The sequence below is a fragment of the Populus alba genome, chromosome 1 (assembly GCF_005239225.2).
Source record: "Populus alba chromosome 1, ASM523922v2, whole genome shotgun sequence".
NCBI lineage: Eukaryota > Viridiplantae > Streptophyta > Magnoliopsida > Malpighiales > Salicaceae > Populus > Populus alba.
This window is the reverse complement of record NC_133284.1, coordinates 42,590,017-42,662,105: the sequence shown is the minus strand read 5'-3', so window position 1 is coordinate 42,662,105 and position 72,089 is coordinate 42,590,017. Positions and strand designations below refer to the sequence as shown.

Genomic DNA, 72,089 nt, shown 5'->3' with positions numbered 1-72,089 from the left:
TAGGAGGAAGAGTTATTACAGTGTCATTTATGACGGGTCCCCATTTCTTTTTTATCAAACTAACATGAAAAACATCATGTATTCGTGCCCTTGCAGAAAGGTCTAATTTGTAAGCAACTATCCCAATTCAAGCTAGAACCTTGAATGGCCCAAAAAATCTTGGTGATAATTTCAAAGAACTTCGGAAAGCCATTAATTTTGTGGCGGAAAGGCTACAGCTTAAGGAACAAACGATCACCGACTTTGAAGGTGATCTCGCGGCGATGCAAGGCTAGGCGAGATTTCATGTGAACCTGTGCCTCCAACAGATTTCGCCATAGATCTCGAAGTATTACTTCCCTTGTGTACAACAATTTGTCCATAACCTAGATTTTTGTTGTGCCTGGAACATAAAAAGTCATAGACGAAGTAGGAACCCCATAAACTGCTTCGAATGTAGACACTTTAGTCCCTGAATCAACTGTCATATTGTACTCATATTCTGCCTAAGCAAGCCATTCTATCCAACTTTTTGGTATGAGAGAAGCAATGTAAATACTGCTTAAGAGTTCAATTTACCACTTCGGTTTGGCTTTTGAATTAAGGGTGATAACTGGAACTGTAACACAATGCTGTGCCGTGTAATTTGAACATAGACTTCTAAAAGGTGTTAATGAAGATTTTGTCATGATCGCTAACAATCAAAATGGCATAAAAGGTGCATACTTTGAGAGTCAATCCACCACAACCATAATCACATCGTAACCTTGTGACAACGGTAATCCTTCGACAAAATCCATGGATATTTCTTTCCAAATACGCTGTGAAATGGGAAGGGGTTGAAGTAATCCTGTAGGTCGAAGGGTCTTATGTTTACAACGTTAACACACTTCATGGTCCTGGATAAAACTCTTAAAAGAGGTGTGGATGCCAGGCCAAACAAAGCTTGTTGAAATACGTGTGAGAGTCTTCAAGTATCCAAAATGACAACCTGAAGGAGAAGAGTGGCCATCGGCCAAAACAACAGGCATCAATGAGGAATGGGGACTTAAGTGGACCCTTCCATGTTGCATCCATATACCATCCCGTTGAACACAATTTAAGGACTGATGAGTAGGAAAAGTATTATAATAAGGTTGTTGGAGTACCTCTTGTTGTAGAGTTTCCCACCAATCGGTAATTGGCAATGACAAGGCATGAAATTGGAACGCTGCAGCACGAGAGAGAGCATTAGCTCCTTAGTTCTCTTTTCCCTTGTGGTACTAGATAGTGTAATCAAATCCTGTTATTTTTAGCAACCACCGAGCTTGCGAAGGCATTATGAGTCTTTGCTCTAATAGATACTTGAGACTTCGATTGTTAGTTTTGATCACAAATGACATGCCTAAAAGGCAGGGTCACCATTTTCGCATTGTCTTCGCCCCAACCAACATCTCCTTGTCGTAGGTGGATAATAATTTAGATTTTCCCTTCAAGGCTTCACTGTAATAAGCTATTGGTTGGTTGTTTTGAGACAAGATTACACCTAAACCATCTTCACAAACATTACATTCTACTACGAACTGCTGTGAAAAATTAGGTAGCCCCAATACAAGATGTGAAGTGAGAGCTTGCTTCAATTTGTTAAAAGCCAAAAGAGAATCTTCAGACTAGCATAAACCATTTTTAGTGAGAACTTTTGTTAATGGTGCAACTATTATACCAAATCCCCTCACAAACTTGCAATAATACCCAGACAATCTAAGGAAACCGTGAACACCTTTAGGGGATGTTGGCACGAGCCAATTTTGAACATATTATATCTTTGCTGGTTTTATTGCCATACCATCGGAGGAAATGAGGTGGCCCAAATACCCTACCGTTAGCACCTCAAACTGACACTTTAAGAGTTTGACATATAACTGATTTTCAGAAATAATTCAAAGCACTTGTTTTAAGTGCTGCAGATGATCCTCCCAAGACTTGCTATACACTAAAATATCATAAAAAAAAAACTAGGATAAACCTTTGTAAATGTTACAGAAAAATATCATTCATAAGACTCTGAAAGGACATTGGAGCGTTTTTCAATCCGAATGGCATCATCACAAACTTATACTGACCGTCATGAGTTCAAAAAGCGGTTTTCAGAATATCATCTTGCTGGACCATGATCTGGTGGTAACCGGAGCACAAGTCTAGTTTTGAAAAACCTTTTATGCCATGTAACTCATCAAGCAACTCATCAATGTTTGGTATTGGAAATTTATCCTTAATTGTAATCTTATTGAGTGCCCGGTAGTCGACGCAAAAGCACTAATACTTATTTGATTTTTTATTAACAACACTGGTGATGAAAATGGACTCCGACTAGGGCGAATAATTCCGGATTGAAGGAATTTTTTAACCAGTTTTTCGATCTCATCTTTTTTGGTAATGTGGGTACTTGTAAGGTCTTGTGTTAACTGGAGGTTGGTTTGGTAACAACGGAATTCGATGGCCGTGACTGCATGAAGGTGGCAATTCAGTGGGTTCTTCAAATACATGTGCAAATTCTAATAGAATTTGACTGAGGTCTGGTGGCAATTTAGTGTCTTGATTGGTTTAACATCTAAAATCATATGAACAAAAAACCCCATACCTGATAAGTGTAGCAATTCTTTTTCACTCAGGGGAGCGAGCTTTGAACTGGTCATCCCTTTCAGTACATGAGTTCGGTTGGCTTATGTGAAAGACCAACTAAGCTTCTTATAGTCAGTTTTCATTGGACCTAAAGTCTCCAACCATTGTACACCTAAAACTGCTTGACAGGCTGCCATTGGAAGAACAACAAAATCAGCTCATACCGTGATCCCTTGAATTGAGAGGGAGAGCCCTAAACAACGCCCGGTGCATTCAATAACTTCATTATTGCCGACTGTTACTTTGAATGTCTTGCCGCAAACCACTTGTAGTACCAACTTGGTAACCATAGATTGATCAATAAAAGTATGGGTGCTTCCCTCATTAATGAGCATAATCAAGTCTTTGTTTCCTACCCTTCCAATAACGTGAAAGATTTGTGGATAGGCTGTACTAGCCAAGGCGTGGAACGATATTTATGGTATTGCTTCCTCAGATGGCTCAATATCCATCTCCACATCATCTTCTTCCTCATTCGACTGCATATCTACCATTATAAATAGTTGTGGTCTTGAACAATGGTGCCCTGGTACATACCTTTCATCACAATAAAACCACAATCCTTTTTCATGCCTCTCCCTAGCCTCCTATCCTGTGAGACATCAAACAGGTCCACTGAAGGTACCGATTGTCTGAGATGTCCACCGAGAAGGGGAAGGACCAAGAAGTCCCACTATGGAACTCTACTGTGATCTTGGATGGAATGGAGGTCTGCTGGCCTAATTTGATTACTTGTTTTCTTTTGGAACTGGTTTTGTTCTTCAATTAGATGAGTTGCACTAATTGATTCGGAAAGAGTCTTTGGTTGCTTAACAGATGCATCTCAACGAATTTCATCCTTCAGCCCTGTAATAAAACAACCCACCAAAAACTTTTCCAGAAGATCACCAACCTTATAGGACAATTTCTCGAATGCCTCTTGGTACGCATTGACAACCGTGGTTTGTTTGAGTCGTGACAACGCTTCTGACGAACCCTCATAATTTGTTGGACCAAAATGATGGAGGAGAGCTTTGACAAACTCATTCCAGCGCAACAGACCCTTGTTTTTGGTATGCCACCGATACCATTGAAGCACTATATTTGACAAATGAAATGATGCCAATTAAACCTGTTATGGAGTGTTAAGATTCTTAAATTCAAAGTATTGCTCCACTTTGAAAATCCATCTTGTAGAGTCCTCACCCTCGCCAGCATAGGTTGGAAAATTCAACTTGAGGTTGGTGTGATTCTGATCTAAATTAGAAGTGGTTGATGTGGAAGGCTTGTCGTGGGAATTATCTCTAACTGCAAACGGATTGACTTCACGTTGTTAATTGACTAATTCAACAAAACAAAAGTAATCCACATAAACCATGTACCTAATCACCCACGTAAGTCATGTAGTAGAGATTTCTTATCAGAAAATTAATGTAATTATCATTTTATTTTGGTTCTAACATTCTTATAATAATAAATAATGAGAAGATGGTTTGAGAATTCTTGGGTTTCAAAGATAGTATATATACTTCTTGATTGGAAAAAAATATTCCTTTATTTCCGTACTTTCATTTGAAGTATACACAAGATAGGGTTAAGGAAAAACATTAAATAGATGCACTATTTTAGGATAGAAATAAGATCTTCCTAAATTACAAAATATATATCTTAACGCCTCTATAATCACTCAAATTTAGTCTTTATAATTGCTATACAAAGAAGTATTTGAATCACTGCATTCATATGATCTGCGCTAGAATAATACAAGAATTGGCTCACTAGACTAATAACATACATAATATCCAGACGGGTATGAGATAACTAGCTTAGTTTTCCCACTGATTTCTTATAACTCTTTGTTGGTTAACACATAGTCTGCATATTCTTTGCTTGTGGTTAATTTCTGATAATTAGGGTATCTTCTAGTTTACAATCAATCATATCTACGAATTCATACAACAAATCTAACACATATTTCCTCTAAGAAAGATATATACCTTGCTTTGATATATATAGATACTAAAACTCTTTGAAAGTATATCAGCCCTCCTAGATTCTTCATTAGAAATTTCTTCCATGTCATCCCCTTTTAATTATGATTATATCACCCACATAAATCATTACATTGATTACCTCGCCTTGTTGATATTTTTATAAAAGAGTATGATTCAAGTTATTTTGTTGAAAATAATAGTTCCTCGTAGCCAAGATAAATTGTTCAAAACCACCCTTGAGGTGATTGTTGTAGCCTATACGTTACAACTCGCACACAATTTCAATGCTTGAGGGAAGTTATATCTCCATATAAACTTCTTCTTTGAAATTGTCTTGAAGAAACACGTTCTTCATATCAAACTCACGAAGTGGCCGATCTAGATTTGCTGCAAAACTCTCATAGTGTTCAGCTTTGTCACTGGGAGAAGGTTATCTGACAGTCTACGCCATGCATTTATATGTATATCCCTTCACCAAAAGTCTCGCCTTATATCTCTCAATAGACCCATCTTCCTAATGGAAACAACCCACTGCGCAGTGCTTTCATGTCTTCTTGAATTGCTCGATTCCATTTTGGATCTTTCTAATCCTCTTGCTCTGCATTTGGAACATGATATGAGGAAAACTTGTATACAAATGCTCGAAGACGATTGGATAGTCTCTAAGTGGTTACATGGACGTCGGAAATGTGATACTTCGATCCTTTTTCCCTCATAATCTGGTGAGTATCGAACTAAAAGTCTGCCTCTATTATGCTCAAAAGATCATCGTGATAATCAACATGAGTATTTGCAGCACTAATAGAGGTTAGAAGCAACAAAACTTACCTCAAGAATATTCTTATAGGAGGAGAAGGGTCATCATGTGCTAGGAAGAGGGGTTTGTTGAAGACTCAGTTCCATCAATAACATTAGCATTATCATTACTTAACATCTTAATCATTTTTAAAAAGCTCAATATGTATGATTTTTTCAACATATGCTAAATAAGGGGACAGGTCAATGACACAAGGGGTAGTCTCCGATGATGAATTGACTAAAATATAAGACCAAGGGGAAGGTGTTTTCTCCAAGAAAGCTAGACACAACCTGAAAACAAGCAACAAGTTGAAGAACTCTTAACTTGTGTTGGAGAATATATTTAATTGAATTCCGGGTTTAAAAGACAAGTGAGAAAAAAAAGCATTCAGTCTAGGGCATAGTTTTCAAAACTGACCCGGTAGTTGACCCGGTGTAATGATGGGATCACGGGTTAGATGGGTTGACCCAAAAAAATCCAATGCCGCTGGTTTAATAGCTGAGCTATCTTTTGAACAATGCTAGCATTCTCTTAAATAATTATTAAGAGAATCAGGCGTTACTAAAAATGATTATTGAAGTTTATTTATTACCTCTTCATAGGCATGATAAGTTGTTTTGTCACTGCTATCCTCAGCATAAGCTTTCCTTGATGACCTTGGTGAGCTGTGGTCATTTGGGAGAAATAGTAATCAAGAGTCTTCTGCAAAAAGCATCTAAACATGAAGGGGAATAAGCTGCGTTCTTGGCTGCCGTGATTGGAGGAATAGGAGGTTGAATCAGAAGAGGACAAGGAAGATGACATCGAATAGGCTTTGGAACTGATGACGTTCCTTCTTACAGGGCACGAGATGGGATCACGCTTTCCTTGTTGGAAGAGCTCTCTGTCGCAATAAAAGGTGCTACTACTAGGCTCGTAGATGGGCTTGTTAACGAATCTCCTGCATCAAGAAGAAGCGTTTGCTCTTCTTCCCGACTGAAATGGCTTGAAGATTTCCTTAATTAGGTTTTCTCAATTCTCATTTCTATCTTTTCAATTCTTCATCAGTCATCGTTTTGGCTTTTTAACTATAAAAGCCAAAATGACATTGTGTCATGTATATATTTATAAGACCGGGTCTCAGCTGGGTCTACCCGAGTTGACTAGGTTCCGGCGGGTCGACCGGGTTTCCCCGGGTCAAATCCTTGGCTGGTTTTTACATAGACCCGGCCCAGCCCTAGGCCCGGGTCAGCCGGGTCCCGGGTTGACCCGCCGGGCCGGGCCGGGTCTTAAAACTATGATCTAGGGTTGGGCTATCTTGGTTCAAGCCCATTTGTCAATATATATATATATATATAGAGAGAGAGAGAGAGAGAGAGAGAGAGACCTTAAAACAACACAGACACTATGACTATATATATTCATCTTTCCCACACATGCACATAGTCTAGGAAAAAACTAGCTATTTTGTTTAATATAACAGTAGCCAGTTCGAATGTAATATCATTGTATTTATGTAAATATATATTTATTATTAATAAAAATTTAATTTATTTTAATATTTTTATAATATTAGATTAATAAATCTAATATTTAATTTATGAATCTAGAGTAAAGATAAATTTCATGAGACAAAAATACTTTGTAAGAAAAATTATAAAGTTGCTATAATTATGAGATTTTTATTGCATCAAAAATATTATTTTAAAAATATTCTTGGTCGATGCTTTCTTAAATATTAAAAATTTATTAAAGCTATAGAAACTGATACATATTATGTTTTTTTATTTAAGGAAGTAGTTGTTCTCATAAACTGAGATATAAGAGATGCGTAAAACTAATATGTAGGTGGTTGTCATATGACATGTACATTGAATTGACCCGTATTAGAATTTCATATGGAGAGATCATGTATGTTTATGAAAAGACTCACGTGATAGTTATGTAAGTAATCCTTAAACTTAAGACCACCAAGTTATTTTATATAGAGAATATTATACTTTGATCCTATTATATGTTATCTTACTCGAGGTAACAAAGAGGTAGACATTGAGTATAACATGAACTATATAAAAGTACTTGAGTGGTCAAAATAGGATTCATCACCTTACATAAATTAGAAAAAAATGTTTCATATGTTTTTAAATAGTATTGACTGAGAAATCATTAGCTAAGATAAAATGAGATTTGATAAGAATTTCAAATCTTATTCACATGATCAATAATTATTATATAGAGAATAAACATGATTTAACATGATAAAAATACTTCATGCTTTAATGTTAAATCAAAACATTATTGATGAAATGATATTAATTATATCGAGAAACCTATAATTAAAAGGTTAAATCAAATCACCAATGACTTTTCAAATATTCAGGGGATTATGAAACATTACTAGACAATGCACCTTGTCATAACTTAATTTTTGAATTTTTTTTAAAAAATAATAAACAATAAATAAAAAAATAAATGAATAAAAAATAATTTGAGAATTGGGTCAAGACAATACGAGTTGAAAGTTTAATGACAAATAAGGATGAAATTATAAATTTGAGAGTCAATTTGATAAAAAAATTAGAAGAACTAGTAAGTTTATGGACTTAATTGAAAAAATATCAAAATTTTAGGCTGATTTGGATCAAAATTACAAGAAATTAAAGTTCAAGGACCTAAGTGAATAGGTGATGATACCATAGATGAGTTAATTGATTTTTTCCAGAGATAATTTTAAAAGAATTAAAAGTTGAAGAGCCTATTAAAAAAGGATTGATTAAATTGGAACCAAGGATTGTTTTGTAAATGACATCAAAATTTAGGGGTTCAATTGCAATTAATCCAGGGGTAAAATTAAAAAAAAAAAAACACAAAGATTTCCATAAGGATCCAATTGAATTGGAAATATCCGTTTCAGGTGAAAACGGCGCCGTTTCAAAGAAAACTTTTCATCACCTTCTTCATTCATGAACCACTTCCCTGCCAGCTGCCCACGATGCGTCTACTGCAACAACGGTCGGTCGCCTCATTATTTAGAGGCAACCGCATGGCATTCTCTGGCTTTATAAAAGCCAGAGAAAGGCCACAAAGAACGGGGGAGGAACGAACAGACAAAGCCCCACAGAACCCAGGGGGGAAAACCAGAGAACACGGACGGTAAAAAAAACAGGGGGACGAACGAACAGGAGAGAGAAACAATAGGCGAGACCGTTGTAATCCTGCAGCACGCCCTCGACTTCGTCTTTAGTAGCAGCTCCAGAGCTCCATCTTAGCAGCAACTGCACCAGAAACAGTGACAGAACCCAGGAGAAAAACGTAGGGAGAACGAGCAAACACGGAGAGAAACAACAGAACAAACACAGAAAGAAAACCAGAGAAAGAACAGAGGAGAGGAGGTAGCATCGGTCATCCATCACACAATCATTGGCTTCTTCTCCAGCGAACCAGAAAATCAGAGAAAGAACAGAGGAGAGGAGGTAGCATCGGTCAGCCATCACACCATCATCGGCTTCTTCTCCAGCGAACCAGGTAAGTTCTTCTCTTCCAATTATAATTCACTTCTTACTGCACATGAAACTTAATTCATCCGTGACTGTGCATGCACCTGCTGGCCAGCCGAGTCATGGTCTCGGCTAGTAACCTGGCTAGATCCGGCCAAGCATGTATGAGCTGAGCTAAATCTAGTTAAAAAAAAAAAAAAAGTAAACAGTTGAGATCAGGTTGGGCTTGGATATCATGCCAGCTGACCTAGTTTGTTTTGGGCTAAAAGTGTATTTAATAAAACACCTTTATATTAATCCCTTTTATTTTATTCTTTTTTATTATGATATCTAGCCAAACGAGCTCCTTTTGATATTAAAAAATTTTAAAAAAATTTATAGATCCTTTTAAATTTATTTTATAGTATATTTAATTTGTAGATTTTTATTGTGAAATGCGAATTTGATATACAATACATACATGTCTTTATATATATATAACAAAAAATATGCATGCTTTGCTTTCAATTTAAATTTTACTGATTTATTCACTAGTGCTGGATTTAAGAATGCTATACTTTTTTTTATGTTACATAATATTTATCAATGTTAGAGTTGAAAGTATTCGCATTCGAATATTCAACAGCCCTAGATTCAAGAATATTACAAGTAGACTATCGATAGCATAACCCAACAAACTCTTAGCAATTTAAAACAAAATTAGTGATACAACTTACCTCATGTAGGACATTTAAGAGGTAATAATATCTTCTCTTTTGTATAAGCAGTACCATACCATAAAATCTCTGTTGGCTAATTAGGATTTCAAGTGACTATAATAGTAGGCAGCGATGTACAACATACTTGATCTTCAAATATAAATTAATCAAATGTTAAATTGATGATAAATTAAATTATTTACTTGTAAAAAAATTCTATTTAATTATAATTATAATTTATATTTGGGCCAACATATTAGGAACCTAATGGGTCATACACATTAAGAATAATTAGTAAAAAATTAAATTGATATGATTTAATTAAGTATGACTTGATTAAAATATATTTTAGAAATTAAGAATCAGAATATAATTAATACATAGATTATATTTTTAGACAAGAAAAATCAAGTAAGGACTTAATTTCTAAAATTATTCTAAATTAATATATGGATATTATTTAAGGAAAAATGAAAGCTTGCCAATTTGTAGGGGTTTTTTTTCTTCAAATTTTCTTATAAATAGTAAGCTATACATCTTATTGTGAAGTTGTTGTTTGTTATACAGAAAAACTATGTAAGTTATAGAATATAGAGCTAACACTTTAAACATAGTAATCCCTTTATTCTAAATAGAGATTTAAGAGATTTCTCACTAGTGGTTTGTGTGGATCACTGTTGGAGGCCGAATAATTAGATGATTTGTGGCTTGTTACTATCCAGCCTTTAAAGAATTATTCAAAGTAAAAGAGAATTAAATTTCCAAGTAAAACAATCCCTAAAAAATTCTAGATATAGGATCCTAGGGACACCTAAAGTATTTTTGTTTTATTGTTTTCGTTGTACGTATGATATTCAAGAACCTAACAAGTTTACCAACGCTTTGTTGTGTGCCAAATAAGTTTTTTCAACAAAGAAAATGAACATATAAGCATTTGCAACATGTTTTTTCACATAAATAATATCAAGTGTAAATTAGAAAGCTTATGCACATATCAAATTAAATAATTTAAGAATCATCTATGTCAATAAATAAAAAAAAAAATCATTAACAATAACTAAATACATATCTGAAAAAATTAAGAGGTGGATGTAGATCAATATATTTGATCTCGCAACACATTCTACTCACCCGATTATATTCAATAACTATTTATATTAAAATTACTTATTTATTTAATCAAATGATAGTAAAAATAGTTACACACACGAGATTGATTGAATAAAATCAAAGGAAAAAATATAACGAAAGGTTGCATTTCATTAGAAATAATATCCAAAAATAAATATTCTTTATCTTTAAAAATAGAGTTCAATTATATAAAAATTTAAAAATTTATAGATGAATTAGAATAATCTATTAAAAAATTAAATACATACAAAATAATTAAAAAATAACCACTATTTTAAAAAAAGCTAAATAAAAAATAAAACAATTAAAGAGAAGGGACATTAATTTCAATATAAATTAAAAAATTATTTAAAAAAACATATTTTTTTAAAAAAGCATGATTTTCTTAGAAGAAAAAAATTTAATAAAGAAAGAAAGAGGCTAAGCCATTGTCTGACTCTTTTAGAAAAGGTTTGCGTGCAGGTTTTCAAAGGTAGACCCACACAAGAGCCTTATTTTTTGTTAAATTAAATTGGGTTGGATGGTATGTCATCCTGCCCTAGTATTCTTGAAAATGATATTAAATTTTTATTTATTTATTTTATCCAAAAACCCAAATTTGACCAAAAACACCTAAAAAATAGCCTAAACACTGATTTTTTCTCTTTATCGCTGAAATTCAACATCCTTTTTCTCTCCTATCTCAAACTAGAGACTAAGATACAAGAAAAATAAATTTTTGTATCAAAATTGAATTGAAAAACTATTAAGGGATCAAACAAGTATAATTATTATAAAGTTTGAGAACTAAAGCAAACTTTTATTTTTTTCTTATGATAACTCTAAAAGCATCTTCTATTTGTGGTGTTTTTTTAACTTTGGTCCCACTGTATTTCAATTTTATCCTTAATTAACAAATTTGATTTAATTGTTCTTTAATTGTGCCCAAAAGGGATGTAATCATGTAAAATAAAAGTTTGAGGACTAAAATAAAAAAAATTAAACAATAAACCTATAGTAAAATGTAAGAAGATAAACAATGCAAGTGTGCATACTGTTACCATAATGTTTAGAGTCTTTGTAATAAAATTTTCTTCTATTAGATAACCAAGTCATTTATAGTACCATTGTTTTATACCTAAACCAACATGAAAGAATTCCACACATGCTATTAGAATCTCCACCTCACTTTGTTCCAATAATCAACCCATGATTTTTTTGTTGTTGAGAAGTGTAAAGTCATTACACTATTTCAATAAACAATATTTTATACCAGTGCCCTAGTTGAGTGAAAACACTAACCTCTGTTAGATTTTTGTTAATTTTATTCAAATTTTACTATGTTTCCCTCGAAACGAGACCTTAAGCACTCCAAATTTTCGAGGTAGCGAAGAGTTGACAAAATCTCTAGGCGGCCATGGGCAGCTACATAAAGTTGCACAAGCTCGAGGAGATCCGGAATCAATGTTGGCAAGCATTAAATATCAGTGCTGGCTCATTCAATGGTGACCTCAGAGATGCAAAATTTGCATGGAACAAGCTTTTGCTTTGGACCGATATTGAGAAGCTCAAACTTACACTTTTCTCTATACCATGCTCTTGCTGCTAGGGTTTATGAAATTCATTTGTTTACTGTTCCACCAGATAGGAAGCCCCACCTTAATGCACACGAAGGCAATCTTCACGTTTACTTTGCTGCCAATGATCATGGTTCAGTCAACTGCTCTCTAGGCATTTGAGATATTCAATAAAATAAATGAAAATGGGGAATTTGAAGTGCATACTGACAGTGTTTCCTTGCCACATTGGAGGGCTAAAATGTTGCCCAAAATGTCACTAACAAGGCATGGGATTTGGTAAGAAATTATGCACTCAATTATTTCAAGAAGCAACGCCAAGGCCTATCGATGAGATCAGATTCTTCTCAAGCTACAAAAAACATATATGAGATCATTGAACTTTTTTTTTTTGGTTATTGCATCCTTCCATGTGCTATTTATATATGGTTTTTTTTTTTTTTGGGGGGGGTTGATAGTTTCTTATGTTTACATATTCTTCCCTTGGATTCAACAATCTACGTTTTCTTCTTCTTTCTCCACAGCCTTTCATTTTTGCTGCTTGTCATTTCCAATCCCTCTAGTTAAAATCTCTTTGAAAATGAAAAACCCAACCAATTTCTTGCACTATCGAGTGCAAACCTAACACCGAGATGTTTTCTAACTACGTGAGAAGTCTATAGAGGAAAAATGGAAGCAAAATGCCAAGTCCAATTGTGAAACAGATGAATTAAAAAAAGAAGTAAAATAGCAAAAAAAAAAAAAAAAAAAAAAAAAAAGATAGAGAAAAAAAATGGTGAGAATCCCAGTGCAATTGAGTTTGGAGAATCAGTAACTACAACAGTGGATTCACTGGGCCGTTTAGTTTTTGTTAATAATAGCTACATGAGTTAAGAACGGTAATGGTACTCTTGTAAGACAGTAAAGGCTGAGTTCTCAAATTCAATGGGAAGCTCATGCAAATAAAAGGAAAAAGGTAAGATCTCAAGTTCAAATCTCACATTATTAATCATTAATCAATACAGAAAAAAGAGCATTCTTGCAATTTGCAGGATTTGTTTTTTCCTGGATTCAGCAAGCTAGTAGGCTTACTAAATTAAGCGGCCAAAACATGCCTACAACCCCTTGCACAAACGCTCCCTTAACATGAAAACCACTGCAACAGTACTAGCAGCTGATAATAATTAATGATGCTGAGGATCTGGTCCTCCCGGTGAGAGTCTATCGGTGTCTAACATCCACCTTCTCCTGTAATACTCAATTTTTGGCAAATCGTACCCCAATTCACGTAAAATATGGCTGCTTTCGAACTTCTTTGGCATGGTAGAAAACTTACGAGAAAAACGTGCATCAGAACTCCCAGCAAGCATCACTATTATAATCATGGACAGTAACAATATCTTCTTTTTAATCGAAGTTGCCATAGTTCGTAAGGAAATCAATCATGAACGTGGCAAACAATACTGTGATATTGATAGAGAAAATTACGTGAGCTAATCCAGTGACTCATTTAGCTAGGGCAACAACCTCTTTCTTATATACCTACTCTTTGAGAGAGCTTGAAATGACTCGTACGCTCCTTAGTCGAGACAAGACAGGAGAATAATGGAAGCACACAATTATGCAGACTGTAGTCGCGTATCTTATCTCTATAAACAGTTCGGATCAATCTGCTTTCATAGTCATCTCCATTACCTTAAAGCATATATACAACTAAGCATACACACGTGAGTTGTCTTTCCTTATTGGAGTAGCAAATTTTGGTACATTTTCTTTCTTGCTCTCACCACCTGCCGCCAAAGTATATAGCTGTTTTGGCTCTCCATATCTGGTCATGATTGCTCTCTTACACTTTAAACTATCTAACCAGATTCTTACCTAACTAGCAGATATAGAAAGAAAACAACACATCATCCCCATTGAAGCACTATTCTGTCACTTACGCAGTTAAAGTTTCTTTTTATAATCAAATTGCCATCCCCACATGGGATCTTGAATCCTGTCCATATGCACAAATATAGTAAATATAACGTTCTTTTCACCGTTGGCAGCTTTCTTCTATAAGCTTTTATTCGGGAAGGCTTATAGTAAATATGAAGTTTCGTTTGATTCAGAAATTTTTAGAGAACTAGTCATATATTTCATGAACAGTTCAAATAATCAGAGACATATTCAAATAATCAGAGACATAGATTATCTCACCTTAAGAATATAAATAAAGTAAAGAAATAAAAACGAAGGAAGAAAAGGATAGAGGGCAAATTAAAGATTAAAGAACAAGTTGGGATAAAGATTGACCTACGAGGTAAGCTGGAGGGTCAAAAGTTATCATCATTTGTTGTTGAAACTCGTACTTTTAGATTATAATGAACTAGAATTTTTCCACCTAGTGGATATCAATTTAGATTTGGCAAATTAAGGATCATATCTTATCTTCATGGAAAAGGATAAGCGCGAAAGCATGAAAAGATTTAATTGCAACCATTTTTTTTTTTTTTTTTAATTTTGCTTATTGCAAAGGTTATCATAGGAGAGATCTCTCGTACTTGTAAGAATTTTCAACAATGTCTTTTCGGGGGTCCTAGGAGCTAGCTAAATTTGAGTTTTCCTCTTTGCTTGATTAGATTAGGGATTGTGGACATGTCCATACTAATACATGCATGAAACCACGAACTTTTTTTTTTTTTATCATGTAAAAGAAATTGATGGTTGAATATTATATACCTTTCGCAATACTAACATGACAACGTATTTCATTAATTTTTCATTTTATCCACAAAGACATCAAAATTAGAGATTAAAAAAAAAACTAATAATAAGTTAATCATTAAAATTCTAAAAATAATCAAAACGATCGAATACATAAGATTAAATTAATAAAATTTCATAAAACTCATCAAATTTTAAAATTGGATCCCTAGTTTAATTTTTTATATGAGATCATTGGTTATTGTTATTTTTTTAATATTATCTTTGACTCATTTAAGCAAAATGGTTTAAAGATATTATTTATTTTGACAAATTCTTCTAACATTAAAAAAATCAATAAGAGATTCATAAAGATTTAATAGAGATTCTTTCATAAGTTGTTGTCTTGATCTTTTTTTCTTTGTTTTTATTTCCTTTTTCTAAAATAACATCAGATCTAGTTTTTTTTTTTAATAATTATATTTGATGTTTTTTATTTTGTATTTATGTAGTTTATTTGGTGTTTTCTTTAGTGTAAAGCTTATCTTTGATTAATTTAATTGTTTTTCTCTTGTTTGTCTAGTTATGATTTTTATTTAGGTTCTACTCTTTCATGGATTTTATGATGCAATAAAATATTTATGCAAATTACTAATCTTCATGTTTAAGATATCTTATTAAAAAAAAAAATATCAGGTAGAAGATCAAGATAACACAGCTACAAGTGGATAGTAAAACAAAATATTATGTAGTTTGTCGTAACTTGATTTCAACCCTCGATTTCTATATATATGAGAGAAAAAAAAATAGGAAAAAAGAAAAATTTCCAAGAAAAATGCAAAATTACAAAAACTTTCAAGAAAATATATTTTCGATACAATACCTTAATTCTCAGCCATTTCATGATTTTTTAAAAACTTTTTTGTTTATAATTTTCATGTTAGCTACTTTTGAAAGGTTAACATACTGAAAAATTCAAAAGAAGTGAAAGGGAAAAAAATAATGACGATGTATAACAAAAACATGAAAATCTTCACTAATTCCCTCCCTTGGGTTCATTTCCCCCCACCAAAAAAGGCCAAAGATCCTGCCCTGTCACTCTCTGCTACTGTATGATTAACTGTAGTTATAAACTCGCACCCTAAAACTCACGTAACCTTCTGCAAATCAAACCAAAATACATCCTTTCCGTCTTTTCATCTTTTGTTATTGCTACAAAATCAATCACGAAAGGACAGCACCCTCTCTAAACCTTATTTCATGCTGCAAACTACATACATCTTCCACAATATTGCAGTTCATATGACTTGTTTGCACCGGTAAACTCATGAAAAAAGCATACCATTTTCATCCCTTATTCCTAGCTGAAAACATCGCAACAAAGCCACAAAGAGACACCCTCTTCAAACCTCATTCTATAAAAAATACAGCCATTGCATCTTTCTAGTTTGCTATAGAAACATGCCAAAAATACACCTTCGCAACCCTTGTACCTGCTGCTCAATCAACCACAAAAAAACCCTCGTCATCCCTTATTCCTTGCTGCAAATATAATACGTTCGATCACTAAAAACTATAATCATTGCTCTTTATTAAGAGCTTTATAGTGAAGTTAAAACACCCTTATTTGTCCTTTGTATTATAGAATTGAGGAATCTATTTCACGTTTTTTTCGTTCATACTTTTGAATACAAGAACAAAGGGCTTCTTTATAGTCCCTTGTACAGTTTTATCTCTTGAAAAATAAGAGATAAATATTATAAGTGATAGACATGGAATATAACCAAACAACTAAGAGCTTTAATCACAACTTTTTAGGAGATAATTACAATCTAAGATAATTATAATATGCTACACTCTCCTTCAAGTTGGTGTATATTTATTTTGCATGCCCAACTTGTCTAATACTTGGTGAAAGGCTTTACTTGATACTGCTTTAGTGAGAATGTCAGCAAGTTGATCTTGAGATCGAACATGAGAAACTTTAATTATCTTTGCTTCCAGTTATTCTTTAATAAAGTGTCTGTCAATCTCCACATGCTTTGTTCGGTCATGCTGAATAGGATTGTGAGCTATGTCATATGCAGCCTTGTTATCACGGTATAATTTCATAGGAAATGTTGGTAAAATCTTGAGTTCCTGCAACAAATTTTTAATCCATAATAGCTTACATACACCTTTAGCCATACCTCTATACTCTGCTTTCGTACTAGATCTAGCGACAACTCTCTGTTTTTTGCTTCGACATGTAACCAGATTTCCCCCAACAAATATCAAGTATCCTGTAGCTGAACGCCTATCGTCAATTGAGCTAGCCCAATCTACATCAGTATAGCCTTTAATATTTAAAGTATCTCCCTTAGTGAAAATAATTCATTTACTTGGAGAAGACTTCAAATATTGTAAGATACGTATTACTACCTTCATATGTTCTTCACTGGAAGAGTGCATAAATTGACTAACAACATTAAGTGAGTATGCTAAGTTGGGTATAATATGTGCAAGATACATCAATCATCCTACCAACCTCTGATATTGTTCTTTATTTGCAGGAATCTAATTTGAAAGTGCACTAAACTTGACATTTTCAGCAACAGGTGTGTCACTTGGTTTATAGGCTAGTATGCCAACTTCTTTATGCAAATTAATTGTGTATTTTCGTTGTGACAAGAGTATACCATGTCCAGATCTCAAGACCTCGATTCCCAGAAAGTATTTTAAAGGTCCGAGATCTTTCATTTCAAATTCACGAGAGAGATAAGTTTGTAGGGCTTCCTTTTGAATAGAGTCATTTCCTGTCACAATCATATCATCAACATATATAATCAATATTGTGAGCTTCCCTTCCTTATGCTTTATGAAGAGAGTATGATCAGAACTACTCTGTTGATATCTAAATGCCTTCATTGAGTTTGTAAATCTACTGAACCTAGCTATTTGTGATTGCTTTAAACCATACAATGACTTTTACAGTTTACAAACTTGTTTGCTTCCTTCAACCAGTAACTGACATCTTGGAGGCAACTTCATATATATACTTCTTCTTGGAGATTCCCATGCAGGAATGCATTCTTTACATCAAATTGATGTAATGGCCAGTCAAAATTTATAGCTAATGACAAGAGAATAAGGACTGTGTTTATTTGAGCCACTAATGAAAAAGTTTCTACATAATCAATCTCGTATGTTGACTGTACCCCTTGGCCACAAGCTGTGCTTTAAACCTCTCAATATCACCATCAACTTTGTATTTGACTGAAAAAATCCATCGATATCCCACAGGTTTCTTTCCTGCAAGTGAGTCAATCACCTCCCATGTTGCATTTCTTTAGAGAGATTTTATTTCTTCATTCATTGCATTTTTTCATCTAGGATCCTTTATAGCTTCCTGCACACTATTAAGAATATACATAATAGACAATTGATTTGCAAATGATTCAAATGCCTTCGATAACCTATGGTAAGATACATAATTATTTAATGGGTATTTAAGGGTAGAAGTATGAATAGGTTCAAATGACTTATGTTCTCAATTTGATGGCTAAGAGACTACAAGTTAAGACTTTCCTCCTTTTGATTTGTAGTTGTTGTTGTAGGAAAGTACATCTGGTGTTCATGGAATTGTACATCCATGATGACATACAATTTATGAGTTGGTTGATGGAAACACCAATACCCTTTTTGATGGAGACCATAACCAACAAAGACACATCAGAGAGCACATGGTTGAAGTTTATGATGGGTATGTTTTGGTATGTGTACAAAGGCAATGTAGCCAAAGACTTTTAGGGGCAGGTTTGGTGTGTGATGTAACCATATTATTCGATAGTTTCACCTATATTTAACTAGTGTTTTGCCCATGTTATATATATATATATATATATATATATATATATATATATATATATATATAATGCCTTGATATTCTTTGTTTTATGTTTTGAAGGCACTTTTGGATGAAAGATGCAAAAAGGAGTAAATTGGAGGTAATTGACAGATTTGATGTTTAGTCTATGTTTTGTGCAGAGCATGAGTTCTAGAGGTCGAAATGAAGTGATTCTAGTGGAACTAAAAAACTAACATCCATACCTTTCTGTAAATTTAAGGCAAGAAAAATAAAAAGAGAAAGATCATGGAAATCACATCCTTTAAAGTTAAATCTCGCAGTCTGCCAATGTTGACCTTTTCCCATTAAAAATTCAATATCTAGAGCTGCAGAAGTCCAATTGATGTACACTCAATTATTTTGGATTTCTAACTTAAAGACCTATCAACACTCCAAATTTAAGCAAAAAACGATGTCATATGAGGGAGATATTAATTTTCAAAGATGACTGCTGAATTTTGCTAGCAAACAGGTTTCGTGAAGGAACATGTCCAAATTATATTTCAAAGCATTTAAACCAGTGTCCAAGTTTTTATTTCTGCAATTTAGATCCTCTAAGTTAGATCTTGAAGATTTAATGCAAAGCTATTTCTTATTTTTAGGAAAATAGTTATTGAACTACTTAAATGTAAATTGTTAACTTAAGGGAAGGCTTTTTTATAAAATAGAGACTATGGTTTCTTAGCATATAAAAAGAAAGAGAGAAGGGAAAGATGGAAGAAAGGGGGTAGTAGCTAAAAGTGAAGAGACACAAAATCTTCTATCTACAAACCAAAAATAATGCTTTCTTCTATCTTTAAGGGTAGTTGTTACATAGATATGCAAGGCTAAACTTGTTTTCTTAGTTGCTAGGACACAACAAACCTTCGGATTTCAAGAACCGTGAGATTCATTCTTCCTTTTATTTTCAGTTTATATTATGAATGAGTATGATTGTTTTCCTATGCATATTTTCTATGATTGTTGTTGATAATTGCTAGAGTAGATTATAAGTTATTATTGTGAACAATCTATTGCTAAGTTTGATATCAAAACCGGAGTTGTGATATATGAACTTGTGAAGCAACTAAGCTTGATAATTGTGGCGGAACTGCATTATTAAACTTAGGGAGAACACTTAAACAAAGGAACACAAGTTGCAGACAACTTGGTTGTCAAGAGATCAATCAATTTATCTAGTTCTTAGGGCTGCCATTGAACTAAATCATTAATGCGGACATTGTGATTATTTGTTGGTTAAGGTTAATTATACGGCGGATCCGTTAATTAACCAACGTTAAGAAAAGATAAAAATTCAGAATATAAATTGAAGTTTCGTTTCAAGGATCGGTTCTAATTTTCGTTGGTGGATGTGTACTTGCGACCAAGGTTTGTTTTCTTGATAAATTTCAGTTTCAATTGATTTTGTTTGCTAGTTTAATTTCTTTCATAGTTTAGATCATCATAAATCAAAACCCCCCAATTGCATAACGTATAGCATAAAAATCTAAACAAAATCTTCCTCGTGGGATCGACCCCTTGCTTGCTCTATACTATCTTGTGTGTTGTGTTTTAAGTTAGGGTAATTAATTTGTGCGACCACGACATCGTAACAGTGTGAGTGGTAAGGACAAACTTTGGTTTAATGTATCAAGTGGTGTATGAAAGTCTAAGTTGCAGGATGGAATACAATTTATTATATACGAAGCAATTGTAAGTGATTTGCCCCAATAATGAAGGGGCATATTGGCTTCAAATAATGTGGCTCGAACCATTTCTAGGAGATGTCAGTTTTTTCTTTCTGCAATCCCATTCTGTTGAGGGTTATAAGGGCATGTAGTGTGATGGATTATGCCTTAACCATGTGAAAATTGCTTCATCTCATGATTGAAAAACTCCCCACCATTATCAGTGCAAAGGACCTGAATTGAAGTTTTATACTAAGTAGCAACCATTGAATAAAACTGCTTAAAGAGTGAGCATACAACCTACTTTATTTTCATCAAACATACCCAAGTCATCCGACTATAATCATCAATAAAGAAGAAAAACCAACGTGATCCATTCAAAGTTGGAACTTTGACAGGCCCCCAAACATCAGAGTGTATAAGTGTAAATGGCAAATGATTTCTATTCAAACTTGGTGGAAAAGGAACACGGTGGCTCTTTTCCAATTCACAGGTTTTATATTTAAACAATGGTGAAGATGCGTTTAAAAATAATTTAGGAAATAAATGTTTTAAATATCCAAATGAAACATGTCTAAATTGTTTGTGCCACAACCAAATATTACACGTAGATGTTGAATTGGTTACTGATAATGACTGAGCCAATGCACTTGAGCTAAACGATGTGAGATCAAGATAATATAGCTTCCCCTTTTTATTACCATAACCAATCGTCTTACTTGTCTTGATGTCCTTGAAAACACAATGGTCAGGCAAAAAAATCACGACACAATTCAAAGAAGTTGTAATTTGTGAGACATATCAAATTAAAATTAAGGGAAGGAATTATTAGAACAGAGTCTAAATTTAGTTTATTTAAAGAAAATGAACATTTTCCAATAACTATGGCTTCAGTTCCATTTGCTGTAGACACAACATATTTTTCAGATGGTTTCAATTTAGAGACAGAGGAGGAAGTATCAAAGGATATATGATCAGTTGATCCAGAATCAATAATACATGCACAAGATCTAATAGGTGTAGGTTTATCAAATGACTTACCTGGTAATTTTGAGGAGATGTGTAATGCAGTAACAATAGTATTAGGTGAAGACAATTTAGCTATGACAAGGGAGATAGATGATGTTGCAAATGGAGTCTTGCCTTTATGTTTCGGAGCCTTAAAAGGATCCCACCATTCAAGATATCCAATCAAGTCATAACAACGACTTTTAGTGTGTCCAGTGTCTCCATAATGAGTATAGTATCTAGATGAGCCAAACTAGAGGATGATTTAGTAGTCATTGTATTGAGGGGTAATTTGATTTAGTGGATTTGCAAGGATTTTTAGAAAACCTGCTTTGATACCATATAGAATTAAGGAATCTATTTTTTTTTTTTCCATTCATACTTTTGAATACAAGAACAAAGGGCTTCTTTATAGTCCCTTGTATAGGTTTTATCTCCTGAAGAATAGGAGATAAATATTGTAAGTGATAGACATGGAAACAACCGAACAACTAAGAGTTCTAATCATAACTCTTTAGAAAATAATTACAATCGAGATAATTACAATCTACTATATGTATTAGCCGTGATAAAACCACAAGAAGACACCATCTTCAAGACTTGAACCGTATTGTGAAGATGGGATAGGAATAACCAATTGAAATGTAGTACAGTGAATGATGGATGACTAGGATGAGTGTTAAATAGTCAAAGGGGGGGGAGGTTCTTGGTCCTTTCTTGAGGCCAACAAAAAAAAGGCCAGATTTTGGTTAATGGGAGACCAAAATAAGAAAAAAGACAGTTGAATTAGGGAGAGAAGAAAAATAAAAAAATAAAGATAGAAAGAAAAGGAACTAGGATAGAGGATATATACCTAAAGGAGGGAGGAATTTCTAGGTCCTTCTTTGAGGCCAATAAAAGTGAGACTAGATTTTGGTTTAGAGGATACCAAAAGAAAAAAGAAGCATAACTAAGGGAGAGAAGAAACATAAAAGAGAAAGAAAAAATAGAAGACGCACAAAGGGAGAGAAAAAAAAAGAGTAGACTATAGATGAAGAAAATATATTTGTTGTTATTACAATAAAATACAGACATGAGCACACTACACTACTTGTATAAGATGCTCTTTATATATAAAGAGTAGTAACTATTGCCTTTTTGTAACTTAACTTTTTTCTATGATTACAAGATTCCTTATTTATATAGATTGATTTGTTTCCGATCTACCACAACTGTAGTTTCCATGTATTATAAGTAGTCGTTGGTTTCTTTAAGATAGTTGTTGATTCCTTATTGATTTGTCTTTGATATGCCACAAATATGGTTTCCATGTATGATTGATTACCATTTTGAATAGTAGCCGTTGGAGTAATTGTCCCTACAATCCTGGATGTTGGCGTGATAGGAGTTAATTAAGATTGGTTGTTAATAAGGATGGATGTGCTGTGTTGTTGTTGCTATTGTCTCCTACTGTTGTGCTACTATTGTCTTTTGCTACTGTTTTCTGTTGCTGTTGCAAATGTGTTATGAAGCTGTATGAGGATGAAAGAGAAATTATGTTGTTGCTTGTTGTAGTTGTTGTATGATTATTAATAGGGAGAATAGAAAAAGAAAAGGAACTAGGATAAAAGATATATACAAACTAAAAAAAAAAAGAGGAGAAAAAAAGGAAAGAAATTTAGTGGGGAGAAACAAAAGAAAAGAAGAAGAAGAAGAAGAAAACCAAGAAGACAACCATATGCGCTCTTTTTCATAGTAGCAACAAATTCATTCCATTTTTGTTTTTAAGAAAATGAGCTCTTAAGGTATGGACATTAAAAAATAATAGTGGACATTCCTTTTCAAAAGCAATATCATTCAGTTTGCATATGTGCTGTCAAGCTCCTCTATGACCTCTTCATGGATTCTTGCAGCAAGTTAGCCATTATATTACATTTTAAGCCCCCATTCCATTGCTTCACAACTTGGAATTTTCTTAGATGCCTGGCAATATGCATTAAAGCATACTTTTCATTCTTATTCTTTCATTTATATTAGATTAATTCTATTATTAAACATACCTTTTTTTATTATTATTAATCTAGTATTATTACAGGTAATTTGACAGTAGAAAAATTTCACATTTTTACTCATGTTATAATTCAAATTTCAGAAAAGAATTTCAAGGGTATTATCTCAAATTTCATATGATCTGATTCATTTTCAATCCAAACTCCTTAATGTTTGTGCTTCCCTAAAATTAAATGATATTAAAAATTTATCGACGAGTTTTCATCAAGATAGTGATGTTTTGATTAAACTTGTAATAGCTAGGACAACAAGTCTCTTTATTCCAAGGACTAGAATAGGCCTATTATGATGTTTTTCTCCTAACAAAATAAAATCAATGAATTATAAGTCATTAAAAGGATGTTGTAAGAGTAATTTTTATATTTCCATAAGCATAACAAATTTCTTATTCAAATCTCTTAAATAACTTTAGGATTTTTAATTTCCTAAAGAACTAGTTGGTGACTCTATTTTCAATATTTTTCCCTATAATTTTGGATGTCCCATTTTCATGTCGGGTAGCGACAACATGACTACTCCACTAGGGATGTTAGGGTTAAGCTTAAATGGTTATGTTTTATCCTTTAATGCATTTATTGTCATTTATTATCAAACATTCATTTTATTTAGATTGTTCAATTTTATGCATTTATTTTATTTTATATATATATATATTTTTTTTTTATTATTCTGTTTATTTTAATCTACTGGATTGAATGTGCATGCAAACTATTTTTTTAGTTTCACACTCTTCACAAAAACCCAACAAAAACTTTGGATCTAAGCTCGCCCTTTTATGATTAGATAGAGAGATTCAAGTGGTGAATGTGACTTATGTCTAGTGATGATCACTTGGACTTCCAATCTGATTAGAACTAAAACTATACATTGGATATTGTGGAGTTACTCCATTACTTATATTGCATAAGATGAAAAGATTGGGTTACCCTACTGGTAATTCAGATAATCTAAAAACCTAAACAAAATCTATATAAAATATTTAAAGATAGACCAACTAAGTTAAACCTTACATGAGCTAGATCTTATCCATTAAAATGGACCCTTAATAATACACAAATTATATGAAAACATCTCACATTTATTAGTGCTCATGGTAATATTATTTTTCTCCATCAATCCTTATATGAAGTGTGAGATGTCAGGATATATTGAAATTACCATTAAGGATATGATGACTAGGTTGGAGAAAGGCTAATATGATAAGATGGCCTACCAACATGATTTGAGTCTAAATTACTAGAGTAGGTCAATCTTAAAGACATAATATCTAATGTTAGCTAGTTATTAGATTGTTGGAAGATGTTATCCTTATAATATAAGATTGACTTCCAAAAATAGTATGGAAATATAACTCAACTCTTTAAAATATAGGTACAACCTTTATATTTTCAAGTTGTGATAAGGTTTTGGGACCTAAAATATAGGTGTTTCACCTTCGATACTATAGACATGACCCCAACTCTTAAGGAGTAAGATTCTCTTTTAAATTTTTCAACATCAAACTTGGTATATTTTTATACGTTAAAAGAAAAGGCTCCATTAAATTATTTTTGGTCAACCAAGATAGACCATAAGATAATAGATACCCAATTAAGGTTTTAGTCAAAGTTGGTTCTGGAACATTGAAACCTATATTTAAAAGAAGATTGCATGATGATGAAAATAAAACTCATTTAAGGATTGTAGCGATAGGCATTTATGGTTTTATCCTTTTCTCACCAACAAAAAGAATAATTAACTTTGAGGTTATTAATGTGTTTAAAAAGCATGGGTTCTCTTCAAATTAATCCAATAGTAGCAATGTTGGCTAAAACCTTTTCATCTTTATTTGAATTATTATAGAAAAGTAGGAAAATAGTCATTTAAAATGTTGTTAGTAGTTACTATTTGACTAGATAATGATCCATATTGTCGAAGGTATGATATCAGGTTTATTCATAACACCATGGTATTTATATTCAAAGTTAGAGAATTTTCTAAGCATCAACTTAGAAGTTGATGTTTTAAAGCCTGAACAAATCTATATTTTATTGGAGAACAAGAAATGTGTATTTACAATCATATCTTGTTTGTTTTGGTGATTACTAGTGGAACCTATTTGTAGGAGCTCAATGCTACATCATTTCCTACCTTAACATGGTTCTATAGTAACTAGGAATCAAATAATTCATTCCAAGAACCCCTAGTTTAGATTATTTTTATAAAAGTTCAAAATCATGAGAAACTTACTAGAATTAGTAAAATGAGGTTGGAAATGCTATGTATGATCACAACTGGTAGAAAAGTTGATGGAAAGGTTACTCATAAGTATCCAATATGACAAAAGACTAGAGGAAAAGGTTATTGGTTGTACCTTTTAAGGGCCTATAGAGATTCATGTACCAGACCATAAATAGCACAACAAGAGTCTTAGATTTCAAGCCTAAACTTAGAGTTGAAAGAGTTACGTGCTAAAAAGAGAAAATTAGTGGTTAATGTTGTAGCCCAAGAATAGATTCTCACAACCATTCTGATTTTTTTTTTTTTGTTAAAGTTGACCCATGTTTTTTATTGATCATTTGGGTTGTCTTTAGCCTCGTTAAATCAACTTGTTGACACAAGGAAACTCTAATATAATAATTTAAAGTTCAAACTATGCAAACAATCAAGTTGGAATGTTTTAAAGTTGACCCGTTAGGTCGAACTTAATAACATTAGTGAATAGTTCCCATAGCCTAACTCTTTTTCTTACATTCACAAAAATAATGTCGTTTAAGAATTTCATTTATTGGATTTGTTTTTACTTAAGCTGGTTTCAACCAGGTTATTTTTATATCTTGTGAGATTACGACTAATGTTTATATATATAAAAGCTAGTAAAAAATTACTGTAGAGCACGCAAAACAAAACTAGTGCTAACTATAAATCTTTGAAAATATAGTTGTTCTCTGAATTTGGGTAGGTAAGGTTATTTGCCACATTGTAGCCATATGATTTAAATTTGGTTCAATGATGCTTGATGAAATTGAAATATGCCAGGAAAAGATAAATATGTATGCTTTAACACACCGACTATACTTATATATCCAAAAATAAATAAAAACATGGTCTTTTGAGATGTTACTACCTTCGTATTAGTTTCCTTGTGGCAATAATCTTGTAATTGGTTTGACATAAATCTAATAATTACTTGTGGACCTTTTGAAATAATAATATTACTCGAAATAGATAGTTAAATGATTGATTTTGTTAATAAAAGGTAAATTGACCATTATATTGTTCTAATTAACAATGTAATAAGTATGAGATTATAATGAAACCCTGATGCATCTTATTTGTTTTTAATTTTCATAAATTGAAATTAACAAATTACAATATTCATACAATTCAATAACGAATATTGTATGTATTTAAAAGTTATTTTTTATTCCTTAAAAGGATTTTGATTGCATTGATGGGGATTGATTTTGTATAGGATTCATCTAAACTTCTTTTTTTTTTCTTTTCTTTAACCTTGTACACATATATAGATGCATCATACATACACATAGCTATCATTAGATGTAGTTTTTGAAATTAATATTAAAGTTGTCAATACCATTCCATTAGTTATTTTGGATTTCAATTAGAATAAAAAGTTTTAATAATATTTACTTTTCTATATTGGTATGTCCCAAAATTGTTGCCATTATAAAAAATCAAACTATTGATTATTTGTTTTTTATGTTATACCCATTAATGTTTTTTTAAATCTTTTAGTCCAACTAATCTCTCCTTCATTTGTAGTATTAGATACCACAAAATTTAATTAACTGTAAAATATTAAATAATCATGTCATATTACTATATTTATAACTTGACAAATCTATTTTCAATGAACATGAAAAATGTAATAGCTCATTGCAAGCAATTGTCCTTTTATAGGTGTTAGTTTCGTTAGGAAAGAACAAATCTTTTAATTTTAAGATACTGATAAAAAACACATTACATTAAAAAAATATTGATGAAATTTTTATTGATTTGGTAGTAATTATTGAATTAGTGAATTAGAAATCTATTTCATCTATAAAAACTGATTTAGTAAAAGTAATCAAAGAAATATTTCTAAGATTTTATTTTGTTGCTTCACAGAAATAGAATTAATTATATTGTATAAGTCCGTATACTATTTAAAATCTTAATGTGTGTGTGTGTGCATGCATTAAGATTTGAACCCATCACAATTTGTTAATAGTAGATAAACCCCTCACTATTAGGCTAATTTTATTAATTTGATGAATATTTCATTATAAAATAAAGTAAGAGTAACATTTGAGGGGCTTCAAAGTTACAAGAAAGAATCTATATATATATATATATATATATATTGAGGTTGTTCAATGTTCATATAAATAATAAACCACCATAATGTTTTCCAAATGATATATATTAGTAAATTATTTTATAGAAATTTATGATCACTTAAAAAGAAAAGGAAAATATTATTATTCTAATATTAATTTTTAAATAATTTTGAGTAATGAAATTTAATAAAATCTATAAATAATTAAGTTGGATTAAATGTACTCAAACTTACGACTGAAGTAATGAAAAGTTTTAATGAAAAATGTTACTCTATAATTAGTAGAATAGAACATAGTTATTAAACCCGATTCGGGATTGATATGGAGAAGGGGTCAAGTTATGGGTTACACGAGTTGATTTGGGTCAACCCGAAAAAAACAAAAAAAAAATATTTGAAGTTTTAATATTTCTTATGGAAAATTAAAAAAAAAATCCATGTGAATATAAACTATACATGTTGTAAATAATGAAATTTCAAAAATTATTTTAAATTTTTTTTATACTACATTGAAAAAGACTGTTATCTCTTTAAGTTGAAGTATTTAAATCAAAAAAGTTTTTTATCCCACATTGAAAAAATAAATTTTTTTCTTGTGATCATAAAGTATATATTCCAAAGTGTTCAAATTCCATATTGAAAAAATATTTTTTTTTTTCTTGTGAACATAGAGTATATTTTTTAAAAGACTTCAAATCCTACATTGAAAAAATAAAATATTATTTTAGTATTTATATAGTGAACTTTGAAAATGTTTAATAACCAACTAAAAAATATGAAAAAAATAGAGAAAAAAAACATTTGAAAAAAGAAAGTTTTTACTAGGTTACCCAGGTCATGGGTCAACTCGATAGGTTTGATCTTTTTTTGTTATTGTTAATTTTTTATTTTACCTAAATCGATTCGATTCAGCTATCAAGTTAACCTAATTCCATATAGACTCGCCAAATCAATCCAGATTTGATAAATATGGAATAGAATGTGTAGAAGAGCCCTAAGTATTTCAATTGTTTCAACATATCTCAAATGATATGCCATATTTGAATATTTATTATGCTTTTCAACTTATATGAAAAATTCTACGGATAGAACAAAACATTTTTGAACCGTTATTCGTATCCATATCTAGACTCTAATCAACTCAATTGAGAATCATTTTCTTTTCAAAGGGGTTTGATTTTGGAGGATTAATTTGAGAATAATTAGTTAAAAAATAAAATAAAAATAAAAGCAAAAACAAGAAAGCACCTAACCTAGGATGTTGTTGACCTTTATGCCTCCATGTTATCTCTTATTATTATTATTATTATTATTATTATTTATAACTAAAAAAAAAATTCTCACAGCAAGAAAATGGCTCGAGTGAAAAAGGAATCGAAGTTCAAGATGACCCTTTCACTCCCGGGGATTACTTCAAGAAGCACTTCAAGAATATTCCTTGATAAAGTAAATCAAGCAAGAGATATAGTATACTACCGAAAGGCCAAAGAGCGAATATATTGTCAGAAAATAAATGCCTTTCTAATGAATTTAGCAAATGGTTTTAGAATTTGAATTTATAAAATCAATAAAAATAATTTTAGACACCGAGTCAATTCTTTAGAGTTAACTCTAATCAGTCTTGTTAGTGAGCTATAAAAGAAAATGTCGGCCGTGTTATGACCCTATGTACTGCTGTCTATTTGTAAGCAAAATAATTCATGCAAAAAAAGTTCAACTACATCTAGGTGTCCATCTATCACTTAACTTTCCTTTGCATTTGATTTCATATCCATTAAAACATGCCCTGTAACTAATCAATCAGGTAGTTATATATAATATTTAGTTTATTCATATAAAATATATTAATTTATTATTAATAAAATTTTTATTTAGTTTTCATATTTATTTATGTTTGATTAATGATTTTAGAATAAAATTAAAATTCATAAGATAAAAATACTTTTTAAAGAAAATTATAAAAATGATTATAGTTATAAATTTGTTTTACTCCATACCCAAAAGATGAATAAGTCTAAAACACCATCAATTCTATTATTTTTTAATTATATACAATTATAGAAGAATTATTTTTTAATAAATAGACTTAATTAAACAAGTCTTTACTCCACCAATACCATTATGTGTATGTTATCATAACCTGTCATATCTTTATTTTTTAGCAAGATAAAATAAGTGGAATATAACTCACAGCACAACTCAAAATATCATAAATATAAAGTTACACTTCACAACCTCTTTTCCACAAAAAGATAAAACTCATGGGCTATAAATACACCATAAGTCTTTCAATACAGAGGTTCACAATCTTAATTCTCTATTGCATATATATATATTTGGAGCATTTCTCTCTAAAAAAAAAAATACTTATTTAAGTATCGAAGAGTCCCCACCTCTACTAAAGAGGATCTTTTGCAATTACTAGACACAAGCTAATTTGGTATGCCAAACACAAAGTATAAGTTATCAACCACTTTGGCTAGGGAAAATGATTCAGATTGCTAAGACCAATTGATTAACCAAATATCTAACCTGAGAGTCCTGTTCCTAGGCTACTTTGATATTTGGGATTTTATCAATGGTGATATTTGTTGAGATGATCAAAAAGTCATCGATTTCTTTCTAAAACTTGTTTTCGACATTTCTAGGTCATTTCATGACACACAACCAATGCCTACCTAGGCTAGGATGTGAGACAAGTCTACTTGTTGCCGCGGACACTCCTACCTAGCATGAGTTTCAACAACTCATTAGTCAAGTACAACTCCTCACTCAAACCATGTTGGCAACCCAAGAGCAAAATCAGACCTTGCCACCCTAATAAATCTTAATACCCTCAACAACACATAATGCTTTAGCATTACAGCCACCAACTGTGCTAGAAGCCCATAGACGATTACACTACCCAAATGAGACTAGGATAATGATATTAATAGGAGTTCTTTAAGAGATCACTCACACCATTATGACACCCATGTATAAAGCAAACACTCCAAACAAACTTCCTCTAGTTACCATGGGGCGAACACCAATCACTATACTTATGGTTCTATACCCAGCTCCATAGGCTCATAAGAGCCCAACAAACAAAGAACTAAGATATAGTATATGCATAAGCATATATAGAAGAATGTTTATAGCTACCATCGATGGAGTTGTTCTTCTTTGTCCAAACATATATTGAACACTCGACTCCCTAAGGACTATATTTTCATGGAAATGAGTTTGAACAATTATGATGGCTTGACCAACCCAAGGGAGCATGTAAAAAATATACGTAATAGTTTAGAGTTAGTTATCCAAGATTGTGACTCGATGTGCAAAATACTCCCTACAACCTTTAGAGGGTTTGTGTGCGCCTGCCATAATAACTTGGAACCAAACTCTATTGAAGGGTTTAGTGACATACTCCAAGCTAATCGCATGCTTTATCACCAGCATACCCGTCATGAAAAATTCCATAAAGCTTTTTAGTGTTGCCCAACAAGAAGGCGAGACCACACAAGCATATTTGAAGAGACTCAATGAGGTGATGCTTAAGGTGGAATAATTTATTGAGTTAGTGGCTTTAGAAGCCTTGATAAGAGTAAAGAAACATGCCTCATGGAAAAAACTTTATGCCTTACCGGATATAAGGTTGTCCAAAGTGATGCAATTCATGAAAAATCACGTATGGGTTGAAGAGGCTAATTTGTTGCGACATGGATCTCCTTGTTTTTAAAAAGACAACCAGCATGAATGACTTTCTAGGTGAAGTGATCAGGGTAATTGAAGCAAATATTTTAATACCACCTCTAAGACATGTTTCCTCATAAGAACCCTATCATACCTATCATTTAGATCACCTCAAGATATATAATCCTTCATAAAAATATAAGTTTCTTGAATATAAATGACTTTTTATTTTCTCCAGATGATTGTTGAAGTCCCCTAAAAACTTATCCTAGGAATATGCACCAATTTTCAAGGGATGGACTTAGTCTCCGAAGTGCTATATGCACCACTCTTTAATTGATGGACTTAATATCCCAAGCGTTATATGCACCTCTCCAATGGATGGACTTAGTCTCCCCAGTTTTATATGGTCCACTCTTCAAGGGATGAACATGATTTACCTAGTGTTATATCTTACACTCTCAAATGGATGAACGCAGTCTACCTAGTGTTATATACATCACTCTTCAATGGATAGACTTACTCTCTCTAGTGCTGCTATATGTACTACTCTCCAAGGGATAGACTTAGTCTTCCTAGCGCTATATGTTTCACTCTCCAATTGATGGATGTGATCTAACTAGTGTTATATGCACCACTCTTTAAATGATGGACTTAGTCTTTCTAGTGCTAAATGTACCACTCTCCAGTTGATGGACTTAGTCTCTCCAATGCTATATGCTCCACTCTCCAAGGGATGGACGTGATCTACCCAGTGTTATATGCACCACTCTCTAAGGAATGGACTTAGTCTCTCTAGTGCTACATGCACCACTCTTGGACATGGTCTCCTCGGGGCTATATACACCACTCTTTAAGGGATGGACATGGTCTCCCTTGTGCCATTTTCACAACTCTCCAGGAGATGGACTTGGTCTTTCTAGTACAAATAGCAACATCATCTAATCACCACTCTTCAGTGGAGGGCTTTCATGCCCCATTAAAAAAATTAAAAAAAAAATTGATCATGATGACCACTTTTTAGTGGAAGGCTCTTAAGCTGACAATACTGAGAAAATTACATGCTATCACTTTCCAAAAAGCTTATAATCACTTAGAAATTTCTAAGTATAAGTTCACCCTCTTTGGGTTCCACACAGTCATGTAAGAATTTTTTTAAAAGATGGGCATGGTACCCTCAATCTCTTAGAATTTTTCTTAGTACATATTCTTTGTATTTTATGTTTGAAAGAATTTCTTTCAGTCCGGATGCATATCTTTTTCTACATTTTTTCTAGCTTCCACCCTTTTTTTGAAACAAGCAAAACTTACCCTCTACTTGAACTAGGAGATTAATTAAAGTATTTACATATTATTATATCGCAAAGATTGGGTGGCTACTAATAAACCAAGATTTTATCAGTATATCTTTATATATCTTTACCCAAAAAAAAAAAATACTAGATCAAGAAAAACATACGGGTATAATTTTTCTAAATCCTTGGGTGCGTTGGGCTGGCACACATCAACACCAAACATATCTTAGTGGAGGCACACTGAGTTTAGCAATAGACAGACCTAGCCACAAATGGGTTAGTTGGGCATGGCAGTATGCCAAGCCCAAACACGTTGTGTCTTGCACTGGCCAGACCTAAGAGATGATTGCGTCTGAACACAATCAATTCTATAAATTTTTATATAAAATCATAAAGGGATTATTTCTTAACAAATAGACTTAATTAAAAAAGTCTTTACTCTACAAACACCATTAGATGTATGTTTATCATAGCTCGCCATGTCTCAATCTTTTAGCTGGATAAAATAAGTGAAATACAACTAACAACACAACTCAAAATACCACAAATATGAAATTACTCTCCAACCCTTCTTCTCCATAAAAAGAAAAAATTCATGGGCTATAAATACATCATGAATCCTTTAAGATAGAGATTCACAATCTTTATTCACTATTATGTGCATGTGTGTATTTTCAGAGCATCTCTCTCTCTCTCTATAATATTATTGTATTTCTCTCTCTCTAAAAAGACACTTATTTAAGCATCGAAGAGTCCCCACCTCCACCAAATGGAATATTTTGCAAGTATTAGCCACAAATCACCTTGGTCAACCAAGAATCAAGTATAAGCTATCAACCATCTTGGTTAGGGAGAATGGACGAGATTGCTAGGATTAATTGATTTACTAATTATCTAACTCGGAAACCATGTTCTTAGACTAATTGGATTTCTGGGACTTTATCAGTTAATATGCATAGGAATGTATGTGGTTCTACAATTATATAGAGAAAAATTAAATCATAATGAGCATTTATAATTGCAAATACTAATTAGCTGATGAAAGGTTTATATTCATTAATAATGATAATTATTAAAGGCACATATATATTTCATACAGGCTCATAAATGGAAAAAATGAGGAATATATATATATATATATATAAAGATAGACTAGTAAAGTTTTTTTTATTATTATTGAAAATGATGTTCCTCTATATGTTTAAATCTTGGTAGTGAAGGCTTAGAGATCCATGAAACTCTTTAAACATAAAACACTCCAAACAAAATGATATTAAATTGGATTGTTTAGCTAGACTAAGTGGAAACTTGTTGGTTACACTCTTATTATATGGTCATCCAAGACAACATAATGGATAAGTGAGTCATATACTTTATAATGGAGCTAACCTTTAAACTGTAGATATCTTACTCGAAAAGGAGCAAGAGCTGAATTCATATAATCTGGATCAACATTAATAGGAGAATTTTATTTAGTTTAATGTGAATTGTATTTTCAATATTGACTTAAGAGTATATTTATTTGAGTGATGAACTGTGTAGTGCACTGCATAAAAATACATTAAATTAATGTTTTTTTGTACAATGCACTGCATGGTACGGTACAAAAACAAATGAATCTTTAGAGTAAAAAAAATATAATCATATGTAGAAATAGACTTAATAGTTCAAGCTTTTGGTTTAGAGATGGTGTCCATCAATGTATAAGCTTTTGGTTTGGCAAGTCAATGCATGCAAAGGTTCATGTATCTCTCGAAACACATGACGCTCCCTAACAATAGTAAGTGTGCAATTGAAATTGTCTATAGATGTGTAATTACTAAATAAAAAACGGAAGTGATAATTGGAGGTTTGTGATGTAGTTTGCCTTAAAAAAGATTTTTTTTTTTTTGGGAAAAATGGGATCATTTACCTAGAAAAGGTGCTAGAAAATATTGGAAATATGGATAGCTCAAGTTGCAGCATATGTTTCTGGTAGCACTTTTTGATTAATACCACTATGATTTAGACGGAGAGTATATAAAATTGACTAATTAATCAATACTCAAAGTTGACTTAACGCAGATAGCTCCAGTTTATGTGCTCACTTCATATTGTTGGTGTGCTTAAACAATGCAGGATAGGTAAGCCAAACATAATATTTTTATTATAAGCGAGTACAATCGCTATACATTTAATTACCATTAAACGAAATCTACTTTTAAAGGAAAGTTCATATACCAAAAAAAAAAAAACAAAACATCCCAATCACAACAAGTGATCGACAAAACACATCCTTGATATGGAAAAATAAGGTGTAGCTAGTTAGCTGCTACATTTTATTTCTTGAATACATGCTTGAAATGGGATACTACATTTTCTTTAGTAGCTATCTAACACTAACTATCATGCTAGTTAGCTGCTACATTTTATTTCTTGAATACATGCTATCACGTATTCTGTCGATCATTTGGTTGTGATCAGTGAGATGCTTTGTTTCTTAAGAAGCTGCTACGATTTCATTTTTTTTCTTTTGCATGAACCAGTTGCTCTGGTGGGGCTTTATTCGCGACACCATGATCAATGATGGCGGGGATCGGGACCTCCGGGACTAAGCCTGAAAGACTCGTTAAAACCTCCAATCAACTCGTGCCTTGCTATGCTTTCCGTCAACATTTCTTGGGCACTCTCTATCAATGAACGATCTCTCCGGTGCGAAATCCGGTCGAGTGAACGAGTTTCGAACGTCGAAAAGAAAAGCAAAATCAGGATAAAGAATAAAAAAACCCTCATGTTAGGCGCCATTGTCTCAGGTGAGAAGAGTAGTGTCTCGAAAACTGTCGAGTGGACTCTATTGTGTGAGAGAGTTAGGCTCTTCGCTATTTATATACATTCAGAGAGAGAGAGAGAGAGAGAGAGAGAGAGATCATGCGCCATCAATTCTTTATATGTAATTTGAAAAGGGTCAAATGCAATAAAGTAAGGGTACGATGGTTTCAACTGATTCTTACGCCTCCTCTTATCATTCAAATTTTTCTTTAATCTTTCAAAGTGTGAAAATTGAATGCCAGCAAGTTCGTAAAGTGACTGATCTTATAAGTGGCTGCTTTTTAGCAGCCCTTTTCTCGCTTTCAAACCATGATAATTTCCCATCAACCCCATTTTCGGCCGTGTTTATTTGGATTTTGAGGAATACCCTTTCCTACTTATTTCGGTGGTATGCCTGTCAGATTCTAGAAAAAAGAAGAGAGATTTTTGCCTAGTCATGGGCGGCTAGGCATCATCCATATTCCAAATTGAAAATCTAACAAATGGCTGGAGAAATAGAATTCATCAAACACTACTCATACCATGTATTAAATATTGCTCATTATATCGGAAGTTGGTCGTCTCTCTTTCTCCCTTATATTCAAGGCAAACCTTGCACCTTTTTGTGAGAGAAGAAAGCCTCTCTTCTTGCCGGGTGTCATGCGCTTTTCAACTCTCCTTACTAGGACTAACGAGATACAAGATGACAAATGGCATTGCTTAGATCATATGTAATTATATAACTCCACGTCATCATCTTCCTCAATTGCTCATCCCACAAGAGGACGACATTGATAGAGAGCCAAGTTACTTAAAGTGCCATTGCTGCTCATCTCCCATCCTCTTCTCTTCTTCTGCTTTGATTGAGATAAAAGGAGGTTTCTTTATGTTATTTTATAATTCATGTTTTTTCATGACGCAATGATACATAACTTCAGTGCTGAATACATTTAGCCGACTAATTTGATTTGGATATCAGCACGCACTGAACCCTTTCATCTACTGGTCTATAATGTCATTAGTTCTTATCTTTTCTATACTTTTATGGATCATAATTTATTTTTTTATGACCTAACACATGAACGTCAAGTATAATCGGTTTTAGGATAATTAGTTCACAGTCATGTGGCACACGCTTCATCGCGGGTTAATGTTTTTTTCCAGTAAAAAAAATTAAATACATGCTGTTTTAATATTTTTTACATAAAAATATTAAGTATAAATAAAAAAATATATGTACTCATCTAGTTAAATAAATTGAGAATCTTATGTGTCAATAAATAAATAAATAATATAATTAATGATAACTAAATACATATCTAAAAAGTCAAGAAATTGATATAAATCAAAATATTTAATCTCTCAAAAAATTCATTTACTGAATTGTGTACAATGATTTTATTTAATTTAATCAAATGATAGCAGAAATAGACACATAAAATTCATTGAATAAAATTAAAAGGAAAAAATATTTTACAAAGTTGCACTTATTAGAAATATTATCCAAAATTAAAAACAAAAATTATAGATGTATTAGAATAATCTCTTCAAAAACTAAATACAAAATAAAAATAAAAAACAACCACTATTTATAAATACAAACAACAAAAAATTAAAGAGAATCAAAAACTTATTTTAAGAAATGCATATTTTTTTAAAAGAAGGGGTATATATGTATATATAAAGAAGCTAGGCCCCATGCCTAGCCCATCTAGGAAGTATCCGTATTTGACAAAAAAAAACTATTTTTCAATCCAATTTTTACTTAAAATACCTAGAAAAGAACCTATACACTATGACAAACCCTTAAATTACCTTAAAAAAACCACATAAAAAACAAAATCAACCCACAAACAAATATTTTCCCATATAGTTTTTTAAGCAATTTCAAGGCACAAAAAACATCTAACTGGAATTTTTGTCACCAAATAAAACCTTTTGACACTAAAATTAATCATTTTGGTATTCAAAATTAGTGTCAAGATTGTTTTTCTCTCTCTATTACTTAAATCCAACCACCTCTCCCTCTCATCTTTCAAACTAAGAGCTAAAAAATAACAAAAAAAAAAAAATTATATACCAAAATTGAATTGAAAAAAAAAATAAGGAACCAAGCATGTTTAATTTGTAAAGTCTTAGGACTGAATGAAAATTTTTATGTAAACTTTGAAATCATCACCCAGTTGTGATGTCTTTTTTATTTTGATCTCTTGTCTTTTAATTTTTTCAGAGTCAACAAATTTAATCCAATTGTCCTTCAATTTGGCTCAAAAATGATGTAATTGAGTAAAATAAAATTTTGAGAGACAAATTAAAAAAACAATATTAAACAAAAAATCCATAATAAAATATGAAAAAATAACAATAAGTCTTATTAATAATTACACACATTGTTGACATCTAGACCGAACTGCTAACAAAATTTTGTCTTCATGGCTAGGTGTTAGAGAGTATGGTGGTTGCTTTTTAAAATGCTTTTAATTTCAAAACACATTAAAATAAAAAAAAAATTGACATCAACACATCAAAATGATCTAAAAACATCAAAAATATATTAATTTAAAATAAAATAAAAAATAAAATAAATTTTAATTTTTTTTAAAAATACTTTTTCACCGCAGTGTGAAAGTAATGAACCTCTAAAAAACTATCCATTTCCAAACCAACACATCTATGAGAAATTTCTCTTAGCTTCTTCTAGATTTTTTTAACGCAAAGCAAGTGATAACATCGAAAATAAACTTCCACTTTAGCTTGGTTTTCTTTTGAACAATGTTTGTCGTTTATTTACATTATTTTTAACTAAAAAATGAGTAAGCTGCTATATGCTTTCTTGAAGAAGATAAGGTCAACATAAGATAAAGTAGAAAAAGAAAAAGTCCACCGAAGCAAATAAGGGTGCATGACAGACCGATCCGCAAGGAAACTAAGTCATCGAGCATAGCAGTAGCAAGGCATTATTAAGTAAAATACTCTTTTGACTTCGTTTGCTCACTAATTGTTTATAATTAAGATTTCAAGAGAACCACTTTCTTAAACATGTTTTAGTGACTTGAAAATGCATCAATGAACAATATTAACAATTGATCTTTCTATAGCCCACTAAATCTTCTCCTTATCTATGCAGAAAGTTAACAAGAACCTTGAACTATTCGTGACAAATGATTCAGAACACCACACGAGTGATCATGGTCGGTTTTCCACAATCTACCAGTCAAAATAAGCGCACATGACTGTGATTAAACAACTTGTACAATTGAAAAAATAATTCTGACTCACATACAGAAATAATGGTTGCACATGTAGTATATACATGACCTAATATATGCATCATTACAAGTTTTTTTTTTTAGAATAATATGATTTATATTTTGAGATTAACAGTTTAAATATTTAAGTTGGGATGATTTTTTGACATAGTATCAAAGTATTGATGATCAAGTGATCACGAGTTTGAATCTCACTATTCTTATTTATTTGATAAAAAGTAAGCACAAGATAATATAGGCTTGTGCAGGTTTCAAGCCGAAAAAGCATTAACGTGAAAGAACATGTTAAAAAATAATATAAATTATATCTTGAGATTTTATTTAAAAATTTAAATTTTTTAATTGAGATATTACATACCCTACAAGTTGCGCATACTACTTGCATGACCTTCCACTCTCCGTATCGACCTATTAAAATCAGCAACAGTTAAAGCTAAACTAAAGAAACAATTGGTTCGATTTCCTACCAAGTTGCTCCTTCAGGGGTGGAGGTCATGTGTGGAAAAGGCTATCAGGCCATGCATGCAATCAAGAATACCAGTGTTTAATGAAATCATGAATGCCTTAAAAGCTGCTGATGTGAAAATAGTTGGGGTGTATGGAATGGGTGGTGAGGGCAAGACCACACTGGTGAAAGAGGTCTCCAAACAAGCCATAGAGGATAAATTATTTGACAAGATGGTTATTGCCAGTGTAACTCGAAACCCAGACACCATGAAAATTCAAGGGCGAATTGCAGACCAGCTTGGCCTAACATTCAACGAGGAAAGTGAATGAGGAAGAGCAGGTCGATTGCGTAAGAGGTTGAAGCAAGAGAAGAAGATTCTTGTCGTCCTAGATGATCTACGGAAGAGACTTGATTTAGAAGCAATTGGTATTTCACTTAAGGACATGAACAAAATGAATGCAAAACGCTGCTGACACCGAGAGAATTTGATGTTTTATCAAGTGAAATGGGAGTTGATAAAAACTTCTCAGCTAGTGTTTTGAAGGAAGATGAAGCTTGGGAGTTGTTCAAGAAAACAGCAGGTGGTGATGCTGAAAGTCCAGATATGCGTGATCACCGTTTCATCTGTGCTCAAATGAGAATTATTTTTTCAACTGTACTAACTTAGGAAATAAATCTGCCCACCGCGCTAATATGGTAAAAAACTCTTATATATTCTGTCAACACCTATCAACTTCAATAATGAAAGCTCATACTGGGCATATATTCAGATATTGAGGTAGAGGTTTGTTCTCGAGCACAGTCTCATCTTTCTTTTATCTGTCCTTCAACTTTCAATATGTTAGGTCAAAAAATATATACCAGATTTCATGCAAATGACAAATCCAACCCTAGAACAGACAAAAGTCTACCTAATCATTTTGTAGCCTTGTATAAATATTTAACTTGGCAAAGTATTGCACCTTTCTGAGTGCCTCAACATTCCTCCCTCTTTTAATTAGCTGCTAACCCAATAGAGTAATAAACTACTTCGAACTGTAGCAAGCCAAGAATTCTATAAAATACAAAATCTAAACCATCCCTCGTTGATGTTTTTTGTTTTTTTCACACACAACTCCCTCCTAAAGTACATAATGTCTCATTCTCATTCCAATTCTCCAATCTACATTCCCTTCATCCCTGTTAATCCAACATCTCTGATTGGGAAATGATGAATGTCTCGTTCCCATTCCTGCTATACTACTCTACAGGTCCTACAAACATTCCAGAAAAGAGTAGGCAGACATGATTTATATTTAGAGGCAATGGATGAAGTTAATTTACTTTCACTGCAAGGACAAGACATCACTATCATGTCAAATTACCATTTATCATTACAACAAATGCTTCCCTGAAAAAGGTGGACATTATAACAAATCTACAGCGAGTAATTTTAGTAGAAGTCCAACAAATAACGACAATAAAGAAGTTCTGGTTAGAAAGAATAAATCGTGCCTGAAGCATCCTTGGGATAACAAAGGATATGCCATACTACGACTAAAGTGAGAATGGCAAGTACCCCGAAGAAATTGACTAATTTATTGTGCAATAACAAAATATCAGTAATTATCAAATAATTCAACTTTTTATTAGCTACTAATACGACGAGGAATCAAATAATAACTTTTCATTATCATGAAGTAACTTTAAGTTGATATCCATTGAGAATGGCAAGTAACATATATAAACTAAGTAACTTTTTGTACAATAAAATAAATATCAAGCCAAGTAATTGATAAATAATTCAAACTTCATACTAGCTGCTGATTGAACGAGTGATCAAATAATAGCTCGTCATCATCTTGATGCAGCTTTAAATTAAAATCCACTAAAAACCAGCTAAGATGAGAAGCTCTTAAAATCCTATTTGTTTGCCAAAAAATAATTTTATTTTGAAAAATAATTTTCATGAAAAATAAATTTTTAAAAAACAGATTATTTTTTTCATTTTTAACGATGTCAGGAAAAATAAGATTAGTAAATTAACCAAAAAGAATTATTTTTAAGAAGATTAATAACAATGTCATCAGATTATTTTTAAAGTATCTGTATTGTCAATCATATGATTTGAATTTGTAGAGTCAATCAACCAAAAAAAATTAAGAAGATTCTCTTTACTTTGTATATCAAAGACATAAAAGGAAGAAACAATTTGTTGGACCATCTCGAGTGTGAGGAGATTAAAAAATGCTTATAGATTGTTGATCCGAAGAATGAATCAAAAAGGCATACAAGAAATTGGACCGAACAACATTATGAGGATTAGAGTGTGTCTATTTTAATGTCACACTTGATAACTTTAATGATGTGCCTTATTTTAATCTCACACTCGATAACTTTAATGATATACCTCTTTTTTTTGCAATAATTGCAAAATTTATTGCTAGAGTGCTTTGCAATATATCCAAACACTTTGCAATTATAGCACCAAGTATGTGATCAAGATCTTCTTTTGCTCTTAGCAATATATGCCACATTAACCATCTTAGACGTCTTGATTTTTTAATTAAGGCCAAGCTAAGTAGCTAAGTGACTATATGTTTTTTTTCACGTAATAATTCCCCTAAACAAACCTCCAAAGATGAAACTAGATTTTGATTGATTAACTAGCATGTGCTATCATTAGATAATTTGTAGTGCCATTAAAGCCTCCGTGGAAATGGTAGAATGAAAAATCTAGAACACACTTTATAAATTAAAAAATCTAGAATAAAATTATTCAATATAAAGATTACGTGGGCGATAGCTTCCAATTTATAACTTTAATTAAGTAGTTAAAATAAATGATTAAGATAAGTCCACGTCTCTATAGAAGTAATGAATGATAAAAAATTATTCATCATATGTTGTTTAATATAACTTTGTAACTAAAAAATAATATAAGCATTCTTACTCTCCCAAGAATCAACTTTTTGAGATCAATAGGAGCCTTAGATGACCCATCCAAGTGACCCTATAATTATGTCGTTTACAAACATCTTTAATTAAAAACCTTTAAGTAGGGCAATTCATTTCATTAAAAAGAACAATATAATTTTCTTCTTTCATGATAAATCAAAATAAAAGAACTGAATTGGTGAAAAAGTAGAGCTTGATGTCAAAAAAACTTCAAAGTAAGAATGAGAACTCCTAAAACACCTAACTATATGGTTGTAATCTCCAACCAAAACAAAATATCTTTACACCCAGAAATTGTCTATACCCCAAACCAACCACAACTAAACTCAAAAAAATACTAGCCTAAAAAGTCATGCACAAAATCTAGAATTTAGACTTTGATACATTGTTAAAACAATCTAAATGTCTTTCAATGTAGGATCTCTTCTCTTTAAATAGTCAAGCATTCAGATAATTTGTTAAGGTCTAACCTTAACAAAACAAGAAAGACTTAAGAAATTAAGAATGAAGTAAAAGAAAAGGAGAAATTTGAAATTACAATTGTAGAATCCTAGTTTCTTATTGCTTGGATTCTACATTTCTTACACATTTAATTATATATAATGAAATTCCCTCCAAAATAACTACTAACAATCTCCTAACTTTTAACTACTAACTAGCATGCATCACAACTTCCTAACTAACACATGGCAATTTATGTTAGTAGTTAGTTGTTTATCTTCATTTCTAACTATCAAAACTTGTTTAGTTGTTGTTCCCACATGTAACTTAACTTGCTTCCAATCCTTCCACCAGCCTTTTCCCCCCCTAATCTTCATGCACGTAACAATATTCGTTTCGTAAAAAGATTCATATCCCCAATAATCAATTTAAAAGTCAATAAATTGGCTATTAATTTTCTTTAAGTCCACCTATGAGGCATCCTTTTTAAACGAGTTAGACCATTGTATAAGCTCTATAGTTACAGTTCTATTTCCCTTCTTCATCAACTTCATATCAAGAATAGCCATTAGACTAGCTCCAACTCTAACATATACATCTATTGTTGGCAAATTAAAAGACACAACTACATCATTCTTTCCATCTTAACTTGCTTATAAATGTCCCATTCTTCCACTATTTCTTGATCAACTGCTTCTTGATGGCCAATAAAACATTGTCTTCAATCTTTTATAAGAATTTTGAATCCTTGAATGTCCTCCAATGTAAAAGTCATAATTATCACCTACTAATCTATTTCTTAAATTTGTATCATTATCAATCACAATTATGTTCTTATACCTCAAAATTCCCTTTACAAAAATGTTTTTTAGCTAGTTAGTAACATTGATTAATTTCCCAAATATAATGTCATGTAACTTAGGATTATTTTTATATGAGTTGATGATCTTCTGATACCATATTGGCAAGTTGTTAAAGCTTTTAATCTTCCTTGTTCTCCTTTAATTAGCTTTTTCCTTCATACTGAACTTTCTTCCTTATCTAGTCTCCTGGGCAATGCATCTTCAAAAACATTCTCTTCCTTTTCTATGTTGTATAACATACCTCTGCCCTAACAATTTGGTTAGCATTTCCTTGGCAATGGAGTATGGATCTTTTGTTCTAAAAGATATTTCAGACTTTCATGATCAATTTTAATGATGAACTAATCATACTCAAAATAGTGCTCAAAATAGCTCTCAATCCAGTAGCACATGCATCAGTTTCTAATACAAAAACATTGTTAAAATTTGGTAGTGCTAAGATTAGAGCCTCACACAAAGCTTTTTTAATCTTATCAAAAGTTGACTAAGCCTTCTCATTCCAACTAAAGTTATTTATCTTTAACAATTCTATTAGTGGTTTTTGGATGAAGCTAAAACCTCTAATGAAATTCTTGTGATAACCTATTAAACCTTAAAAACCTCTTAATTCCTTTACAAAATGTGAAATAGACAAGTTCTTCATAACTTCAATCTTTTTAGGAATTGTTCCCACTCTTTCTGAAAAGACAATATACCCTAGATACTCCATTTTTTATTCATAAAAAAAGCATTTAGATTGTTTTGCAAATAACTGATTGTTCTTAAATGTTTCCAAAATAGTTCTAAGATTACTAATATGTAATTCTGAGGTGGAACTATATATCATTATGTCATCAAAGAACACCAATACAAATCTTCTCAAATAAGGCTTTAATATATTATTCATTAAGGCTTCAAAGGTAGTTGGTGCATTAATTAAGCTAAAAAAATATTATCTTGAATTCATAATACCCATGGTCAGTTCTGAATGTAGTTTTATCCACATCTTCACACATCCTTACTTAATGATACTCTGATCTTAAATCCAACTTTGAAAGAACTTAGATCAATATAGTTCATCCATCAAATCATTTCATATATTAGAGAAATTGAAAACTTACTTTTGACGGTTAGATTAATCCACACATAATCTTCATGTATTATCTCGCTTTTAACAAAGAAAACAAAAGATACAAATGGACTACAACTATGGTGAATGATCCCATTTTGTAACATTTCCTTCATCAGCTTCCATATCTCTTCCTTTTGAATGAACTCACTCTTGTAAGGTTTAATATTGACTAGCTTTGCCCCTCAACTTAGTGGAATTTTGTGATCCAGCTTCCTAGTTAGTGGTAAATGTTTTGATTCTACAAACACAAATTGATATTCCTCTAATAATGCCTTAACCTTTGAATTCTTCATATCCTTTTAACAACTCTATAAAAAACAATTATTCTAAAAATCCAAAAATGGTTTCCTTCAAACTCTTGTGTACCTTGATTGCGGTAATCATCTAATATTTAGCTTCTCCAACCATTCATTTTTATTCAATCATTATACCACCATTGTTAAATGATAGTTTCATTTTAATAAAGAAGGTGTTTGAAAGTATGGTTGCGGTTGCTTTTCAAATTGTTTTTCGCTTGGAAATATATCAAAAATAATATATATTTTTTAATTTTTAAAAAATTATTTTTTATACTAGCAAATTAAAATGATTTAAAAAAAACATCAAAAAAATATTAATTTGAAATAAAGAAAAAAATTAAAAAATTCATTTTTTTTTAAAAAACACTTTTAAAATGTAAAAATAAAAAAGGCCGAAATCAAACAAGAAAGGAGAATAAATTTTCAACCAATGTACCCTTAAAACCATGTCACACCTTCCCAATTTCAATTTCAAGAACCTCAAATTAGCTTGGAATTCATACTTGGATAAACCGTATGAACTTAGACAAAAGGCATTACATCTCAGTATACCTCTTTAAGAACAATGTGGTAGTCCTCTCCACAATTGCCTTGATTTCTTTAATGACTAATTCACTAATAAAGTTATGTGCATTGTCACTATCAATCAAGTTTACAATATCCCTTCCTTGACAGCTACCTGTAATTTTGAAGGTATTATAGGCATAACTTTTTACTAGTGCATTCAAGGATAAGACATTCTTCAATTCCATTTTCCTTAACAATAATTCCATGATTGCCTCCTTATTCCACTTCCAAGAACTCATCATCATCTTCTTTTATACCTTTAATCATATGTATACCTTTTTTGTTATAGGCTACGAATGTACTTTCATCATTTTAAGCATTTCCCCGATCTCTTTTGTTGTACATGTAATGTTTCAGAAAGGTCTCTCCTCATTTGAAGCATTGCCCCAATCACTTTTGTTCATTTAATGTTTTAGAAGGGTGCTTTAATCCTTGCATTACTCTATGCTTGGCTTGATTAAAAAGCTTGAAAGACTGATTACTTGGCAATTTTCCCATGCTATTTGGATTAGTTACATTGATGGCCAGGAATGTACTCTCATCATTTAAAACGTTACCCCAATCTTCTTTGTTGTTCATGTAATGTTTCAAAAAGGTGTCTTAATCCTTGCATTACTCCATTCTTGGCTTGATTGAAAGGCTTAAGAGACTAATTACCTAGCAATTTTCCCATGCTATTTGGAGTAGTTACATTGAAGACTAGGAATGTTCTTCTCTCCTCATTTGAAGCATTACCCCAATCTCTTTTGTTGTTCATGTAATGTTTCAGAAAAGTGTCTTGATCCTTGCATTACTCCATTCTTAGCTTGATTGAAAGGCTTGAAAGACTAATTGCCTGGAAATTTTCCCATGCTAATTAAAGTAGCCATTCTTGTAACAAATATGTTTCTTTTAGATAACACAAGATTAGACTCTTCTTGCCATTTGATTGATAAAAGCCTGTATTAATGTTGTTGGCTTAAAAATCTTGAGCATGGGTTTAATATCTAATAAAATAAAAAATTTCACATGATTCTAGTCGTGTGTGATTCAAAACAGTCATTAAAGATTTGATTTCTTCAAATCTCTACATACTTTTCCATTTCTTTATCCTACATTAGCTTATTAAATTCTTCCACATCTTTTCTACTACCAAACCTTATACAAATAGCTTTTGTGAGTTCCTCTCAGTTAACCAAGTCATTACTTCCTAATATGAATCCTTCAGACTAGATTTCAGCCTTCCCTTCTAAGTAAAGAGATGTTATTTTCACCCATTGTTGAACTAGTGTGAAATGCTTCTTAAAAAATTCTCATATTTCCTAATTAATCCCCATGAATTCTCTCTTTCAAAAGTTAGCAATTTCACCTTTGGTAAAGCTACATTATACCCCATTCTTTGAACTTTATAATTACACATGTTTTCCCCACGTATGTTTACTCTTTGGTTGGGAATTATTCCATCAGAAACTTGAATGATCCTTCCTTCTTTATTTGCTTCTTAGTTTCTCATAAATGAATTTAGTGTAGTCATTAGTGTTTCCATTGTAAATTGAGTTCATTCCTCTTAGCCTACTCTGACCATTGTTTCAAATTTCCTATCACCCATTCTTGAGATTCTTCATGCCAATGTTGCATTTGTTTTTAAAATTCTTCTTGCATATGTTGCATCTACTCCTCTAGTTTCTTGCCATGTTATTCCAAGGCTTCAACCTTGTTATTTTCCACCAATGTTATTTGTCACGCAATGCTACCTTCTATGGTTGTGAATCTTATTGTTTTGATACCAATTTGTACCTTGTTATTTTCCACCAATGTTATTTGTCACGCGATGCAACCTTCTATGGTTGTGAATCTTACTGCTTTGATACCAATTTGTTAAGGTCTTACCTTAACACAAAATGAAAAACTTGGGAAATTAAAAGAGAAGTAGAAGAAAGGGAGAAAGTTGAAGTTGCAATTGCAGAATTCTGATTTCTTGTTGCTCGGATTCTACATTTCTTACACATTTCATTATGTACAATGGAATTTCCTCTAAAACAACAACTAACAATCTCTTAACTAACTTCTAACTAATATGGATCAAAACTTCCTAACTAACAAATCACGTGGAAATTTATATTGGTAGTTAAGTGCTGCTCATTTTCATTTCTAACTGTCAAAACTTGTCCAGCTACTATTCCCACACTTAACTTGACTTGCTTCCACCAGCCTTTTCCACCCTTAATCTTCATGCACGTAACATAATTACATCCTAAGATCACTCCTAGACCATAATTACAATCTCTCTACATAGGTAATTATGTACAACTGTTAAAGATTCTGAAGAAATCAAGGCAAATTTGAATATGTTCTGAACCTGATTTATAGGAAATGAATATAGAAAGCCAGATTTTCTTTCCTATAAATCAGGTCCAAATAATAACACCTATTTATGTGTAGTTAATAGCCTTCCTAATATAGATTTGTGGATGTTGTATATAATCAAGAATATATTCTGAAATAAGATTAAGAAGTAAGAATTCAAGAATTCTCCACATGGTATCAGAGCATCCTAGAAGTGGGGGGGATTCAACAAATAAAAGATTGAACACCTAAGGACCCTACTTAACACTATAAAGAAACTATCTAGGTTAGCTCTTGTTACGTACCTAATCTCTAAGAAGAAGGCAACATAAGGAAGAAGAAGTAGAAGCAATGCAGGCTAGCTAAAAGAAGCAGTAGAAGCAATGCAGGCTGGCTAACGTCTACAGCACGCAACCTTTTGGTTGTTAATTCTATTAGTTAGTTAAGAAGTAGTTAGCAGGTTGTTATAACAGTTGAATTCAGTTAGGATAATCAGTTAGTAGTCCATTCTGTTACTATAAAACGCACGTGAAGATTTGACATTGGATATAGAAAAATATACAAAAATTCAGTCTCAATTCTTTCCTCTCGAATTCTCTTAGAACAGTTCTCTGTTCTTCATTTCTTTCTATTCTTTCTTCTTCATTTCTTCTTCAATTCTTCTTCACTTGTTAAGCAACCTTAACAATTGGTATCAGAGCCTTAAGATCTAACACCATGGTTAAAAATGTGGAAGAACATTGCAAGAAATTGGATGAACGAATGCAGATCATGCAACAAGAATTCCAAGAGCAGCGGGAGGAACAAAGTAAGAAGAATGAGCAGATTAGTGTTCAACTGGAAACACTATCCAGTCAGTTCCAGGCGTTTCTTGCTCATCACGTGATGGAAAAGGATATGGGGAGTACTTCTAAAGGCATACTACAAACTCCAGCCAGGGGCAACATTGAAGGAATACCTTCTAAAGGGAAGGGTCCTATGAGAGGAGATGCAAATTATGGGCAGGAACAACATAGAGCTATGTTCAATGCAGGATTGCCTAAGATGGATCTAACCATTTTTCGAGGAGACAACCCTAGAGGATGGTTGAGAAGGTGCAACAAGTTCTTCAAACTCAATGCAATTCCATGGCAACAGTGGGTAGAGATAGCTTCCTTGTATTTGGAAGGGAAAGCAGAAATATGGTTTGAAGGGTACATGTGTGGGCTGGATGCTAATCTAGAATGGGAGGAGTTCTCAAAGGCCATATGCAGCCGGTTTGGTAGTAGGGAGGATATTGTGGAGGAATTCAACAAACTAACGCAAGAGAATGGTATGGAAGAGTATGTGGAAAGGTTTGAAGATCTCAAATCATTGATGCATTCACTCAATCCAGTACTGCCAGAGTCCTACTACATTTCCAGCTTTATTAGTGGATTAAAAGAGGACATTAAACCTATGTTGAAGATACTGAAGCCAGGCACGTTGCTGACAGCCTTTGATCAAGCAAAGTGGCAGGAGGAATCGAACAACATATTGGCAAGGAAGAACAGATTCACTACCAAGCTAGGAATGGGAAGATCATTTGGTAATCCTCAATCCACCTATGTGGGCAATAATTTGCAGACACCAAAGGTCCCAGAAACCATGTACGAGCAGAGGCGCAGGTTGGGGCAATGTTTTAAGTGTGGAGACAAATTTATGCCAGGACATAAGTGCATTGCCAAGGGACTGCACATGATGGAAGGCCAGGAAGAGGAGGAATTTATGGATGCCACAGCAGGAAACAACAATACAGATGTAGCACCTGATAGCAAGATTGAGGAATATGGCCTATCCTTGAATGCATTAGCAGATAACTATGCCCACAACACCATACGAATTAGAGGTAGCTACCAAGGCAAGGACCTGGTTATTCTCATTGATAGTGGCAGCACCCACAGCTTCCTTGATGCCAGTATAGCAGGGGAATTACAACTTCCTGTTGCGAATTCTCCGGTGCTAGCAGTAACTGTTGCTAATGGTAGCGTCATACTATGTGACTCCTATACAGCAGGATTTACATGGTTTATGCAGAATTATGAGTTCACAGCAGACTTGAGGATTTTGAAGCTAGGGAGGTGTGACATGGTGTTAGGGGTGGATTGGTTAAGAAAATTCTCACCAATCTTATTCGATTTCATCAAGATGAAATTGACATTTAAGAAGGAGGGAAGGATGTTGGAACTCAATGGCATCATCGAAACTGCCAGCCTCCAATCAATGACAGTAGAGAAGGTCCAGAAGAACTTAAAAACTTCTATTATGGGCTTTGTTGGGCAATTTTTCCTGATAGAAGCCACTGCAGCAACCATGGTAGGTTTGCCTAATCCAGCAGTAGAGAAGCTGTTAACAGTCTATGCAGAGGTTTTCCAAGAGCCTACTGCATTACCACCAGGGAGGAGGCAGGATCATAGAATTCTTCTGCACACAGGAGCTCATCCTGTAAACTGCAGGCCGTATAAGACTTCTTTCTTTCAAAAAGGAGAGATCGAGAAGATGGTCAAGGAAATGCTCAGCAATAACATCATTCAACCAAGTGTGAGCCCATTTGCTTCACCAATACTCTTGGTCAAGAAGAAGGATAACTCCTAGCGTTTCTGTGTAGACTACAGGCGGTTGAATGAAGTCACGATCAAGAACAAGTTCCCTATTCCTTTGATCGATGACCTCCTGGATGAGCTGCAAGGGTCTAGCTTCTTCTCTAAGCTCGATCTACGATCAGGCTATCATCAAGTGAGAATGCATGAGGAAGATGTAGAGAAAACAGCCTTCCGTACTCACCAAGGGCATTATGAGTTTAGAGTCATGCCTTTTGGCCTCGAAAATGCCCCTGCAACATTCCAAGCCTTGATGAATGATATTCTGGAGCCATTCCTGAGGAAATTTGCCTTGGTATTCTTTGACGACATCCTCATTTACAGTTCCTCTTTAGAAGCACACCTTAGACATTTGCAACAAATTCTGGAGATCCTGAAGACCAACCAGCTGTATGCAAGGAGGTCGAAATGCACATTTGCTGAACCAAGGGTAGAATACTTGGGGCATATCATCTCTGCTGAAGGGGTAGCCACAGACCCTAAGAAAATACAGGTTGTACAGGAGTGGCCAATTCCAAAGACTATCAAGGAGCTAAGAGGATTTCTTGGCTTAGCTGGCTACTATCGAAAATTCATCAGGAAGTTTGGTGTCATTAACGCTTGTGACACTGGAATTGGAGCAGTGCTAAGCCAAGAGGGAAGGCCATTAGCATTCATGAGCAAAGCCTTGGGAGTTAAACACTTGGGACTGTCCATATATGAGAAAGAATACTTGGCTATACTGATGGCAGTAGACAAATGGCGACACTACTTGGAACAGGATCAGTTTATTATACAAACTGATCATGAGAGCTTAACATACTTACTGATCAGAAAATCCACACCCCTATTCAGAAGAAAGGACTGACCAAGCTGCTAGGATTAAACTATCAAATCAAGTATAGAAAAGGAAGGGAGAACAAAGTTGTTGATGCTCTATCAAGAAGGAATATGCAGAATGATGGTAGAGACCAAGGGGCAATTACTGCAGGAGGGTGGCTCACAGCCATAACACAAGTGATTCCATCTTGGTATGATCAGGTTTATAGCTCCTACAAGGATGATGCCAAGCTACAGGACATCATACAGGGTAGAATGTTAGATACTACACAGGCTTCACATTTTACCTACACTAATGGGGTGCTGAAGTATAAGGGGAGAATGGTGGTAGGAGCTGCAGGTTCCTTGAGAGAAGAACTCGTCAAAAATACCCATGATTCCTATATTGGAGGGCATGCAGGCATCCAGAATACATACAGGTGACTTAAGGGTCATTTCTACTGGCCTGCCATGAAGAAAATGGTCTATCAACTAGTGCAGCAGTGTGATGTTTGTAAACAAGCCAAGGCTGAGAGGGTGTCTTATCCTGGGTTGTTACAAGCTCTGCCCACTCCACATGGTCCTTGGCAGGATATTACCATGGACTTCATCGAGGGGCTTCCAAAATCAGAGGGCAGAGACACCATCATGGTCATTGTTGATCGCTTCACCAAGTATGGACATTTTATCACACTAGCACATCCTTTCACAGCTCAGGATGTGGCTAAATCCTTCCTAGATCATGTTTACAAGTTCCACGGCTTGCCTGCCACAATCTTGACCGACAGGGATAAGATATTCACAAGCTTATTCTGGCAAGAGCTGTTCAAACACCTAGGGGTCAAGCTGATGTTAAGTACAGCATACCATCCACAAACGGATGGGCAAACTGAAAGGGTAAATCAGTGCCTCGAGACCTACTTAAGGTGTGTTACCATGCACTGTCCAAGGAAGTGGCATCAATGGATTTCCACTTCACTATTGGCATGTCCCCTTTCCAGGCTTTGTATGGTTATGAACCTCCAGCCAGGGAAATGGTGCTTACGGAGGATACTCAAGTAGCTGCAGTAGGGGAATGGAAACAGAAGAGGATTAATATGGATCAATTAATCAAAGGCTTGCTAGAGGGGGCAAGGAATCGGATGGGGCAAGTGGCCAACAGGAGACGATCAGAGAGGACATTTTTTATAGGAGATTGGGTTTTTCTGAAGCTCCAACCTTACAGGCAAGGCAGTGTTATGTACAGGAAACATTACAAGTTAAACCCCAGGTACTATGGTCCCTATCTAGTCCTTGAGTGCATCGGTCCAGTTGCATATAAACTCCAGCTACCCCCAAGAAGTGCAGTGCACCCAGTGTTCCATGTTTCCTTATTAAGGAAAAAATTGGGGGAAGTGGCCATCGTTTCTCAAGCCTTGCCATTCGTAGATGAGGAGGGCAGGGTAAAGGTGTATCCAGTTACAATTTTGGATAGGAAACTTATGAAGAAGGGTAATACAGCTGTGGTGGCAGGCTTAATTCAGTGGTCGAATTCGTTCCCTGAAGATGCGACTTGGGAGGAGTTGACAGAATTACAGTTGCAATTTCCAGACTTTAATATTGCTACGTAAACTGATCCTGCTCTTGATTCTTGGGACAAGAATCTCGCATGGGAGGGGTACTGTTACGTACCTAATCTCTAAGAAGAAGGCAACATAAGGAAGAAGAAGTAGAAGCAATGCAGGCTAGCTAAAAGAAGCAGTAGAAGCAATGCAGGCTGGCTAACGTCTGCAGCACGCAACCTTTTGGTTGTTAATTCTGTTAGTTAGTTAAGAAGTAGTTAGCAGGTTGTTATAACAGTTGAATTCAGTTAGGATAATCAGTTAGTAGTCCATTCTGTTACTATAAAACGAACGTGAAGATTTGACATTGGATATAGAAAAATATACAGAAATTCAGTCTCAATTCTTTCCTCTCGAATTCTCTCAGAACAGTTCTCTGTTCTTCACTTCTTTCTATTCTTTCTTCTTCATTTCTTCTTCAATTCTTCTTCACTTGTTAAGCAACCTTAACAGCTCTCTTACTTAAAATGGTAAAATTCTAATTTATCATGTATTTAGTGCCTCAAACAAGGACCATTCTAGCATTTGGGTTATAGACTCAGGTGCAATAGACCATATGACTCATTTTGCAGGTTCATTCAAATCATATCAGCCTTGTCCTAGCAATAATAAAATCACAGTTGCTGATGGATCTCTAATCAAAGTAGCAGGACAGGGAACAATCCATTTTAATCACTCATTGAACCTTAAACAAGTGCTACATATCCCTAACTTCACTGCAAATTTGTTATCCATTCGAAAACTAATCAAAGACATAAATTGTAGTGTAACTTTCTTCCTTGATCACTATATATTTCAGGACCTAGCTACAGGAGATGATTGGGCAGGCTAGAGTCAAGGATGGGTTGTACATGTTTGAAGTGCAAGGCAGCAGTAGTAACTCTTACCCTCTATCATTTATTTCAGTTAATTCTAATAAAAATGATGTTTGGAACCATCATCGTCGTTTAGGACATCTTTCATTTAAGACTCTTAGTCATGTTTCCATTTTAATTTAAAAATCTTAATGTGGAACAATTTCGATGTGAAATTTATAAGTTTGCAAAGCATTATAGAGTGTTTTTTTTCTATAAGTGATTCAAGATCTATGTCTCCACTCCATTTAATTCATTCTAACATATGAGGTCCATATAATGTTCCTAATATTTCAGGAGCAAAGGGATTTGTAACATTTATTGATGATTGTACCCGAATGACTTAGGTTTATTTTCTTAAAAGAAAAGCTAATATAAGTCACATATTTCCAAACTTTACAAAAATGATAAAGAATCAATTTAGGGTTAGCATTAAGGGGATTAGAACTTATAATGCTAAGGACTACTTTAATAAGATCCTATCACCATACTTTGAAAAGGAAGGGATTATTTATCAATCATCTTGTGTTAATACTCCTCAACAAAATGGGTTAGCCAAAAGAAAAAACAGACATCTTCTCGAAACTACTCGAGCTTTACTTTTTCAACTTCAAGTTCCAAAACACTATTAAGGAGAAGTTGTTTTAACATCTACTTATTTGATAAATAGAATACCTTCAAGAGTTATTGGTTTCAAAAATCCTTTAAACAATTTATCATAATTCTTTCCAAAGAGTAATTTTTATTCTAAAATTCTCCCAAGAATTTTTAGGTGTGTAACCTATGTTCACAATCACAAACATCATTGAGACAAACTTGATGCTAAAGCTCTTAAGTGTGTTTTCATAGGGTATTTTATCACACAAAAGGGTTACAAATGTTATCATCCACCTTCAAAACGATTTCTTGTGTCAAAAGATGTCACTTTTAATGAAAGCCAATCTTTGTTCAACAAGACTTATCTTCAGAAGGACAATACCGACACAGAAGATAAGAATACAAATGTTTTTGACATTTTTTCCTTCCAAATCCCATCTTGGCAGCAATCATCTTTGAATTCACCACCCACTAAGTCTCCAAACCTCACAAAAGAAACTCTACAGGGTGAAACTACTACTACTGACCCACCTTTTCAGGTATATAGAAGAAGGGTACAACCTATTTAAACCCTCATGCAAGCCCAAGAATCTAAACCAGAGCAAGGTAATGAAACTTCTCATCCATCCTTATCTATTCTTAATACTAATGATCTTGATTAGCCAATTGCAATAAAAAAAAAGGGATAAGAGAATGCACTAAGAATCCCTTATATCCTATAACAAACTTTATCATTTGAAAAGTTTTCACCATCACACAAAACCTCTCTCTCAAAAATAAACACCATACCTATCTCAAAAACCTTACATGAGGCTAAATAATGAGAAATTGAAAATTGTCATAAGAGAAAAGATACATGCTCTAGAAAGGAATCAAACATGGGAAATAGTTGAGTTACCAAAAGAGAAGAAACCAGTAGGGTGTAAATGGGTCTATACTCTGAAATATAAAGCTAATGATAGCCTTGAAAGGTATAAAGCCAGGCTAGTTGCAAAAGGATATATACAAACTTTTAAGATAGACTATTAAAAAACATTTGCTCCAGTTGCTAAGATGAACACCATTCAAATTTTGTTTTCTCTATCTACTAATCTTGGATGGTGTATGTAGCAATATGATGTAAAGAATGCTTTTTTACATGAGGTGTAAGAAGAAGAGGTGTTTATAGATCCACCACCAGGGTTCAGTCACTCTCTACTTCCAACCAGGTTTGCAAACTAAAGAAGGCACTCTATGGACTAAAACAATCACCTAGAGCCTGGTTCGAAAGGTTCACACAAGCCATGGTGTCAATGGGATATCGACAAAGTTAAGGAGATCACACTTTGTTCATAAAACACTCCATTTCAAAGGGAGTTGCTATTCTAATTGTTTATGTTAATGATATTATAATAACATATGATTGTCAATAGAAAGGCTGAAGTCAAGCATACAATTATAAATGCTTAAATAGAAATATAAATGCTTAAATAGGAAATTTACCTTACTATATTTAGTTTTCTAGATTTCCTCTTTGTAATTACTATGTACAACACAACTTTTCTTATATAATGAAAGCCTGGTTGAAAGGTGAAGGCAATTCAAACCTTTCTGTTATGGTATCAGAGCTAGGTGTTTTCTCACAGAATTCTTAAAAAAATTTTATTCTCGGTCATAGCTTTATGAAGAAGTCAGATAATGTTTGTGTCAGATTCACTGGCAAAAATTATGCTGCTTGGACATTCCAGTTAGAGATCTTTCTCAAGGGAAAGGAGTTATGGGGCCATATAGATGGCATTGACAAAGACTTGGCTGCTTAAGGATATGTGGTTGCTAAGACGGCATGGGCTACCAAAGATGCACAAATCATGTCCTGGATTCTCAGTTCTATAGAACCACATTTGATCCTTTCTTTGTATCCTCATAGATCTGTAAAGGCTATGTGGGATCATCTCACACAAGTTTATAACCAAGACAACAATGCTAAGCATTTTTATCTTGAGCTGGCTATTGCCAACTATACCCAAGGAAATCTTTGTATTCAAGATTACTATTCTGGATTTCTGACTTTATGGAATGATTATTCTGATCTTGTTACAGCCAAGGTTTCTGCAGAAGGTGTGCTGGCAGTACAATAAGTCCATAAAATCAGCCAACGAGACCAATTTCTGATGAAATTGCGACCAGAATATGAACCAGTTCATACCTCTCTAGTCAATCACGATCTTGTTCCATCCTTGAATGCTTGCTTTGAAGAACTATTGCGTGAAGAACAGCATCTCCATACTCAAACCATTATGGAGCAAGCAAGAGTTGCCTCTACCACTGTTGCTTATGTTGCTTCTACTTACAGCAAGGGGAAGAGTCGCGATATGAGCAAGACACAATGCTATAGTTGTAAGAAGTATGGACATATTGCTCCTCATTGTCCTCATAAGTTTTGCAACTACTACAAACAACCAGGACACATCATTAAAGAGTGTGATATTCATCCTCCTCTGTGCTCCAACAAAGCTTATCACGCTACTATTATTGTTGCTGGTTCCCCTGTTTCACATGCTCAACCTCTAGCAAATTTACTAACCCAATAGATGGTGCAAGAAATAATTGTGAGTGCTTTCTCCACACTTGGCCTTCAAGGTACTGGTTCTTCAGCTCTTTCTTGGATCTTAGACTCAAGTGCTTCAAATCATATGACAAACTCTTTGCATGGGTTAAGTAATATCAGCAAATACTATGGATTCTCACATATTCAAACAGCCAATAGCTCCTTTACACAGCTCCTCTAGAGTATTTGTACTGCCTGTTAAATGTTGTAACCAAATTTTTTATTCATTAAGATTTTCATGAATGTTATTTTATTTTTATTATTATTATTCATAAAAATCCCAAAAAAAATAAGAAAAAAGTTTAAAATTCAAAAATATATTTTTCTCGAGTCAACCACATCTTTCTATAAAAACTGATTTCATCAAGTCAATACGAGTCAAACCATGTCAACCAGGATAAAAAATGAGTTTTCATGACGTCTCGGGTTAAAACCGAGTCCACCGGGTCAATACGAGTCAAACCTTGTTAACCAGGGTAAAAAATGAGTTTTCATGACATCTCGAGTCAAAACCATCATTTTCAATCAAAACCAAGTCCACCGAGTCAACATTCCTATTTGAGTAGAAGGAAAAGATTTACTCATCTAGTAAACTCTTTCATATAATCTTCATTCCATATGGTTATATTGATGTAACATGTTAAAAACCGAGTCCAACATTCCTATTTCAAGTCTTCTCAAGTAAAATATGGACTTAACCAATTCATAAGGTCAATATATGAGGATTATCCCGCTTCACCTAGGATTTCATATACATTTCTCTTACTGAAGATGTATCAGTTATCCTATTATCCAACTGATAATATTGTGAGAGTTAACGATCTCCTTTCATAGATACTGCAAATCATATTATTTCAGTCCCCATGCTGGAAGAAGAAAAACATATTTTGAGAACACCGTTTAGTCTCATGTGATTTTGATAGTGGACAGTCTATCTAAGTAATCCAAGTGAAATTAAAAGGTGTATGCTCTATATTTGTGTAAAAGTACACCTTTCTGACTTGGGACAATCTAACAGGGAATCATACTCCTCGATAGTAGGAGTCATATCCATGGTATCAAAAGTGAAGCACCGATATTCTGGATCCCAGAACCCTATCATGGCTTGAAAACAAGCATGTTGGACCCTAATTTTCAGTAAATGTGATAGAACCCCATATTGTTTCTAAAAATTGATTTGATCATGAGAGGATAACTTTTCCCAGCAATCTAGCAACTATCTTGTACCAAGTGGCTTGTCATCTAATTTAACATACTCTGGCAACTAAGACTCAAATTCTGATGGCAAACAATCTCCTTCATCATGTTGGTTCAACTAAGACTCAATAGTAATGGGTTTTTCCATCTCACACTTCCTATAAGGATCAGTGGAGATTTAATGAGAATATGAAATGTATATGAACATGTATGTTAATGCATTGATATTTGTTTGTGTCCTAAAAGGTATATCCTAATTGATGGGATCTAGCTCATAAGATTTGGCTCAGTTTAGTCTAATCTTAAAGATTTTCTATGGTTCTTAGATTGCTCGAATTACTCATGGAGTAATCGGCCTCTTAACCATAAACAACACGAGTATGAGAGAAAAACTCCACAATACTAGTTGCATAGGGTGAGTTACAATCTAAGCGAAAGTCCAAATGAGTATCAGTGGACATAAGTCACACTTGCCACCTGAATCTTTCTTTTCTAATCATAAAAAGGACAAGCTCAGGTCCAGAGCTTTTATGGGTTCACCATGAAGTGTGTGAATACAAAAATAAATATCATGCATGCATGTGCAATCTGAAAAATTGAAATGATTTACAATAAATATCGCATAAAATAAATAGTGCAAATAAAATAAATGCTCAAAAAATAAATAGCAATAAGAAAGAACAAATGAAAAGCAAACACAAGCAGTTGGTTCAACCCTAAGTCCCCAGCGGAGTCGCCATTCTGTCGATACACGACGTAGGGCGACGGCTCCACATTTTGTTTATTTAACAAAAAGATTTTTTTCACGATTGGGGGAAATGAAGATTTTATTGGAGTCACCATCTAGTAATTTGAAGGAACTAGAAATCCCAAATTAGACATTGGTCCTAAAAATTTAGGTACGAGGTTAGTTATGATTAAGGGAAGGTAGACACCACCCTTAAAACATCCTTTCAAGAAAAAGGTTACCCTTACTTGTATGTTTTTTATTTGATTCAAATGCTATTATATTTTGAGCTTATTTGCAATTTTTTAAAAAAATAGTTAACGCTAATCCTTAAAAATAGAAGACACGTTAAAAATGACATCAGTCCCTAAAAATAGAAGATTCATCTAAAATATTGACGTTTGACCCTAAAAAGAAGAGTTACGTTTGGATTACCAAAAGAAATAATGGACATAATCCATATTTGGTATTTAAATTTTTGACATCGGTCCTTTCTGTTAAAAAAAAAAAAAGACCTGTCGACAAACAATATTCATTTATAAAACAAAAATTATTTTGAAATGGTTAAGAAATGGGTATAACCATACTTGAGAATCGGGCATTAGACCCACGTCGTTATTCCTTTTATATTTATTTTTTTTTTCATGCAAAAAAAACAATTACAAGTATTTATATATATCAAAATATCAAAATACTGTTAGGAACCCTAAAAAATTACCTGAGTGCCACTGTATAGGTAAAAGATCGAAATACCCTTGGAGGCGCGTGTGGCTCACGAGCAGTTACTGTTGGAGGTGGAAAAATTTTCCGACGAGATTTTCAGCCAACCAATGGTTGATTCTGGTAGATCTGAGGGAGAGGATTCTAATGACAATGGTTTTGACGGTCGTTGATAGCTGACGAGGGAGAATCATCGGTTTGAAGCTTCGATCGCCGACGAAAATCGCGGCCTTTTCCGGCTAGATGAGGCGGCGGAAACTCTGAAAACAACAAACATTTTGATTTATAGGAGGCTGGTAACCTTTCTGTGGTGGTTCGAAGGCTTCACATGACCGGAAATGGGAGATCAAATGAAAGAGAGAATCACCGGCGAGGGGGGAAAGTCTCCAAGATTTGGTTACGGTGTGAATGAGAGCATGGTACACCGATGCAGCTGAAGGTTGTGAGCCATTGGATCGCGGGTGAACTGATCCTTCGGTTTTGATTGGCTTGATTTGCAAGTTGATCGGACAGTCTGGATAGGCTGAGAGGTGATCTGGTCTGGCACAATGCACCGAGAGCTTGGTACACCTGGGTGATGTGGCATGACAAGATCGAAGGGCAGATTATTTGAAAGGCTGAGATGGATTTGGGTTTTAATCTAGTGTGGTAAGCCCTATTGTATCCTATTAAATTAAAGGTCCATAACTAAACACTATTAGATCTAACAGTTAGGATATTTTTGGTATGTTTCAAATTGTTTTTAATAAAAAACAATATCTTACTCGTGTTAAGAAAAACTAAAAAAAAAAAACTCAAATAGTAATCCAAATCTCTTTTCTTTTTCTCCTTTTTTTTTTTCTTCTCTCATCTGGCGAATTTTCACTGGCTATTTATAGCCAATAACCAGGGAACATCAAAATCTTATAACAGCGGCACATATCTACTTTAAGGAAAAAATTGCATCGCTGCAATTACCTCGCCTACTATAATAAATTTCTGCGTTCTTGGTAGTATGATTTGCAATATCTATAAAAAGAGATTGTTGACTCTCACAATATGATCAATTAGTGTGAGAGTTATTTTATTTATGAAAGGAGATTTTCTTGAATGTTATTTTATTTTTATTATTATTATTCATAAAAATCCCAAAAAAAAATTAAGAAAAAAGTTTAAAATTCAAAAATATATTTTTCTCGAGTCAACCGTATCTTTCCATAAAAACCGATTTAACTGGGTCAACACGGGTCAAGCCATGTCGACCAGGATAAAAAATGAGTTTTCATGACGTCTCGAGACAAAACCATCGTTCTCAGTCAAAACCGAGTCCACTAGGTCAACACGGGTCAAACCTTGACGACCAGGGTAAAAAATGAGTTGTCATTTTCGATCAAAACCGAGTCCACCAGGTCAATACGGGTCAAACCTTGTCGACCAAGGTAAAAAAATAAGTTCTCATGACATCTCAGGTCAAAACCATCATTTTCGATCAAAATCGAGTCCACCGGGTCAATACAGGTCAAACCTTGTCGACCAGGGTAAAAAATGAGTTCTCACGACATTTCAGGTCAAAACCGTCATTTTCGGTCAAAACCGTCATTTTTTATCAAAACTGAGTCCATCGGGTCAAACCACGTCAACCAGGGTAAAAATGAGATTTTAGTCCATTTCGGGTCAAAACCGTCATTTTCGATCAAAACCGAGTCCACTGGGTCAATACGAGTCAAACCATGTCGACCGGGGTAAAAAATGAGTTTTTAGGCCGTTTCGGGTCAAAACCATCATTTTTTGGTCAAAACCCGGTCCACCGGGTTAATACCCATCAAATGTTTTTTAGTATTTCAACATAATTTTTTTATAATTAAAATATTATTTTTAGCGGTTAAAACTGCCCTTTTCTAATACTGATTTGAGTTTTTTTTAGTTTTACCCATATAAATATTTATTATATATATATAATAAAACAAAATCAATAATGCAAAAATTTATTATAATAGACGAGGTAGTTGCGGCGATACAATTTTTTCTTTAAAGCAGATATGTGCCGCCACTATAAGATTTTGATATTCCCTGGTTATTGACTATAAATAACCAGTGAAAAATTCGCTAGATGAGAAGAAAAAAGAAAAAAAAGAAAAAAAAGAGAAAAAAAAAAAAAGAGGAGATTTGGATTAACTATTTGAGTTTTTTTTTTTTTTTTTTAGTTTTTCTTCACGCAAGTAAGATATTGTTTTTTATTAAAAACAATTTAAAACATACCAAAAATATCATAACCATTAGTTCTAATAATGTTTAGTTCTGGACCTTTAATTTAATAGGATACAATATGGCTTACCACACTAGATTAAAACCTAAATCCATCTCAGCCTTTTAAATAATCTGCCCTTTGATCCTGTCATGCCATGTCACCCAATGTACCAAGCTCTCGATGCACCGCGCCAGACCAGATCACCTCTCAGCCTATCCGGACCGTCCGATCAACTTGGAGATCAAGCCAATCACAGGCGAAGGCTCAATTCACCCGCGATCCAACTGCTCACAACCTTCAGCTGTACCGGTGTACCATGCTCGCATTCACACCATAACCAAATCTCGAAGACTCCCTCCTCTCACCAGCGATTCTCACTCTCATCTAATCTTCTATTTCCGGCCATGTAAAGCCTTCGAACCACCACAGAAAGTTTACTAGCCTCCTATAAAGCAAAACCCCCAGCATTTTCAACGTTTTCGCCGCCTCATCTAGCCGAAAAAGGCCGTGATTTTCATCAGCCACCGAAGCTTCAAACCGACGATTCTCCCTCGTCAGCCATCAACAACCGTTGAAACCATCATCATCAAAATCCTCTCCCTCAGATCTACCAGAATCAACCATTGGTTGGCCGGAAATCTTGTCGAAAAATTTCGACAATAACCGCGCGTAAGCCACACCCGCCACCAAGGGTATTTTGGTCCTTTACCTATACAATGGCACTCAGGCAATTTTTTGGGGTTCCTAACAGTATTTTTGATATTTTGATATATATAAATACTTGTAATTTTTTTTTGCATGTAAAAAAACAAAAAAAAAACCCAAAAATAAATATAAAAGGAATAACAACATCGGTCCAACACCCATCTTATCATGTCATCGTTCGTGGGTCCCAATGTTCTCAAGTATGGTTATACCATTTCTCAACGATATCAAAAATAATTTTTGTTTTATAAATGAATATTGTTTGTCGACACGTCTCTTTTTTTTTTTTACAGAAAAGACCGATGTCAAAAATTTAAATACCAAATATGATTTATGTCCATTATTTCTTTTGATAATCTAGACGTAACTCTCTTTTTTAGGGTCAAACATCAATATTTTAGACGTGTCTTTTTTTTTTAGAGACTGATGTCATTTTAACGTGTATTCTATTTTTAGGGACTGATGTCATTTTTAACGTGTATTCTATTTTTAGGGATTGATGTCATTTTTAACATGTCCTATTTTTAGGGATCGACGTTAATCATTTAAAAAGAAAATTGCAAATAAGCTTAAAATATAATAGCATTTGAATCAAATAAAAAACACAAGTAAAAGTAACCTTTTTCTTGAAATGATGTTTTAAGGGTGGTGTCTACCTTCTCTTAATCATAATTAACCCCGTACCTAAATCTCTAGGACTAGTGTAATTTGGGATTTCTATTTCCCTCAAATTACTAGATGATGACTCCAATAAAATCTTTATTTCTCACAATCGAGAAAAAAATCTTTTTGTTAAATAAACAAAAAGCAGAGTTGTCACCTAACGTTGTATATTGACATTAAGTATGGATTTAACTCATTTGTAGCACATAATTCTATTGTTGCTCTCTTTACCACTTTATCCTCTATTGCTATCCCAACTGGTTATTCACAAGCAGCTAAAGAACCATGCTGGCAGCAGGCTATGCAGGAAGAGTTAAATGCTCTAGAAGCTAATCAGACTTGGACATTGTTGATTGTCCTTCTGGTGTGACTCCTCTTGGGTGTCAATGGGTCTATTTTGTTAAAATCAAGGCTGATGGCAGCTTGGACAGATATAAAGCACGATTAGTGGCTCTTGAAAGCCATCAAAAATATAAAGTACATTATGAGGTGACTTTTGCTCCAGTAGCCAAAATGGGTACTATTCGAACAATTCTGGCCATCGCAGCATCTAAACATTGGTGTTTACACCAATTTGATATGAAGAATGCCTTTGTTCATAATGATCTCACTTAAGATAAATATGTATATATATACGCGACCACCAGCCAGAGATTTACTTATGTTGTGTGTAAGTTACATTGCTCCTTGTATGGTCTCAAACAAGCTCCGTGTGCTTGGTATGAGAGATTTACTTCTATCCTTCTTCAATTTGATTTCCTCAAAAGTAAATATGATGCCTTTGTTTCTACGTAAGACTGCAAATGGAGTTGTGTTTCTATTGGTGTATGTTGATGATATAGTCATAACCAGTACTGATTTAGCTATGATTGATCAACTAAAGCAGCATTTGCAGAAATCCTTCCACATGAAGGATCTAGGTCCTCTAACATATTTTTTTGGTTTAGAGATTCATGCTAGTTCGCATGGCATTTTTTTATCCTAACACAAGTATGCCATAGACTTGGTGGCGGCTACTGGTCTCCAGAATTCGCCACCTCTTAATACTCTAAAGGAAATTAATCTCAAGCTACGCAAAGATGAGGGTGATTTATTATCACACCCGGCAGCATATCATACACTCGTGGGCAACTTGCTCTATCTTACAAACACTAGACCTAATATTTCTTATGCAGTACAACAGGTTAGTCAATTCATGGCTTCTCCAAGGCACCTCCATATGGCTGTTGTTTGAAGAATAATTTGTTATGTTCATGGCACAATTCGAAGAGGACTTTGCTATCCTGTTGGTACTTCTCTTGATCTTATTGCTTATAGTGATGTTGATTATGCCAAGTGTTCTGACACTCAGGCAATCAGCTACTAGTTGATGTATGTTCCTTGGCCATGCCCTTATTTCCTGGAAGAGCAAGAAACAGGACCGTGTTTCCAAGTCTTCTACTGAGTCTGAATACAGGGCTATGTCCCAAGCTTGTTTCGAAATCATCTGGCTCCACAGGCTCCTTGCTGAGCTGGGTTTTCAGTAATGCACTCCTACTCCTCTTTTTGCTGATAATACTAGTGTTATTCATATTACCGCCAATCCTATCTTCCATGAGCGCACGAAGCATATTGAGATGGATTGCCACTTCATTCGTAACGCCTTTGCGACTAAGACTATCACTTCCACGTGTTCAGCAATCTTCAGGTGGCTGATATTTTTACCAAGACTCTCACACGACAACGTCATCATTTTCTTACGACCAAATTGATGCTTATGGACATGCTCACATCAGTTTGAGGGGGGATATCAATAGAAAGGCTGAAGTCGGGCATACAGCTGTAAATGCTTAAATAGAAAATTTACCTTGCTATATTTAGCTTCTTAGATTTCCTCTTTGTACAACACAACTTTTCCTATATAATGTCGAAAGGTGAAGGCAATTCAAACCATTTTGTTAGTGATGATCTTATAGAAAGGGATATACTAAGAAGAAGACTTTCTGCAGAATTTGAAATCAAAGAGCTAGGGAAACTGAAATATTTTCTTAGCATAGAAGTAGCACATTCAACAAAAGGGATTTTTATCTATCAACATAAGTATATTCTGGACCTTCTAAAGAAGACAAAAATGGTAGACTTTAAACCATGTGAGACACCTATTGACCTAAAGCACAGACTTGACAATGAGGAGGAAGGAGTCACAACTAACAAGGGACAATACCAAAAGCTAGTTGGTAAGCTGATCTACTTAGCCCACACTTGTCAAAACATTACCTATGCCGTGAGTGTGGTGAGCCAATTCATGCATAACCCGAAAGATTCACACCTACAAGCCGTTTATAGACTTCTTAAATACTTAAAGTCTACCCCTGGAAAAGGAATCTTGTATCAAAAACATGAGAATCTGAAACTTGAATGCTACACAGATGCTGATTATGCTGGTGACTTAACAGATAGAAGGTCAACATCAGGTTATTGTACTCTACTGGGAAGAAATCTTGTGACATGGAGAAGCAAAAAACATAATGTTGTTTCAAAATCAAGTGTAGAAGCAAAATTCAGATCAAGGGCACTTAGAATTTGTGAGTTACTATGAATAAAAATTATCCTATAAGACTTAAGAATAAAATGGGAAGAACCAATGAGATTGTATTGTGACAATAAGTCTGCCATTGGAATAGCACACAATCCAGTACAACATGATAGAAACAAACATGTAGAAGTGGACAAACACTTCATCAAAGAAAAAATAGAGAGTGGACTGATTTGCATACCTTATGTGCCCACTGGGAAATGACTTGTTGATTTACTTACTAAAGGTGTGTTAAATCCTTCATTTAAAGATATCTTAGACAAGCTGGGAATGAAGAATCTCTTCCATCCTGCTTGAAGGGGAGTGTTGAAGATTCTAAAGAAATCTAGGCAGATTTAAATATGTTTCGAACCTGATTTATAAGAAATGAATATAGAAAGCCAGATTTTCTTGCCCATAAATCAGGTCCAAATAATAACACCTATTTATGTGCCTACTTACTGGGAAACAACTTGTTGATATACTTACTAAAGGTGTGCAAAATCCTTCATTTAAAAGTATCTTAAACAAGCTGGGAATGAAGAATCTCTTCCATATAACTTGAGGGGGAGTGTTGAACATTTTGAAGAAATCAAGGCAGATTTGAATCTGATCTGAACCTAATTTATAGGAAATAAATATAGAAAGCTAGGTTTTATTTCCCATAAATCAGGTCCAAATAATAACACCTATTTATGTGTAGTTAATAGCCTTCCTAATATAGATTTATAAATGTTGTATATAATCAGGAATATATTATGAAATAAGATTGAGAAGTAAGAATTCAAGAATTCTCCATAATAACTAATTGTCTGTCAATCAATTTTCCTTAAATTAAGTAATTGCATATCAATCAATCTCTACAAATCAAGATATTGGGGCTAACATAATGCAATATTATAATATAATATGCAGTCATTAGGTAGATAGCTTAAGAGAGAGCATGCCTTCAACACTCAACAAGTCATGCAAATGTGGATCCTAATTATAAAAATTAGGGCAATAGTTCAACGTTAGACTTTAAAAGATGGTTCTCCAGACATAAAAACAAAGGTATACAAAATAAATCACTTGGAAAATGAATTAATATAACATTCCAAGCAAAGAGGTGACAAAATAATAACTACTTTCAGATCATTAGTTAAGAAGAAAAGGACAGTGACTTCCATTATTGTTAGGTCATATGTGCTAAGCAGAAAATGAGCACAAAGGAAGTTAAATGATTCAGTTGATCAAGTCACCAGTTAAGCAAAGTAAAGGACCCCATTCAAATGTCAATTAAGTAACAGCTGTGAAAGCCAGTAAGTTTTAATGTAAGATATAATTCAAGGTTGTTAGATCGCTAGTCAAGAGATGCTACTAAAGGACGAGATGGGATAACATCCTTCCCATTTAGTTTGTTGGGTTAAATGTTGAGCAGAAGGTAAAGACGGAAGCGTAAGTATTAAAAGACCACCTTCTCCATAAGTAGAGTATATTTGTATGCGATTACCAAAATAGATTCACTGCATGCATCACATGGCCACGATAGGTTGAGCAGTCACGAAGAAGATAAGAGATTACACTTGCAATTGGTTAAGTGATGAAATGAAATTCAATTTCATTAGAACAGTTCATCCCAAAAATTATTTCACAATCACATATATGCAACGAAAGTAACGAATGCAAGTAAAAATTATGTATTTCAGGGTCAATAGGTTACTTTCAGTGCTATAATTAAGTTCTGTCATTATCCTATCTTGTCCCCCTTTAGTTGTTTTGATTGCCCAATATAACAACAGAAGCGGCAGCACATACTTGATTAGCACCATGTTATTAAATGCATTAGCAGAAACCTCACTGGCTTGTAATTGCAATTTTGCACAATATTAAAAAAAAAAAAATTGAAATGCTCAATGCAATACATAGCAGCAAAGGAACCAGAATATGCAAACCATGCAGATATGGATACTCATGTACAAGAACTTGTTGATCTGCTACACGCATTAAAGCTATCAAGCGTGGTGATACTTCAAGTTGCAATATGGTCAATACTAGTCAGGCAAGAGAGGTAACCTGTCAATGCTGGACGGGGGTAGGGTGATCCATTTGTGTCACCAGTGGCACTGATAAAATCATCAATTCCACTATCTGTCCCAATTGTTTCAATAAACTTGTTGTTTACATCCATCCTAGTATGATATGGGAGGATACGGAGGCGTGCCTCTGGCTCCGGCCGAATGTGTACCAATCTCTCTGTTTCTAATTGGTATTTTCGAATGAAATCCATCTGAAGGGACATAATGTGTGGTGACCTAGGGAGCAGCTCCACAGGTTCTCCTTTTGGAATTACTACTTGCATCACAGCTATTCTTGCCTCTGTATGAAGAAAAGTACTTTGTAGATTGAAATGTAATAATTTCAGATGAACCAGGTGTTTCCAAATGATAAATGATAGCCAGCAATGAAGATTGCCGGGACATCCCTTATTTATTAACTGTGATCATCATGGCCTACTGTTAGTCTGTTGGACATGATATATTCTGTTGGACGGCTTACAATAAATCAATCAATGCATACAAACTTCCCCAATCATTGTTCTTTTCTACTTTCTATGTTCTGTATTTCCCTGTTTCTTTATTATTTTCAACTAGACAAACGGAAAACAGAAGCACTGGGCAGAAATGATACTATTCAAGATTCAACAATGAAAATATGCAAGGTAGTGTTAAACAGGAAGACTGCTCCTTCCGGAGAAAAGAAAAAGAAATTTGCAAACTATATGGAATTTAAAAGAGATCTTCTAATCAAATGCAACAGACTTCGGATCTTACAGTATTGCACTCTTACTTGAAGATCATATAATAAATTGAGTAGACACCATCCAAATTCCCTTTCAATCATCACTGGCCTAAAGATCACCCACCCACATTGAGAATAAACTTTGAGATAGAAATACCAGAAAAAAAATAGATCCGTAAAATACTATATGTCCACACACAACACATATTAATGCATTGAATATCCATAGAGAAGCAGCTTTGTTTAATTTCAAAAAAAAAAAAAAGTCCATTGAAATGAGCACATTCTTGCAAAAGAAAAACCAGCTTGCAACCATGTGGTCGTCTCACAACTGATCAAAAATTTTTTCCACACTAAAGCATGATTATGTCGCCAATTATCAAACAGCCATACATTTATGCTGCTCTAGAAGAAGAAAAGAAAAGAGAACAAGGGAAAAGGGTAGGAAGTGAAAGGAAAACCAAATCTTAGTTTAAGCTTCATAAAACCATTGGTAATAAATATAATGGAGCTGAGGAATTAAGTTCTCGATTGGTTAGGTGGTAGGAGGTGCTTTTCCACCAACCACCAAATTAAAGGTGTTTGCTAACAATGCAAATGCATTTCAAAAGCCATTTAAAACAGGTTAAACTATTATTTAGAGAACCACATATTGAAGCTATTTAAGGTTTTGAAAGGCTTTTGAGCATTATTTTGCATTTAAAACCTTTTTCAACGACACATTACCAAACACCTTTTGCTCACATTTGTAGCTACAACCATAGCTAACTGCTAATAGTTGTACCAAATGGGACCTAAGAAACAGCCACTCTTAGAATAACAACTTAATGATAGTACCACTTAACCATTGCAGTCCGTTTACGTGAAAAGGTCAAATTTCAGAGAAAGATTTTATATCTTCTTATATCTCAGTCGCACTACTACAAAGACTCTTGATGTTTTCCAAAAATAAATAAACAAGTGTGGGTCATCGATTCCCCTAAAAACAAATTACAACTATCATATACAGAGAGAGTTTGGTTTTTTTGGGAAACGATGAGTGAGTGATATTTGTGTAGTCAGTGAGCAATCAGTAGTGGCTGGAATGCAGACGTGATGATAGTTGCGCGAAAGACTTCCTACGAGGCAGCAGGCAGGTCACAGGCAAGGCAAGGAAAGAAGAGGGTACCACTATAGCGGTACACTATATCTCTTAGTAAGTCTAAATGAATCTCCTAAAGGAAATCTTCTTTCTTTGCTTGGGCAGCCCTGTTTCCAACAAGAGGAAGAGCTAGGACTCGATTATACCAACATCCTCAACAGTCGCTTCCCATTGGGTTCAATTCTGAGGTATTCTTTATAAGGCTTGCATGTATTCTTAAAGGAATGGGGTTCCACCTGAGCCTGTCAAAACCCGAGAGATTCTATAGACACTATACAGGAATCGACACCCCCTCCCTGACCCCCCAACCACAATTGACAGGTTCTGTTTTTTTTGACTCGAATTTTTAACAAAATTCAAGTCTCAAACTTCTTCGACTTATAAAGTCAAGGTCAAAATTATTGATTCGAGCTTTGTTCAAGCAAAGAATTTTAAATGCGACAACTTCTTACATTTATTTGCTGAGACTTTTTCAGAAACTTACACTGTATATGGCTCCTCATAGCACTACAATGATATATGTCTAAAAATAATGACTTACACTGTTACATTGGCTTACAATTAAAGTTAGGTTTATGTTTAATTTAAAATTTCAGTTACTAATTCTCTAATCAACTTCTCTGCAATTGTTTAGATAATAGTTTACATTTTCTTTTCTTTTTTTTTTTTTGGACCTTCAATTCTTCATTTGTATTAGGCATGTCATGTAATTTTGATGCCAACTCGTTGAATTTTTAGAGATGTGTGAATTAATGAATTTACTGAGAGTTGCTAACAATTCACAACAGCATATGCCATGAGCATTAGCAACTCCCATCGTGGCCTGAACGCTGTGCATTGACCAAAACATAAATCATCGTTAACGCACTCCATCCACAAAATATATTAATCAATAATAAATATTTCAAAAACACAACTGAAAGAAACTCTTCCTCCAGGGCATTCTATCTTCTCTGACAATTTTGTATTCTCTTGTGTTCTAGAATCCTTCAATCCATTAGCATGACTGCTCATCAATGCCCTTATGGCCTTTGTTATTTGCTCCAAGGAACTTGTCTACCAAAAGAAAGAAAACAGGTTTCACCATATTGAAAACACATAGCTGTAGCTGAGGAAATAGATAAGTATTGGTTTGATCATATAAACCTTTGTCACATAAATGGGTATGTCCTGAGATTTGGCAGCAGCTTGAATCTTGGCATTTTCTTTTTCTTGAGCTTAGACTGCAAGGAAGTAAGCGCAATCTGCATGCTGATGTTATCAGTTTAATCGAACTTGCAGCATCCATTTTCAACTGATTGATCCCTTGATCACACTGTCTCAAGATCTAGAATAAAAACTGCTCTTTATGTAAGTTCCATATCCAGCTATATTCATACTACAGCGACCGCAGTAATCAAGTGTGCCAAAAATTGAAAATTTAATTAACTTCAGGTGAGATGCAAAGTCTAGTTTTACTTTCAAAATAAAATGTAGGATCAATTTTTTGGAAGAGAAAAATTAGATCTTGATAACTGGCTCATGCAAACTTCAGCCCAGCTTGCTCTATCATGTTTAAGGACATAAACTAGCTATCTAGTAATACAAGTGACCTCCTACTGACAAATAATTACGTAGGAATAGCCACTGTAGATATTCATCAAGCTCCAAACTATCTTGAGACTAGAGATAACTTCCTTATAAAGGACAAATGTTATTTTTAAAAGAATGGAAAGGGGCAAAAAAAATAAAAAACATATGTGGTACGATTTCTAGTATCCAAATGAAAAAAGAAAAAGAAAAAAGATAAGTTTTTGGTGAATTTCTTTAACATTTTACTTAAAGAAAACAGAGAATGCAGAAAAGGATGAAGCATGAAAAAATTAGCTATAACATAGCCCTGCCCTCTTTTACTCAATGATAAAAAATGAGCTCCAAATTATCTTGAGACTAGAGATTACTTCCTTGTAATGACAAATGTTCTTTTTAAAAGAATGGAAAAGGATACTTACATACATACATATATATAAGTGGTATAATTTCTAGTATCAGAATGAAATAAGAAAAAGAACCAAGTTTTTGGTGAATTTCTTAACATTTTACTTGAAGAAAACAGAGAACTACAAAAAACAGACAAAGCATGAAAAAATTTAACTATAACATAGCACTGCCCTGTTTTACACAATGGTGTTCCTTTAAACAACTGTCGATAATGTGTGGTAGAAATAAATAAAAGAGATGAGGGAGCTAGCAACACATTCAATCATAAACTTCTGTAACGAGAAATGGAATTGCTTATTAATAAGATTTAAACTTTTATAATTTCTTTTTCTGTTTTTCTTATTCTTCTTCTTTTTTATTAATTTATTTTTTTAAAGGATGTCATTTTCCCGAAATCAGCTGGCTTTGGCAAGCTTTATCTTACTTGCTATGAAATGGCTTTAAAGTCATC

The 72,089-nt window shown here is 33.6% G+C and overlaps 2 protein-coding genes and 1 pseudogene across 2 annotated transcripts; 2 read left to right on the top strand and 1 right to left on the bottom strand.

The window, feature by feature from the left end:
- The first annotated feature begins 39,452 nt into the window (after nt 1–39,452).
- LOC118027474 (probable disease resistance protein At4g27220) lies at nt 39,453–40,012 on the top strand. The gene is made up of 2 exons (XM_035030850.1): nt 39,453–39,666; nt 39,786–40,012. Exons 1-2 carry the CDS (start codon nt 39,453–39,455, stop codon nt 40,010–40,012), a joined length of 441 nt encoding a protein of 146 aa, XP_034886741.1.
- An 8,593-nt stretch (nt 40,013–48,605) lies between these two features.
- LOC118027473 (uncharacterized) lies at nt 48,606–56,926 on the top strand. The gene is made up of 7 exons (XM_073407398.1): nt 48,606–50,445; nt 50,515–51,236; nt 51,320–51,665; nt 51,801–52,201; nt 52,306–52,910; nt 56,263–56,453; nt 56,523–56,926. Exons 1-7 carry the CDS (start codon nt 48,606–48,608, stop codon nt 56,924–56,926), a joined length of 4,509 nt encoding a protein of 1,502 aa, XP_073263499.1.
- Nucleotides 56,927–67,530: 10,604 nt separating this feature from the next.
- The window catches only part of LOC118027472 (protein SEEDLING PLASTID DEVELOPMENT 1-like), a 12,884-nt pseudogene continuing 8,325 nt past the window's right edge, over nt 67,531–72,089 (bottom strand).

Bases quoted from the DNA above. Each gene is read 5' to 3' on its own strand.
- LOC118027473 (XM_073407398.1), top strand. From the start codon at position 48,606: ATGGTTAAAAATGTGGAAGAACATTGCAAGAAATTGGATGAACGAATG. The intron at 52,202-52,305 runs GTAAATCAGTGC...TCCCCTTTCCAG, and splicing joins CGGATGGGCAAACTGAAAGG to GCTTTGTATGGTTATGAACC. The intron at 52,911-56,262 runs GTAAACTGATCC...GTATCCTCATAG, and splicing joins CCAGACTTTAATATTGCTAC to ATCTGTAAAGGCTATGTGGG.
- LOC118027474 (XM_035030850.1), top strand. From the start codon at position 39,453: ATGAATGCCTTAAAAGCTGCTGATGTGAAAATAGTTGGGGTGTATGGA. The intron at 39,667-39,785 runs GTGAATGAGGAA...ATTTCACTTAAG, and splicing joins CCTAACATTCAACGAGGAAA to GACATGAACAAAATGAATGC.